Source organism: Channa argus, chromosome 4 (assembly GCF_033026475.1).
Source record: "Channa argus isolate prfri chromosome 4, Channa argus male v1.0, whole genome shotgun sequence".
NCBI lineage: Eukaryota > Metazoa > Chordata > Actinopteri > Anabantiformes > Channidae > Channa > Channa argus.
In genome coordinates, this window is record NC_090200.1 from 24,406,764 (window position 1) to 24,468,241 (window position 61,478).

A 61,478-nucleotide genomic window follows, 5' to 3' on the forward strand; every position below is an offset into this window, starting at 1 on the left:
GTCGCAACACAGCCAGCCAAACCTTGCAAGATGGCCTGATCATGGGAGGAGATTCTGACGGTTGTGTGAAGTTATTGTTTCTTGTTCTGAATGTTGTTTTTCTGTTTATTCTTGCACTAAAACTGAAAATAAAACCGAACATCCTCTGAAAGACAGGTTTACCTACACCAGAATACCCCTGTGTTTTCACACACAGCAGTGTCTGCTTCTCATGTCTCCCACCCATAACAGCCTGCTCTCTATTAGCCGGCTCAGGTGACTGACTGACCATTGGAAACACCTGTGGCTCTGATGTTTTCACCTGTCCAACCCCTGAAAACATCCACAGGTATGAACAGTCTGAGATGTTTATCGAATCTGATGTTACCAACGGACAAAATACTTTTCTCACGAATTCAATCTTTTCACCCAGGGAATTTTATTATTTTAATGTTGTGATCTTAACTAAACCACTCATTACCCAATAGAGACTATGTCTGTTCCACTACCACCTAAACTTTTTAAACCAAAAATGAACACAAGGGGAGTTAATCATAAAAACCTAATAAAAGTTAAGACTACTGCTCATACAGAACCAAAACCCAAAACACTCAAATGTGGATTATTAAATATCAGATCTCTCTCTTCTAAATCCCTGTTAGTAAATGACTTGATAAATGATCATCAAATTGATTTATTCTTTCTTACTGAAACCTGGTTAAAGCAGGAAGAATATGTCAGTTTAAATAAGTCAACCCCTCCAAGTCATATTAATCATCATGTTCCCAGAAGCACAGGCCGAGGTAGAGGAGTAGCAGCAATCTTCCATTCTAGCTTACTAATAAACCCTAGACCTAAACATAGTTATAAATCATTTGAGATTCCTATTCTTAGCCTTTCACACCCAAACTGGAAAACTCAAAAACCACTTCTATTTGTTATCGTGTACCGTCCTCCAGTCCCTTATTCAGAGTTTTTGATAGAATTTTCTGATTTTCTATCTGATTTAGTGCTTAGTACAGATAAAGTCATTATAGTGGGTGACTTTAACATTCATGTAGATGCTGACAGTAACTGCCTCAACACTGCGTTTAATTTATTATTAGATTTCATTTGTTTTTCCCAAAATGTAAATAAACCCTCTCACTGTTTTAGTCACATTCTAGACCTTGTTCTTACTTATGGAATTTAAGCGGATAAATTAACAATATTTCCTCTCAATTCTCTTCTGTCTGACCATTTTCTAGTAACATTTGAATTTACAATAATGGACTATACAGCATTTAGTAAAAAATTCCACTACAGCAGCTGTTTATCTGAAAATGCTGTGAACAAATTTAGAGAAATTATTTCTTCATCATTTTCACCATCATGGCTACTCACCATACAATGGTGAGTAGCCATCTTACTCCTGTAGAAGTTGATTATCTAGTTGATGATTCTGCAGCCTCACTGCTATGATACTAGATAATGTTGCCCCTCTAAAAAAGAAAGCAGTGAATCAGAGGAGCCGACCTCCATGGTACAATTCACAAATGCGCAACTTAAAACAGACTTCACGAAAGTTAGAAAGGAAGTGGCGTTCCAGAAATTTAGAAGAATCTCATTTAGCCTAGAAAAACAGTTTAATAATGTATAAAAAAGCTCTCTGTGATGCCAGAACAGCATATTATTCATCATTAACAGAAGAAAACAAGAACAACCCCCAGTTTCTCTTCAGCACTGTAGCCAGGCTGACTAAGAGCCCTAGTTCTGTTGAGCGTAGTATTCCCTTTACTCTAAGAAGCAATGACTTCATGACTTTCTTTATGAATAAAATTGTAGCCATTAGGGAAAAAAATTCACCAGATCCTCCCCTCAAATATTACAGATGGATCTTCATGTACAACAGCTCTAGAATCATCAATAAGTCCCCAGTCCCTCTTAGACTTCTTTTTACCCATAGATCTCACCGAGATAAGTTTTACTATTGCTTCCTCAAAACTAACGACATGTCTTTTAGACCCTGCTCCAACCAACTTGCTTAAAGATGTTCTACCGTTAATAGACAATTCATATTAGATTTAATTAATCTATCTTTAAAAACAGGCTATTTACCAAAGGCCTATAAAGTTGCTGTAATCAAACCGCTACTTAAAAAACCTTGTCTTGATCTAGGTGATTTAGCAAATTATAGACCAATATCCAATCTCCTGTTTATCTCTAAAATCCTTGAAAAAGTAGTTGCAAAGCAATTGTGTGACCACCTGTACAGGAATAATTTGTATGAAAACCTTGGAATTATTTTTGACTGGGATTTGTCGTTTACCTCACATATAAAAAGAATCTCTACAACAGCCTTCTTCCAACTACGGAACATTGCTAAAATTAGGAGCATCCTGTATCAAAGTGATGCCGAAAAACTAGTCCATGCATTTTTTACTTCTAAGTTGAACTACTGTAATTCCCTAGTTTTGGGGTGTCCTAATAAGATTAATCCCAAATTTATCCAGAAGTCAACTTAGCTTGGTTAGCAAGCTGCAAATAATAAACTTGGACAATACTTTTTTGTTGTAAACCGATGAAAGCTATGTCCTACTATACTAACTGTCAAGCTATGAATGGAAAAATGGAAAAATGAAATTTATATGCATAGAATTTTGTACAAGTGTATTATAAGTCACTATGCCTTTAACGTTACTACAGGTCCGTCTGATGTTTCAGCAGTAGATTTCTGTGGACATCCAGTGATGTGTAATATTTAAACAGTTGCACATTGAAAGTTACTGTGTACATCGAGATCAAACAGCAGGTAACACTGACACAGGTAACCAGGTGAATCAGGAGCGCTGAGCTAGCCGACAAGAAGTCTCCTCAGTCCGTCTGAAGATTCGTGTCAATAGTACCGAGAATTAATGCTTCAGTTAAATATATCTCGCTCATATTTATTAAAGTTATCATTTGGTATCAGCCAGTATCGGTCAGAGCGCATTATCAGAACTCAGGAGACACCGAGCTTATCCGTCCTTCAAACGACGGTGTTTTGACAAAAGTCCGGTAACTGGTCGGAGCCCCCACTTTCATTTTTTCTTATTTTATTGCTGAGTAAAGAGATTCAAAATTCAAAATTCAAACAACTTAATTGATCCTATAGGGAAATTGTGTCACCTTGTTACAACAGAGATGGAGATAGAAGAAAGCGTCAGGTCACATGAGTGTTGAATCGACTTGGTGCAAATAAACACAGCTTGAAAATACGTTCCACAGTATCTATGTTACATATGAATAATGAATTGCACTTCATGCACGGAGCCAATACGCTGTTTTTCTAAACATCTACTCTCATGTGTACAGTCTCCAACACTTGCAAACTGTGTAGTACATTTAGTTAGTGTACAAGTTAAATATATCCTGCTCTCTGCTCCACTTTGTTAGCAACTCGCTTTCCTCTTTCCTGGAGTGTCCATTTAGAGTAAAGAAAATAAGAAAGAGTTCAGAAGAGCGTGTCGGAACCAAATCACATGTCGAAAAACCGTGACGAGCTAGTTTGACGGTGACACAAAACGTCACTGATTTGGAGCACCAATATATCGCCTAGCCGAGCTCAGGTAATTTTAAGAGACAGAAATTATTCAGCATGATGTGAAACGGACCTAAATTACAACGCAAACCTACATCGCTGTTCGTGTCTAAGCGTTGATTTCCCAACGTGACACTATGTTGCGTATCCCGCAGCGTCAACAGCAGCTTGTTTTAATGCTAATGAGGCTAATGCTAGCCGGGGGTTGCAGCACACAAGCCATCTGCGTGTCTACAGCTTTGCCCCTGCCCGAGTATGAAGTATGAAAAGCAAATTTATGTTATTGCTCTACTACAGATAGATGGGGACATGATGTGATTGTAGTGTCGTTCATCGAACGCGTCCTATGGGATAAAAAACACGGACGTTTTAGCTGCTATGTTGGTATCGGCACAAGGTGCCGGTGAGGGAATCAACAGGGACCAAAGCAGAACGGAAGCTTTGATCATTAAACAAATATCCTGTTTAAATTAGTAGTTAGATCACTGCAAATCGATTGTGTTACCTATATGGTTTTGCTGAAATGTCTTTGGTGGAGACAAGTTTGTTTAATTGCTTTCGCTCCTGTTGCTTGTACTGATTGAAGAAGACCACAAGGGAGAGCAACAACCCTACAGACGGAGTCCAGCTTTGTCGTTCCCCTAATGTGAAATAACAATTCTGTCATTAAAAAAAAATCTTACATGTTGTTTTTTTATTTATTTATTTATTTTTATGGTCACAACAGCAAAGTGTTACACGATAAAACAGAAAACCGGCTGTAATGTCAGAATAAACTTTTTTTTTTTAACGCAGACAAATCTTTATGTTTGGCCATGTGTCACCTCTGGTTTTCTATATCAAGATAATGTCTGGCATATCATTTAGTCTACATTCAAAAATTGTGTCACATTGGTTTATCTTTTGTAATTTATAGGATTTTTAATATCAGTTTACTTGACAGAAATACAGCGTGAAACATTTAGGAACATAAAGGAAATCCATTTTTATGGATTTTAATTTCTACACTATAATGTTATTGATTTTGAAATGTTTTTATCCCTTTAACTGGGGCTCAGATTGCTCATAGTGGAATTATTGTTGAACCACTGAATACAGCAGTTGCATCGTATTGCCGCATGCATAGAGCACTGGCACATTCGTGTTGAATTTTTGTTGCCTGCTTTTATTCAGCAGATGCATCAACAAGCTGTGGTGTCAGGTTGATGAGTTAATGCTCAAAGTAAAACATGGCTGTGTGCAGTAGTAGTTTTAAAGGGTTTTGCTCCGAGAACAAAGGTTTAATAACTTAAATGGATTTATCTTACGTTCAACAACAAAGAAAAATAATAAATCAGTCCATGAGTTGTCGGGGTTTGGCCCCAGAGGAAAACCATCGAAAGCCAATACTCTGGACTTTTTCTCGTAGTAGTCTGTAAGCCTAAGGGTTTTGCAGAAATAAACTGTTTGATGTGTTGAGTCAAAAAACAAAAGATTCTGAGAAGCAAAGTGTTTGTGTTTAGGTCAGTTGCAATGGCAGGGGGTGAGGCAACCAGCGTCGACCTCAGCAGGAAGTTCGTGTCGGAGACAGAACTTGATGAAAGGAGGAAGAAGAGACAGGAGGAATGGGAGAAGGTCAGAAAACCCGAGGACCCAGAAGGTAAATGCAGGTGCACTTTAAAACAACAAACCACAACAATGCATTTATCTGTGTATACATCCTCATACTATATTTGTTTGTGTTTTCCTCAGAGGTCCCAGAGGAGGAGTATGACCCACGTTCCCTGTTTGAGCGGTTACAGGAGCAGAAAGAGAAGAAGCAGGAAGAGTATGAGGAACAGTTCAAATTCAGTGGGTCTTTGTTTTCTCTTTGTAATAACTGGTTTTAACAGTGGTTTAAAAAAAGGTGGTTTACATATTCTTCAGAATATCCTTCAATTAACCGATTAATAATTAAAGGGGAACTCCACTCTAGGCAAAAAAAGTTATCAGTAAGGGGGGTCTAATGAAATGGGCCTAGCTGTGAACTATACGATTTCTTAAGTACAGTATATTATTAAAGTCTTGAGGTTTGTGAATATTTCCAGTTATTAGCTATTTTATACTTCTTTATGTCTTGTTGTTAAGTCAAAGTGTCCTGGGGCAAAACACAAACCCATATTGCCCCACTGTCTGAAAAATGGATTGCAAGTATTTGTTCATCTTCTTACTTATTGATAGTGTTCCTTTATTTTTTGTTATGAAATAGAAATAAATCATAAATACTAATGATATTATTAGTTTTCTGCTCCATTTTATTATAATTTTAAATTAGATAAATATTTTGCTGCACTTTTATCCACACTGATTCTGCAAATATTGTACTTATTACTCTGCTGCTGTAGGGTCAATGTTTTTTTTTTTGTAAAATAAACTAGTTAAGCTTTATTGTTTTAATGCTTTTGCCACAGCATAGTCAAAAAAAATCCTCTTTGCCAACAGGATTTTAAAGTTTTAAAGTTATTCTTTGTAAAATTACTTGTTTATTCTATTTCCCGAACATGTCCTGTCTTTCTTTTATTTTAGGTAATTTATCAATTTCATTAAAAAGATTAATTTGGAAATAACACTTCATCATTCATGTTAAAATAAACAATTAAATAAATAAAACCAGGAGCACCCTGATACCTGCATGCCCCGTTCTTGAGTCCAGCTGGGAACCCTCGCTCTATGTCCTAGACTGTCTCTCCTCCATGTGTCCTGTCTCCCCTACATTTACAGTTTTTTAATAAAGGCAAAAAAAAAATTCTAAAAATATCTTGAAAATAAAAGCTGTAGACAAGTCTTCAACCATGAAGTAACACTTGACTTTCTTGAAATGTTTTGTGGATTTAAAACACACTGCTATAGTTTGTTTTCTGAAAACTATTGAACATGTTTGTTTCCATGGTGACAGGGAACATGGTGAGGGGATTGGATGAAGATGAGACCAGCTTCCTGGACGAGGTCTCCCGGCAACAGAGCCTGGTAGAGAAGCAGCGCAGGGATGAGGAGAAGCAAGAACTGTTGGAATATAGAATATCCTTTATGATGTGTGCGTATAAACCATTTTAATTAGCCAGCCAATATGTTAATGTGTTATGCTCAGTAAGCTGATTTAAAAGACTGAGATGGAGTTAGAGGCACAGGAGTTGCACCTCATTACACTTGTCTATTTTGTGGGTTGGGAAATAGAAATTGGTGGAAGCCATTCATGGAATTTAGCACAGAAAGCTTATGCAATTTTGACATTGAATAGGTGGCCTTATTGCTCTAATAGTATGAATTTGTTTTTAATTTCCACGATAGTCCTTACGTCTTAACACATTTCAAATCTGAATGAAGATAAAATTTCAGTTCACAGTACTGCAAATATCAATACTCTGCTCTGGTTCTCAGTGTGATAACTGTGGACGTACTTTACTGCCTCCACTGCATTTCTCCCCATATGTCCCTTAAAAATCACATGCAGCCCTTTTGATAACCATAATACACCTATGCATAATGTTAAAATCGGATAAGTCTAGTCAGTGGTACTTCCCAATGCATACAGATGACATTTTAGTACCAGTAGCAGGTCAGTGTCAGAAATTGGATTGTAATGACCTAGTAAAGCGACAGTTTTTTGTTTTTTTTTACTGAAACTGTAGCTCTGTATATTTCACTTTGTCCATAAATGTTGGCCTTACTCTCACCAGTGAAGCAGTTTCCAGGTCATTCTGTGCACTTCATGCTGTTTTTAGCACTTGAAGGACATGCATGCTACTAATATAGGAGTCTCTTGGTTCATGGACGATAAGCAGCTTTATGTGTGTTGGCGGTGGCAGGCACATCACCATCATAGTCGAGCTCCTGCTGGGACTGTATTACGCATAAATTACACACCCAACTTCTGTAAGAATCCATTCCCATGATAGAAACTCTAACTCTGCTGCACATAATTTGATCTGTCTGTAAAGATTATGTTTGTCACAGAATTAGAGAAAATGTTTTTGTGATTTACTCTGGGTTTTTGTCTTGTCGTCACTTAATAGTCAGATAGAAATTCCATTTTGTTTTACTTTGTTCATTTAACCCAACATTGTGTTTCTTTTGAGTTTTTTTATATTTCAGTTTGCAGCTGTAAGCTGTCTTTAGTGATTATTTCAATGTCCTCTAATGAAAATATAAATACTACAATGTTAAAGATGAAAGTGTAAATACTTCACCGTATGAATGTGCTGCCTGTCCACAGTTACCATTTGACTGCGTTCAGCATCAGCCAGTTTTGCTTGTTGCTCCTTGTGCCTGGCATCTATTCCTCTCTGCTACTGTTTTTATCTTTGCAGACAGACAGGTTTGTCTGCAGATGAACAAGAAAATGGGTTGTCGTGGAAACTATCATAGGCTGGTAACTACGGTGACGATTCAAAGTCGTCATTTGCTGCTGTTAATACAAGTACACGTTTGCACACAGGTGCATTCCTAGGTTAATGCAGTGAAACCTCCGTGTTTATACCTAAAGCCTTACTCTCTGTGTGTCTTTGTCTGTGTGTCTTCCTGTCCATGCCCCTATGTCTTTGCAGCTCAACCCTAATTCATGTCTCCTGGGCTCTATCCATCTTCTGTCCTTGTTTTTGGGCTCTTTATCTGTGTCACCTCTCTGCCTGGTTGCTTTTCTTAGCCTCCTAGAACTGTGTCACTTTTCCAGCTCACTGATGGGGAGATGTAATGGCTCCTTCTTAAAAGAGGACAGCGTCTAACTTGCTGAATGAAGTGCTGCTGAATGGGTCATGTATTTTGGCCTCCAAGCCCCACTCTTTGTTCTTTCCTCAGGACCCCATTAGGGTTTATTCACCTTAACTCTTTACTGTAACAGCGCCCTAGTGAAAAAAGCATCCCACGAAAGCCGCCAAGAGCCGGAAAAGAAGGTGCCACCTAAACATTCAGGTTCAGAGCAAAAGACCAGCCACCTGTCTCAGGCCCATTTATTGGCTGGAGCAGTTAAGAGACGTAGGTATGTACAAAAATACAGATCCTTTAAACCTGCATTTTTTTCCCAGCTGTGGCAGCCACTGCCTGTGGACACAGCAGCAGATGCAGAGCAACATTAGCATTTATTTAGAAATTTTTTTGTGGCACCTAATCAGTGTAAGTCCAATTTCATTGTAAGCAAAACACTGTTTTCTGCAGCATACGTTTTCCTGCCATGTTGTGACTTCTCAATCAAGCTGAAATCAAGCTTGAGTTTCTGCCATTGAGACACTTCTGATTCAGACTAACTTGTGCTGTGTTTCACACATGTAAAACACAACTCCATGTAATGTCCGGAGTTAACCTTCCGGACATTGTCAAGAGTTCATATGTGAAAGTGGCTCAAAACACTGTAGACCACAGAAGAAGTCTAAAGTCTGGTGATAATTCTCGATTGACTTTGGTCAATTTCAACAACCCCAGTGTCTTCAAACCTAATGTTAGTATGAATTCAGAACAGCTTTGAAACCTTTGTTCTTTCACCCAGTTCTTCCCAGTCTTCAGAGGGCAGCAAGAAGCAGAAGGTGGATATAACGACAACCGCAAGAGCCACAAAAGGAAATGGAGACAAAAGCACAGGTGGGCTGCAACTTGAGCATGGAGAAATGTGTTTCAGAAGTGGACAGAAATTGAGTTGTAAACCTTTTTGACATATTCTGTCATTTCTAAATAATAGACTGAAAAAAACAAACTCATGTTCAGCTCAATGCTCAAGTGAATGATGCCCAGATTGTGTTTACTTTTTATAATATAAGAGCTTGGGAGTGAAAGGTTGCAATAATAATGAAGCTGAAAACAAAAACAACAAGCTGAAAGACTCCAAAATGCTCTAAAGAACTGAGAGGGACAGGCAGAGTCAGGTTTCTAACTGTGTGTTAGGTTTGTTTCCCTGGCGAATGTTTTAAAATTCAGACAGTTCCTATTGTGGATCAGCTGTACATGACCCCCTTTTTTTTCTTTGTTTTTCCCTAAGTCACTTTGCTGCAGGAACACACACAAAAAGTCATTCAGACAAGTCAGAAAGCAGCGTTTTCTGTAACTATACAGTTCACAAGAAATTTGTTAAAACAAATTGCCAAATGTCTCACTCCCATTTATACTCAGCATGTATTACATGTTTTTTTTCCAGCCACAGTAACAATAATGCAGTAAAATATACAGGCATGTGTGCATGTCCAAGCTCTGAAGGTGACAGTGCATTGTGCTGTTCAGAACAGGAGGAAAGAGCAGGAGGAGGAGCAGGGGGAGCTGAAGGCCAACAGACAGTCCCCAGCCTGACGGCGAAGACCTCCTCGGCTCCCCTTAGCTCTGGTCAAAGTGTGTTACAACTGCCATCAGCGGCTGTGTGCGTTGGCGTTTTACCAGGACTCTGGGCGTATTCCGGCAGCAGCGACTCTGACAGCAGCTCAGACAGCGAAGGTAGCGTGGACGCAATTATGTTGCCATACCCTCGGCACAACAGGACCTACAGATAGACGTACAACAGCACACACACACTCATTCACACAGGCAACCCTGAAATTAGCTTGCAGAAAAGGTAACCTCACACATCCACTCTTAAAAATTCATATCAAGTAATCATGCACTGACAACACACATACACCTTTAGTGTTCCTGTTGTTTTCACAGCTGTGAATTGAACTGTTGCTCTTTGTCATTAGACAAAGTTCAGCCCAGTAATTTAATCCTTCCAGTAACCTTTAATTTAAATTTAAATTTAAATTAAACACTACTCTGAACTAAATCTGTGTATCTATTTGTATTTTTTTTTCGATTGTGGCACTCAAACATGACGCCTCCACCCTTCCTTCCCTCAATCACGTCTCACACAGTTTAAGCCGAGCAACCAATCCTGCACTGCCTATCCCGATGACATCCTGCCCCCCCCACATCCCCCTCCCAACCCAAGCCACAGCGACTGCAAGCTGTGTTATTGGCTGAGGAAACAGTGATTGACAGCTGTGGAGCAAGGAAGAGACTGCTTCAGACTGTGTCACATGACTCACACCTTTTTTAGCTATCAGCAGCAGAGATGAGAGAGAGAGAGAGACATGGGCAGGACACAAGCTCTTTCTCTCTTTTTGTTTAATGTAAAGTTTGATTGGTTTGATTATTGTATTGGGATAATATGATGTGTTTTCTCATGTGTAGTTTGTTCCAAAGTCACATCATGCTGGAAAAGATGTTGAACTGTTTGCTGCTGTCTCAGATGACAGATCTTTGATTTGTTGGTCAAAGTCTGAGAAATAAAGTTTTCCCTTGTACTGTGTGTTTAAATTATTTTTTAAATATCAAGGATCCATTAAAGCACTACTTAATATCATTTATATACCATTCATGTATTTCTCATAAAAAACTCTCATTTTCAGAGGTATTTGTACTGTCTTCATACAGATGCTAAATATATCATCAAATCTTCTTTACTCAGGCTTTGTTGCTTGTCAGCCTGCAGGCTGCATTGCATGCATTGAAAGAAAGGCTGTAACCCTCTGACACACTGATGCAAACACAAAATTATATAAAACCTTATGTTAAATATTCAATTTAACATTATAAGTGTCTGTAACTAATAAAGCTTGAGTAGTTTTTAATCACAGCCATTACTAAGGACAGAGATTCCACTGGTTGTTGGAAGATTTTGTTTGCAGTTGGTTTAAAAAAAAGGAAAGCAGGGTTTAATTTTTTTACACTTCTGAATGTTAAATCATGACAAGTGATCATTTATAAATGTCAAATTTAAGAATTAGACATTTTATACGCAATATTATTTCTTTTTCTAGCCATCAGCAATTAATATTTCCTTAAGCTAGAGGTTCTCAACCATGGTAATGTCTACATCAACAATGACTCGTGAAAGGTATGGCCTGTGGTCATGAATTACAAAGAGTGGCACCAAAGAGTGATTTGTTCTTTTCAGGTTGTTGAAGGATCAGAGGAAATAATGAATGTAGGGAAAGAGACTCAGACATGTCTCTATCTAAGTCATGATCCCTGAGCAGTTTATATTTTTAAAAAAGGTTGTAGCCTAGTTTTAGTAAAACAGATTTTGTATCCTGTGGATTTTTCCTTTTCCTGTCTAAACTTAGGTCCTACATTACCCACAATGCAACTTTACAGCTCACATTTGGTTGAAACATTGTTAGTGTTATACAAGTAACGATTGCAGACTTGGGCTGCTAGCATCTAGCAGAGATGAAGTGTGGGCTACAGAAGTCTGGTGTCTTGTTAAACTTGGTATCTTCAGATGCAAGTGACAGTTTATCAGATTTTGTGTGGTTCCCTCTGAAGTTCCAAAAGGCTTTATACAATGTTTTTTTCACAAATGCAGATGTACTCTCCAAGATCTCTGAACAGACCATGTGTAAAATTGGTGGCTTTCCCCTTCAAGCTAAGAAGCATAATAGCACTGTGAAGGGAGTATAACTGCTACTGAAGTAAGCCTTATTCTGACCTCTGAGGACACATTGTTCTCAGTGCCTGTCCTATTTTATAAGTACAGCCTACTCATATAATGTAGCCTTAGGTTGGCATGTCGATTCTATGCAACCTGTACTGCTGTGCAAGTTAGTCAATGGTTGAAAGATCTGAGATGTAGCTCAGAGCCAGACCTACATGGGCCAAAAAAATCTATGTATGAAATTTGACTAGATCAAAACTAATTTGGGTAATTGGATTCTGGGATGAGCATTCAGTCGTCATTAAGACCTTGGCAGAAAATTTGCATCTGGAGCTGAGCTCAGTTTGGTGACTGATAGAAAAACAGTGGAAGCTGAGGTGAAAAGATACCATTATGCTGAATCTCTCAGTCTCATTAAACAACCCAAACAGTCCAGAGTATGTAATTTTATTGCACATTTCTAGCGTATCTGTAAGTGTTTCACTGCAGGCATGAGAGTGACTCAAAGCTTCTGTAAACAGTGTGATGATGGGACTGGAAAATCATTTTTATCTTGGTCAGTAACAAACATTTTAGTTTGTCTGAGGCCAGTTCACTGACGCTGTTAAAGCAGCAATGGGTTTGTTGGTTTAACTAACAGATGAAGCTCGCTGTCACTGGTGTAGTTGAGAGGAGTTGCTATGACGACCCATATTAACATAAACAAATAAAATATCCCTAAAGCACACCAAGCACAAATGTTTTAGATGTGAATGATCCCCCAGGAGCCACATTTCTTTATATCCTACACTGTACGTTAAAATGTTCAGGCAGCAGCTGTAAGAAGCTGCATGTCAAAAATACTGTTCTGTCACCTTTACAAGTTTCTCCAATGCCACATTTTCTGTGAGTTGAGTTTACCTCGTACTGTTTGCACCAGACAGCAGGTCATTATCTCTTCAATGACGAGATGAGCGAGACCAACAGCAAACAATCAGCTGAGCTGTGTGAAGTTACACCCAGAACTGGTGAGAGTGTTTGTCACGCTCCCCAATGTTTCAAGTACAGGCCCTCCACATGGGGGCAAAGATCCACACTGGTTGTGGTTATTTTTGTATTTCTTTTGTGTTTCTTTTGTGTCTCTGTGTAGTCACTTTGTTGCCATTTTGTCTCTCTTTGCAGTTGTCTCTTTTTGGTCAGTCATCCTTGTTGTCATTTCATGTTACTTTGGGGCCAGTTCGTGTCTCTGAGGTCACTTTGCTCTTTGAATTCCCTTTGCTTCTCTTTTTAATTGTTTTGTGCCTCTTTTTTGTCATTTTTGTGGCAAAAATTGTGACATTTCCTTTAGTTTATTAACCTGAGAGTGGACATAGACACAACTTTAGAAAAGTAATGGGAACACATTTAGTACAAAGATGCACAGCAACTCACACACAGTAGTTTTAGTTCACAATTCAGCACTGCATAAAAAGTACATTAAAAACATCAGAAACATTGGCTTATCGGCATCATATAAATATACATTCAATATGTATATATATGCATATCAGAGACTCCTCTTTTACTTCCACTCAATATAATCTGGATAGTAATAACCTCTTCTTTAACCGGATCTCTTAAAATATATACAAAGTATGATAAACACATCATTTCTAAAAAATCATGCGCTTGTGATCACTGGCATCAGTTTGTAAACAAATAGTAGATTTTGGCAACATGCAGGATGAACCAAAGTCATAATAAATACAGGAATGTAGCAAAAGCTGGCCCCATATTTAACAGCCTAATTATTTCACACACTGTCCCACATGTGTTAGTGCTACAGCTGACACTAAGGCCTCATCCTTCTCTGAGTCTGACACTTTGAATCAGCTAAACATAGTGGAGCATTAAAAATCCACCACACCCAGACGACCGGTGATTAACACCTCAAAATTAAGACCCCCTGGCAAGATGGGCAAGGGGGCAGAAGAAACAGTGCTCTGTTCAGGCACTGTCTGCCACACCTGAGCAAAAAAGCAAACATCTGATCTGCCTCTGTACCTGAAACAGATCCATAGGACAAAGTGAGGGGATTCAAACACTGATATATTTCAGCTTTTAGAGGGGACTTTACATCAAGGGGTTGTAGGTATCACACGGCATAAATCACAAGACACACACATGCAAAAAGCAACTTGAAACATTTCTCTACAAACGGCATGTTTTACCTGCATATTCGTATAATCATTTCTAGACACCTGCCTGTAAACATGCAAGGTCCTTTACACATGATCATGGCGGATCTGTGTGCTGGGACTCTTTAAGAAACAGAGAAAATCATTGCGGATGGATTCACGCTGTATACTGACAAGCAATGTTTAACCAATAAAACTTTGCAATACGGGGACAGAGACATCTTCAATGTTTGAATTTTTTTCTTATTTTTGTTTACAGCTGATTTACACACTTTCATTCTGCTTCGTTTGCCATTACCAAGAACAGAGGTTTTGTTAAATTATTGTACAACGTGTGGGCTCTCAGGATTGGGGGCGTTTCACTCTGGTGCCGGGTTGATGGGTGGTAGATTCCGCTGTTTAAAGTACTGTGTGACCTGCTGAGGCAGCTCAGCCAGGACGGACTTGGCGAGAGTCTCCTTGGGTGCCTGAGAGACAAAGTGAGACAAATAAAGCAAAACACAAATTGAGCAAAATGACAGTTTAAAAACATAAAAGCTGATTATGATGCCCTTTTTATGTGTTAGCGTGTACAGTGCACCAACAAGGAACTAGCTGACGGTTGTTTTACACCTATATACCTATTGCAACGTTAGGACAGTAATTTGTAGTAAAAGCTTTTCTGCCAACCCAGCTCATCATCTCAGGTCACTCTCATTAATACGTTTCTCTCTCTCTCAGCTTCATTTCTCCCTCTTCTTCTTTATTTTGTCTGTTGCTGTCTCTCGCCCTCCCACCAACAAACTGGCGTGAAGCCAACAAACACTGTCTGTTCCTCCCACTACAGAGGAAGTCAGCTCACCCACCACCAGCCCACACACATACATACACAATGTACAAAAAAATGCACGACATGACTCCCCCTGTGTAACTGCCTGAAAATGTGTACAAACTAATTAGTATTTATGAACACTCACAGTGACACGTTCTGCTTGCGAGTTATGTATGCTCATCAACACAGCACACACAAACACACCCACACACAGTACTTCTGTTGAGTCTGAGATAACCAGGCAACTACCCTCATCCAGCCAAATCTGTCTGTGTGTGCATGTGAGCAGCTACGACCTAAACCAGGCTTCCATGCGGTGACACATTCGCACTCAGGTGACAAAATGACACTGCAAATCACATCAGAGAGGTGAAACATTAGCTCAACTGACATCTCTGCAATTGGTGACCGAAAGACGACAGCTCACCAGAAGCTCTCTTCTTAACCACAAACTGGGCAAATTAATAATTGAATTGTTTTCATGCAGTCTCAGCATATGCAGTACATATCTGTAGAATAATACACTGTACACACACTGATTTTCATACAAGTAATATATTTACATAAATAGAGCTCTATTAAATAAGAAAAAATTGCAATTGTTCATTTATTTATAGAATATTATCTAATCTTTAATATGTGTCGCCCCTCAGTAACTTATGAACCTTTTTTGCAGCTAGAGTTTCCTCTTCCTCACATTTCCTGTTTTCATTCCTTTTCAGTCTTCTGTCTCTACACTTCTTCTCTCAGCCCAACCAGTCAAGGCACATGGCCACACACCCCGTTCTGTTCAAGGTTTTCTCTTGGTCAAGGGAGTTTTTCCTCTCCACACTCACCTTCTGCTTGCTCAAAGGAATTTGTTGGGCTTATAACTTTCTGTGTAAAGTGCCTTAAGATGACTTCTGATGTGAATTGGTGCTATACAAGTAAAATAAAACAGAACTGGTGGAGTCCAAACTGTTTGATAGTGAAGACCCTGACTTCATTTAGGAAAGGGCCTCCCCCTGATTGTTGCTACACAGATTAAGACACCTGAACCTAATTTCCCCTTCAAATTAACTGATGATCACATACTTTTGTCAAACAAAAAGATGTAAGATTGTAAGGATCAATATTCAGAATAAATAAATGAATGTACATTATGTGTCTCACTTGTTTAACCGGGTTCCTTTTGTGTAGTTTTAGGACTTGCATGTACATTATACTGAAGGTCAACTTTATGCAGACGTTCAGGGAACTGTGAAAGTTTTACAAACTTTCAAACACCTTAATACACTTAAAAAAAAATCAGATTAAAATGTCTAAAACTGACCAAAAGCAAATTACTTCACTTTGACTGAAACTCATATATAATTTGGTAACTATTCAAAATGAGGGTCCGACATTGGTACTGCAAATGAGAGAACTTGATAATTGGACTGAACTTATTCCCCTACTATTTAGTTCTTCAAGCATGACTGACACTCACATTACGGAAATCCCTGAAAGGGACAAACTGCACGATGTCCCTAACAGCTTCCTCTCCTGTGTTGGACCTCAAGACACTGGCATCTCCATCTAGAAACTCCATGGCAGCAAAGTCAGCGTTGCCCACTCCAATGATGATTATGGACATAGGGAGTTTAGACGCCTGTACGATGGCGTGACGCGTCTCATCCATATCGCTGATGACACCGTCTGTTATAATGAGGAGAGTAAAGTACTGCTGCAGAGGGAAGAAGCATGGTGGGATGGTCGGGGTGAGAAATGTGGAAAAGGAAAAGAGGAGAAGAGGAAAGAGAAAGGAAATGAGAAAAAGTGACTTTCAAATAGATCAAAGAGTAACACAAAGAGGAATCTGTACTGTGAAAAAAGACTGGAAAATCAGCTACAATTATGATGATTACACAGTCAATAATTGTGAGCAGAGTGACATAGTGTTGAGGAGGTGTGTGTAAAAAGTAGGACTGGACAAAGAACAAGACAAAAGAGGCAACAGAGGGAATTTCACAAAGCTGTTAGCAGAGACAGTGAAGAGGAGACAGGACATGACGCAAGATGGACAACACAGCACAAGAAAGAAAAAAGTCAAGAACTAGTACGAAAGCTTTTCTGCAAGTTGAGCTTAATTCATATGACAGAGTGCACCATCTGTTCCTGGAAAAAATACAGAGGACAAAAATGCATCCACAGACGAGTGAAATAAATGACAAATGACTAAATGAGAGATAAACATGGAAAAAAGAATGCCCCCATTCTTATTTCCATATAGTTTGCTTCCAATAATGAGCAAACTATTTGCTGTAACTCAGGAGGGAAAGGAATAAGACTGAAATACAATGTGACATGTTAACATTGACAAGTTTTGACATTTTTACTAGTTCTATTTTGTTTCCCTGCACATTTACCAACAATTTATATTTTTTGGTGGGTATGGAAGTCCTGTGCTGTCTATACAACTACAATATGTCTTCTCTGCTCATTTTCATTCAATGGCCACTCAGGACAGTGCAACATGCTGTGGTTGACTTGTTAGGAAACTTCTTAGTGACTGGAGACAGTCAACAGGAATCATTAGACTTTATTTCAAGTTGTGCTGCAAGCCAGCAGAGGAACATAATTCCAATAGTTAGTTCCCTTTTTTGGTTCTGTTTGGGTTGGGTTTTCACCAACACATCAGAAGATGATCTGGCTATTTAGCTGTCAAATGTTCCACAAGCTTTACAATCATTTATTGGATGGATTATTGGATTATTTCTTTTGACATAAAACATTTTTTTGTTTGGTAAATATTTGTCATGATAAGTGAATTGAATGAACTATGATTCAGTGTCATAAAAACACAAGGCGTGAATGTCCAGAGGGCTGAATACTTTTTCTAGCCACAAAGCCCGTGCTGAAATGCTGTAGTAACAAAGCATGTAAAGTAACAATATAAACACTATTTAAGACATAAGTAGAGACAATGTGCACCCAGTATGGATCACTCTGAAGAGTCTTATTTAACAATTTGTCACACTGGAAACACAAACATACACTTTAAAAAGGAGATGACTTGTGGCTGATGTTGAGTTTGCAGATACTAGAGAGCCTGTTGGAGACATTACATATTTACACTTTTTATCACGCATGAGTTACACACAATGAATCATGAGACATGTAACTGAGCTTTAGCCCAATGAAGACACAAACCAGGTTCTACTCAATGCCAGAGCAGTGGAAACAGAGACAACAAACAGAAAACCAAATCTAATAGATAAATAGTCTGCCCAATCGTCACAAAAAAAGGTCCTTACTTAGTATAAAATTAAAAGAATAAGAAAGCAGCATTACTATATTATTATTATTACACTATTACTAATACTGTATATAGTGAGAGTAAAATTACTTTTCAAATAATTGCCAGGACAGTTCAGGACATTTTTACAGGCAAGTGTCCTGTGTTTTTTAATAAGGTTTCTAATATACTACTTTTAAGAAATGCTATTGAATGCATGTTTACATCTACTGCTTTATTCAAATCACAAATATATTATACAGGAAAAAGAAGATAAACAGTTGATGAAAATTATTCGGCAGTCATTATTACAAAAAAAAAAAAAAAAATCAAACAAGACAGCTACATCAAGACAGCTACATAGCCTAATAAATTATACATGAATCACGGGCTGCACTTTACCAGAATTCTTAATATGCTGCTTTTAAAGTCACTATCACACAGACTTTAAGTGTAGTGAAAACGTAATCTTTCTTTTTCATTTAAATTTAAGAAGTGTGCTAAACAGCGGTGATTAGAACCACAGGTGCTTTGCCACAAGGATGCAGTGGCATGTAGAGAAAAAGTATCTTAAAAGTCTTGCGGAATAACTCTAAACATATTGTTATGCCTTTTCACATTTGCATATTATCTCATCTAGTATTATTATTTAAATGTCCCCGTGTGTATGTCCATTTAATTTCAAAGGTTATGAAATAAGTCACTCACAGTTTGCATCTTGAACTCTTTCATATGAACATGCTCAGAGCTGGTTTAACCAAAGCCAAACTTGACTTAACTATGTGAGAACTTTGTGATAATTGTTATGCAGGAAACCAGACACTGTTTTGTTCTGAGATGGACGATACATGGCCACACAAAAACCATACATCAGTTCAGTTTAATGGAATGTGACTGGTTATTCTATAATAAGAACAGACAAGGTGAAGACACACACTGACTTAACTCAAAGAAAATCACACTTCGACATTACGTACACACACACACAGGGAGGGCTCTGAAGTCTGACTCTTTAATGTGGTAACAGCAGCGCTCATTAGAGAATCATTATTACATTGACAGACAGGGTCACTCACACACTGGGACATGCACAGACTGCACTGGCCCGAAGCCTGTGTGTGTATACACGTCAGTACCGGCAGTGTGTGTTTGTACACAGTCACACCGTCTGCAGACACAGGTTCTCTCATTATCTGAGGAACAGTAACACTGAGACAAAGCAGCAGCCTACACCCTAACCACCCATGCAGTATTCTAACACACAAACACACACACACACACACACACACACTCCCACACCAGTCTAACCCCTAACCCAGCATGTGGTCCACACACATTTCTATTGTGCCTGTCAAATCTCATTATCTGTTACTCCTTCCCATGTTCCACCCGTGTTTGAACTCATTGTAATATAAAATAAGAAAAGACTCTGCAATCATTTCCTTACACAAACAAAAGGATTTTGGCACACAATTCACAGACGAGTACAATCCTTTTGTGAATTCTGCTCATGTATTTGTTCTCCACAAGGTGACAGGGTACAATTAGGGACAAAAAGCACAGTGGGAGAATAATGATACCCAGCTACTGTAGTCTCTTCAGATTTAGGCATAAGATGTGCCATTGGATACATACAAAGACATGTACCATTTTTTATCGTGTTTGTATGAGTGACACATCTGTATATTTCATTGTATGAGTTTGCTGTGTAATTGACTCCTTGTTCTTTGATATTAGCAACTTGTGCAGATGTTGGTGTGGTCCCACACCAGTTTTGGTTTGAGCGGGAAAAAAAAACTTAAGGGCAAAACATCACAATCATAAACTGTAACAGTGTCCACTTGCTGCAAAACCTGATTTTTATTGTTTGATCCTTTCTGCTCTTGCCATAATCCTGCTAACGCACCAGTGGGACTTTCAGAGGTTTGAACCCTGGACGTTTGACAATGCTAAACACGGCTGCCTGACAGTAAACAAGACTGTGGCTCAAAGGCACATGCTTCTCCTATTTGGTTCCACGAGGTGACAGATTTAGATGCAAAAGCAGCAGCAGCAGTGATTACACATTTAGTTGTGATTTTAATGGTTTCTAAGCAGCAAAGAAAAACCTGCTCATGTGAAATGTCTGCATAGCTAAAGTATAAAAAATAAAAATCCATATTCTTGAAAGTAGCAAAAAGAAATGTTTGGAAAAAGTGTGACAGACAGGTGCAGTGAAAGCAGACACTGTGTGTATCTTACAGCAGGCTGATAATAGGATGTGTGTGCTGCAGGAGGTGCCAAAATGAAGCTACGATTAGACACTCAAAGAGAGTATTAAAAGAATTTGTCAGTATCAAAGCCTGTCTGAGAAATTGGAACATTGAGGGGATTATCTTTCAACATCAGCCAAAGGAAGGAACCTTGAAGCTGCACTCAGACCATCAGTAGTGTTGCATCCAAACACAGTATCCTCCATTCATTCCAGTGAGACCAGAGTAGAAAAAGAACCCCCCTCTGTTCTCAGTTTTTGATTTTTGTTTTGTCTTTGTCTTAGCCTAATAAGATGTTCCTACCTGAGTGACACCGTCTCACTGCACTAACATAGAAAGCCTTCTTGTGTGGGAGACAGATCATTAGGCCTGTTTCTAATGTGGGTTTACGTGTTTCTGCCTCTGATATGAAATACAGGTATATATGATGGACATGACAGACATCCTGCTAATTTATTATTGATTTATAAATATATGTCTTGGATATTACTTCCAAAATCTCACCAGTGGGACACCAAGACTGAACTGTAATATGACTACAAGAGTGAAAGTATTCACAGTCTCCTCCAAAAGTATTCGAATAGCCAGGTCAGTTAATTAGTTTTTGCTGTACACTGAAGACATTCTATCTGACAAATTGAAGCTGGAATTCTGCTTCAATTGTGTATGTAAAGTGACAAATAAATCCTAATGTTGGAATAATTTACAGATCTGGTGACCCTTATTTAGTTGCAAAATTTTTTACCATCTTCCAACAAGACTAACAGCAGCTCTGTGAGTTTAGTGACTGTGGTGCTAAAAGGGTCAAACAATAAGAATGATGGCGTTAACATGTTGATGTGTAGCAGTTATATACAGGGATGTGAATGTCATTACTTTTGCAAGCATTTGGTCTAAAACTAGAGAGTCAGGGGATTACCAACATCACTACAATTCCAATCATTTAGTAGTTGATGAGATATGGGAGCATTGACACTGGCATACGTAAAGCTACAGTGCATGCATTACTAAAAAAGTCAATGGTGGAGAAAATGGTGGAAAAAAGAGGGGAAACTTCAGATGAAATGGAACAGAACAGGAGTTGAAGAAGGCCTCCCTATCATGCTGTTAAACCCACAAATGTGTGCAATGCCTGGTCAGAGTCTCAGCTGCAAGGAGGTGTAAGATGGAAGAAGAGAGGAGAGAAGTTGTCACTCCAGTCTGTCACCCTCCTCCCTGCCACTCTGGTCAGCATGCCAAGAGTCCAAGGCAACAAATGTGCACACTTCACACACCATCAAGCTGCTAAACAAAGTAGATGAATTATAATAACTAGCTGCCTTGACAGGAAATCACGTCTGGCTGTTGCTTGACTACAGATGAGTAATCTGTATTATTTACTGGTATGTTTCTTTTTACTTCTTGTGCTTTGGTCTCCCGGATGACAAGAAAGACCACTACTCTCACACCTCCTCCGCAGTTGGAATGGAAAGGTAAGGATTTATCAAAATATTTGTACATGTACAACACAGGGGTTTGTAAGTAAAAATAAAGACAGAGCACTGTCTCAGAGGTCCTTGTATAGTTTAAAAGAGCAGACAGCTTAGGAAGGCAGAAACGTATTAGAAGATAAAGGAAAGGACATCAATCCGTTTCATAGCACTGGGAAGGAGAATCATGTGAAGTGATTAAATAACAGAGAATCGCAGGGCGTTATACAGTCTGTGAGCTGTCAGATCATCAAATAATTTTTTCTCTAAACAGAAGGGCAATGGTCTTTGGGCAATAACAAGATAAAGAAAATTATTTTGAAAACAAACAGAAGCCAAGATTTAAGTTATTGCAATGTGAAACAGATGTGCAGCAATACATAACTACCTGGCAACAGATGACAACCCTGAGTGTCATCTTTCTGCATTATACAGGTTCAAGAGAGAAAAGTTCAAACTTGCAAAGGCAGGTAAAAGTGTTGTCACATACCGCTGCTTTCTCTTGCTGAAGGGCCTGGGCAGCAAAACGTGCAACATGGTTGATAATTGGAGCAAAGTTTGTTGGGCCGTAGAAACGAATGTGAGGGAGACAGGCAGAGTAAGCCTGGGCAATACCCTCCACACCTAAGGAGAAAACAGAAAGAATGTAGGATCCCAACCATGGAGAAGAATAGAGAGCAGAGGAGGAAGTTTGTGGGAAAGGAAAGAAGATAAGCCAAATAAATAATGAATGTAAAAATATATATATATAAATATATATATAAATATGTATAAACTCAAATGAAACATTCTAAGCCAAGGGCTACAAGCCTGTGAAAACACATTATTCTCATTAGCATTGCTATTTTAGACTCCAGTCTGTGGACGTAACCACAATGCTGAATATGTGCCCAGACAGGTTGCAACACTGCAACTTAAACTCTGTTAACGCTGTAAATTGTTTCTTGTTTGTAATATTGCTAGAAAAGTTGTGTTCTTTTCAATTACATCTCAATTTTGATTAAAACATACACCTTATGTCCCTTTTATGAAATGTTTTTTATATTGCAGCACTTTGTAACTACAGTCCTCCAAATCAGGTTTTATTGTTTGGCCTGGAACATTTCAGTGTAGAGAGCACTCAAGACTGTTTTGGTTTGAAAAAAAATTAACTCTAATGGTCTCTAACAACGTTTGTAGAGAAGCAATTCATCTGCCAACCTATGGAGAAAGTGTTTGTGAGATCGTATGTTTCACTAATGATAAGCTTTATTATGTTCAGCAAAGGACTGAGAACAGCTAAGTGAAATCATTTGCAACCCCTTATGTTAAAATGGCAAATAGATGAAAAAAAAAGAATTACAGAAAGATTTTTTTCATCAAGATAATATTTACACATTCAGTTAGTACAAATGTTCCCTCATCATCATAAGTAACAAAAATTGTCATGGAGTTTATGAAAAGAAAAAGATGCCATTGTCTGAGAGCTACGTAAGAATCCAGAATATCCACATTTCCACATTCAAGCATAGTCTGCAAAAGTCTGGATTGTTTAGAAGAGAAGCAGACAAGAAGCCACTGGTTACTCCTTGTCTAGAAGTAAGGCAGCATGCTGGAGTGCATGAGAACAAGCCAATGTTTTGGATCAAGATCAAGGAACTGGAGCTCTGCCTTAAGTGGAAGGAAGAACGAATGTAGCCCAATATCAGAAGATTTTAAAGCAAAGCCTCCTACCATCAGTCAAAGAGCTAAACATGAAGAGGCAGTGGATCCTTCAACAATACAATGATCCAAAGCACAATGCAAAGTAAACTCAGGAATAGATGAACAGTCTGGTAGACCTGGAACAAATATACAATTTTTTAAAAATTATTTTATCAGTTTATTTAACAGGGACATTGTACATTAATTCACATATCTGTAAATGCACCAGAATTAGCCAAATGGCTATTTTTCATCTGCAGTCCCTAGACAGATGTTAAAATTTCACCCCAAAAAGAAAAGAACAGTAACACCACATTATAAATAACAAATACCATGAAGAATACGCTGAGGTTGGACGTGGTTATAAAGGCAAAGGGAGGACATACAATGTATTAGAGAAAATTTCAGAGCGATGCAAACTTATAATAATATAACATATTATTTTACTATACCTTCCTTTATATACACAATTGTGGACTTTTGTTCCAGTTGCATCTAAGGGCAACTGTTTTTGGATTTGTAGACTTTTTATAGAATTATGTAGCTCTCAGCTCTAGCTAATTGTGTGTTTAAATTATGTTGATGGAGAAAAATCTTGGTGTTCTTCTTTTTGCCATTTCAAAGTAAGGGAATGCAAAGTATTGCACTTAACTGTAAATGAGCATAACCTGCCTCTATCAGGGTAAAAATATGCATTAGACAATTTCATTTTGGGTCTCACAATTGTGCCATCAGCAGCTGGTGCTCAATCATTTGCATGTGTTAATAAACACATTCGCATCCAACACATTTTAAATGCTAGTGCTGCAATAACAGGTCTAAATGAACTACATTTAAAAGACGTGTTATTTTTTGTGGTCAGTAAAATCAGGTGCAAGATAATGACAATTACAAATATGTTTAAAGGTAACTAGACATGTTAAAAGTGAGGATATGTCACAGTTTCTTTATTAGGAATCTTTTCACAAAGAACCTACAGCCATCTTACTAACATCTTATTGTGAGGCTGTACTGATGATTGTGGTGCTTTGCAGTACAGAAAACGCTGATGTCAGCATAATAACATTCTCACAATATCAGCCACCACATTAATATTATTGATTTTGTTAATGGTTTCTATTATTTGAATGTATGAGCCAACTTTCATTGCGTTTTGTTTGATAGTTGTTACTTTATTTTGCTGAAAGTAGACAATGTCATGGCCAGCCATCCAGTTTGTCCTCTGCATATCATACAATATCTAAAAATGTTTTATTTGCTGTAGATTCTTGAAGATATTTCTCCTCCTATAATAAAAAGCTTGTCAAATTGTTACTGACTGGTTGCAGGTCCCACACGTGTAACCTCTTAAGAGTTATATGCTGTGAATGCATACAAGTGAATGGACTTATGCTGGTCTGAATTGTCAAGAGCAAGAGTTTGGTGTCATAGTGTGCACCAGTATTCATACTGCCAATTTAAACTAAGCAGAAAGTGTAGGTGACGTGTGAAAGTGTTATTTACTCATACTCAGCAAGTGCAGCACCTGCTGCTGTCATATGATTTGAAGATGTCTTTTTTACTGTGTATATATCAATGTTATCAGTTTTTTACAGTCCTAATTATAAACACTGGTCTATGTAGGACTCAGTGAGGAGAGTCAGTGAAAATAAGTACAGAGCTGAACCATGTGAAAGTATTTTTAGTATTTCAGGTATTGTGGGAGGGTCATTATGAGTAATTACTGTACTTACCTGAACAGAAAGGGTTGGTGGGGTTAAAGTTGATGGCAAATTCATGTGAGACCTAAATAGACAAACAACACAGACAACAAACTTGTCATATTTCTCTAGCTACTCTGTAAAATATTGTTGAGAAATACTGGCCATTTCTCCCACACTTTCACCCTCCCACCCTCTCTCTATCTCTCTGTGTACTGCTCTCTCTCCTTTGTCCTTTTCATCAGCTCAGCGCCATGGCAACACAGATGGGTTGACAGTTGCGTAATCATGTGAATATGCATGTATAATGCTTACAGTTTTATCTGTGTCTGTGTATGTGTGAATGGTTGTGTGTTTGTAATGCATGTATAATGGAGGCTCAGTCTAAAATTGCATATGAAAACCTCACTCTTATGACAGAGAGATGGGTGGGCCTCTCTCTCACTCTCTCATCACATACATACATGTACTGTACATATCACACACACACACACACAGACACACCGACACACACACACACACACACACACACACATACCTTCCAGTCTGGTGGGAGCTGGGCTCCAAATCCCAGAGCAGGAAACATTTTGTCGCTGAGGAGGAAACCATGACAACAGATTGGAGCGTTAGTTAAGCCTTTTATTATTTTCATCCAAATTCAACAAGCTGGATTTAGACAGCAGAAGAAATCCTTTTACCTTTTTCACAAAGGCACTCATTCAGAGACATTTACAGAAAAAAAAAGAGCAGCACTGGTGGAAAAATGAAGACATATTGTAAAATGACTTGTCACTAAGAGAAGACACTTTTTGGGCAGGATATGCAGAAATGCGGTGAATTGTTTGTGCATACCAATGTTTGTGAAACTAATTATTTCCTGTATGTTACTGGTAGTCTCAGTATGTTCTTAGCATCACAGAAGCCAAATTTGTAACATACAGCAAACATCAAATGTATATGGATTTGTGTCTTATTTGCCCATGTGATGCCCATGCTAAAGCTCTGTACAGTGGTTCTGGGGTAGCTATATGTCATAATGGGGCCACTCTCACTGTTATCAGTCTTTGGGTAGTCAAATATTAAATGTAATCTAACCCAAAAGATTATATAATCGGCATCTGAGCAAATGACAATTTAAGAGCGATACAATTACAAAAACCGTAGTCATAACCGATGAAGAACAAGGCAACAACCAAAAGGGTTGCATTAGATACTTACGTATCATAGTCCTGTATTATTTGTCCGACTGCTAAAATAGCAGCGAGATACTCGTTGCTGCCCAGTGGGTTGATGTAATGGAGGGAGGACGGCTCTCGAGGGTTCCCATTAGATGCTGTGAAGTCTATACCAACCTATAGAAGTCCAGAGAAGAGACAAAATAGGTCAATTTACAGTGGAAACCACCAATGTGTTTCTAAGATGTGCTTCCTTCAACATTTAAAAAAAAAGTTTAATATCTTCTATCATGAAATCAAAATAAGACATTAGGAGCCCAGTGTTGTTTCCCCCTTTACTCTGATAGGAGTCTAGAAAACAGAAGGGATAATTGAAGACTCCATTCACTTTCTTTGTTAAAGAGCCAGTTAATGTAATTTAGTTGATGACATTCTGACCTTGTGACATTAACAATTTTTTTCAAAATGCTGCTCTTTTCTACTGAGCAACTTTCTTGAATCATCAATCAAACAATCAAAATCTTGAATCATATCAAACATATTAATACCATCAGCCTTGAAGGTTATTATGCCATTCAATGGCTTTTATCTGTGGGCCTGTTGGTACCTGTTCCACACACTAGAAGGCTCCTTACATCATTATCATGCAGCAGTATGCACAGCAAGGATTGGTTTGACCACAAGAACAAAAAGGTTAGGTGACTGGAGACTCTTAATACAATAGCATTATAATGTGCAAATCAGCTGTTAAAACATGGTGATTTTAAAACTTCCAGGGTCACCTAACAATCCATCTATATTTCTTAATCTATATTTCTTAATTCTTGGACACAGAAAAATGTAATCTAAGAACACATAAAAAATATTACAGAACAGTGTGAAAAAAAGAAAAGTGCTGAAACCACACAGAAGCCTATTTTTAACACACATGACCACAGGGTGACACTATGCAGCCTAAGTACAAAGACACAACCTTCTAAGGCACACAAACACAGAAACTCACACAGACATGCAGCCTAGCACAATATGAGATTAAGAGTGACAATCTCTCCCTTAGGCTTCAAATAGAGGTTTGCGTGCTGACAAGAGCCCGACCCAGAAACTCCACCTCTCTCCTATCAGCTTAAAGACCGTCTAAACGTCATTCTTCTTTCTCTTTGTGTTTGGAAAGCTACAAGACATCAATGTTCTGGTTCAACAGAGACAATGACGACTTTAGGAAAGGAAAATTTAGAAGTGGGAAGAGAGGGCAAAGAAAAAAATTGGGCAAACGAGGTAAACAATGTGAAAAGAGAGAGAACAGAGGATAAAGAGCAGCAGGTCAATGGACAAAGAGATGCAGGTTGACACAATTAGGATGCTGCTGTGTGTTTTGTGTATGTGTGTGAATGTGTGATAGAGATAAAACTGGAATGATATGCGGCATGTGTGAAAGAAGACCCAAGGTGCCAAGGGGACAAATCCTTTTTCTTGTTATCACAGCTAATAGCTGAAAAATAAACAGCATGGTAGCTATAAGGCATGCTAATAATTCTGGGACTTTGATTAATTTCTGGTAGGGAGCTAGAGATACCGTAACCTGCGGGAGGTCAAAACCATATATAACTTTAAACCTTAGCGTGGTTAACTTCAGTTGTCTGTGTACAATCCATACCTTCCAGATCTGCCTCCTTTGAGCTCAGAGACAGAGATGCTTTTTGACATGCAGCCTAAAATAATTTTCCTTTCATAGTCAGAGCATTGGTAACTAATGGTAACTGTCCATGCATTCTAGTCAACATTGTCAAGAAATGTTTGTCTTGTTAGGACAAACTTTATTGGAACTATAGTGGATACCCACATTGTGGAGATCAACTGATCCTTACGGCGCAAGATTAAAATGGCAGGTTCAGATGGCACAGCACAGTAGATTCCAATGTGTGAGTTAATGTGCAAGATTAATAAAAACATGACCGCACAGAATAGCTTTGTCAATGCTCATGTCTGGGAGAGTCCAAAGAATACCAAGGGTTTAAAGTAGCTGTGTTGTAGTGTCCAATATTATAGAAACCTGCATGAGAAGCAGCACTCATTGAGCTTTATTTTATTTACATTTTGCCCACAGGAAAACTAGCTATGAAAAACGGTGTTCACTGCACAACATTCAAGTAGTACTATTACACAAAAGGTGAGCAACCTTTTGGACTCTATGATGCAAGCAGAACTCCACCCACCTCTTCCTGTATTAAGTGTACTCCAAATTAAATTCCCTCAATTTCCATTCCTTCCCAGATGTTTTGTATGTTTACTATGCTCCCTCACCAGCTGAGCAGGGTTTCCTTTACTCAGAGACAGGTTCTGTTAAATGAGACCCAGGATGCATTTTCAGCTTTAGCACGGCTGAGTTACTTTATTCACCAAGCCAACAGGCTCTTGGCTCTTTCTGGGCCTGGTTTCAGAAAGCAGAATCTGCCATGCCTGTTTCAGCTAAGGGTTTTATAAGTCTTCTTGAACCAGTCAGTCTCCTGTGTAGGGATATTGTAAATGTCACTGTAATAAAAACAGCTGAAATCCAATTTCTGTTTACAATTCTGTCTTTACTATAGGGTCGGCTACAGATGACAGTGAAGTTTCTAAATCTTTAATTACAATTTAAAGTGTTATATACTTGATGTAACTAGTCGATGCAATTGTATGTGATTTTCTCATAAACCTACATTTTGAAAACTACCAGTTATCTATTTAAAATGTAAGTAAACTGTGGGTCTCTTTATTTATAAATATAAAACTTCTACCCATGTGAAATACTCTTGACTATAAGATTATATTTAGAGAAAATTTAGTTGACACAAATGCATCCCTGCATTTATGCTGGGGGGATGGATTTCTTTTTACTTTTTCCTATGTATCAGTGCTGGTCATTTCTCCCCTTTGCAATCATTTTGGCTTAATATGAAGCTAAAAATATGTATGCCCAAACTGACAATCTTTTGTACAAGACCATGTTCAAACTATTAGGCCATTTCTCCTCCGGTGCCCTCCACGGTGACAGACGTTATTATTTTGATGGCTGCAAATTTGATGACAGCGACACAAGACATTATTCTGTTTCCAACATATTCCTCCACCCGAGCTATTAGCAATTACTAACACACAAGTAGGCAAAACACAACAAGACACACACACAAACAGCTTCAACAAGCAAGTGCACAGAATTAATACAAACAGGGGTGACTGAAATAAATTTGAGGGATTCCACTGCTTGCAAAGCACTGACATTGTGTCACTCACATTGGAGTTTTTTCAGCTGCACATTGTCGAGAGTCAGCCAATTCCCCTGCCAGGACCTCAGACTCATTTGAATAACCAGAGAGAGGAATGGAGTGGAGGTTGGATGGACAACTGTGTTAGAGTTTGTGTGAACATCTGGAATTCTGCCTCACTCTGAGGTGTTCACAGTGAAAACCAAAAGTCCACTGCCTGGGTTTTTATATATGATAGTCTGTTTTTTGCTTGTGTTTTTTTGCGTTTCATGACACATTTTTTTCTGCATGTGACTGCCACTGTATGTTTTTAGACACAAAATCCCAGAAGATCCAAACATGGCTCAAAGTAGCTGTAGGGACACTGTATATCATATAGAGATCTGAGATCTGGGCTTTAAACTGTCTTCATTACAGCTGCACATAATACATTCACAAAAGTGGCCTTTACTTACTGTAGACTGATCCCTGAATTTTTTAAAAATGTGGTTTTTCTGGAGACAGACCTTTACTTCTAATTAAACTTTATTCGATTTTTTTAGTTTAATTATTTTAGGCAAATTATCATATTTTATGATTTAGTACCGTTCCCTTGTTTGCTTTTTGGAAAACCCTATTTACAAAAAAGCTGGGACGTTGTATCAAATGTAAATAAAATTTGTTGGAAACCATTTGAATGGGCATGGTTCATCCCTCTGTCAAATACCTAATGAATATAATTTCTTGACATAACGTTTTCTTCATTATTTATAATACCATTAAAGCATTCTGAGAATCCTGAACAATCTTTTTATGCAAGGGACAAGGCAAAAAAACAATATTAAATGGCTCTAATCTTTTGGCCCCCAGGCAGCACGGTAGTAAAAACATGAGTCTGTATTGGAAATGACTGCATGGACCCAGGAACATGTCTGATAACCACGGTCAATAAACACACTTTGCATTCACAAATGCAAGTTAAAACTCAAGCATGCAAAGAAACAACCATATACAAACAAGAATCCTAAAAAGTGAAGTGGAAAACTGTCCTGTGGTCTGATGGGTCAAAAATTTTAATTAATTTTTTTAATGGATCATGGATGCTGCCTCCACCACATTAAAGAGGAAAATAACAGTGTGCAATTTAGAACGCAGCATCTGTGGTGGCATGATGATGCATTAATGCACACTGGCAACTGACACATCTTTCTCAGAGAAGGTCTTGCACATTTCAGCAATACAATATCAAACCACATTTGGCAGATGAGGCAGCAACAGGGCTCCACTGTAGGGACAAAAATGCTTTTACTAATATTTTACAAACTTTTATAGTCACCTAAAGTACAGGGTGGGTTTAGGCACTTCATACCTACAGTACTGTAATTCAAGGTGTTATTGTTTTCTTTGCTTTGGCACTGACGGATCTGACAGTTTATTCAGTGTCTCTTATTTCTGTTGAGCTCACATCTCAGGAAAAGGTCTCTTTCACTGTGGTGTCATTTAATAGCTTCAGCATGCTATCTATATCCGTGCTCTGCTCGGCAAAATCCCTTATAACCAATTTTACTCTACATAGCTCTGAATGATATCAAACACAATATTTGAATAATGAAGTAAATCAGTTGAAATGAATCTTTCACAAACAGCACTTCAGCAGTAGCAGTCTGTCTCTTTGTGCTGGAGTGTGTAACAGAGGAACGTTGCTCTCTCCTCCAACTCCCACAGCCCCAAGGAGAGACTTTCCCTTCCTGGAGATTAGGATTAGAGCCATACTAAGTCTGATTGAACACTGCAGAACAGCTCTTTCTGTGTGTGTGTCTGTGGGGGTGTGTTTTGTACATGACTGCTTCTCTCTGTATGTGTGTAAATTGTGCTTGTAAGTGGTAGTGTGTGTGAGAATAAGATGTCATTGGTGATGGAGCATCTGTGTGAAATTACGTGAGCTTGAGCACGTGTGTGCTTTTGCATGTCTAAATCAGTCAATGTGCGTATGCAGCAAAGGAGAAGATATTATGTGTGGATATCTACAGCGTGGCTCTAGTTTAGAGTACAGGAGAATGTGTGATAAAGTGTCTGCATGAAGGTGAGTGTGTGTGTGTGTGTGTGTGTGTGTGTGTGTGTGTGTGTGTGTGTGTGAGACAACGCCATGATTGACTTAGAATGTAAGAGTAAAAGCAGAAAACTAGGAGAGAGTGTGATGAGGATATAACATGTTCATGCTCACGTGTGTATGTAAATGAGTAAAAGAGAGGAAGCATCTGTGTTAAGACAGTATTAGGTGTCTGTGTCTGCAACAGTGGAAGAGCTGCAGGTCTGTGACAAAAGGCAAAAGATTAGGAGGCAGTAGCGAGGATTTAAGAGTTCCCATTCCGCCTTAAAATTACTCATCTCTCTAGACTCATCTAGAACATGCAAACGCGTTGGCCTCTAACTTCCAGCAGCCATTTGCAAATACAGATATTTCTATTTTAACACTTTCTGTTGAGTGGTTTTCTTTTTTAACAACTAAAATCCAAACAACCTTACTCACATTAAGTAAGCTGTTCAGCACTGCTCAACATTTTACCCAGGCACTCGCCTGGTGGCTGATGACAGAGGAGAATGTTTCTTATTGACCTCAGAAGAGATCAAACTGGATGGAGAGGGTCCTAATCGCTGCAAACTTCAAAGCTCATCACCGGTGGACAAGTCAGAACTTATCATTGTGACTTTGATTTTTGGTCATTGACCAGAACATAGACAAGAGTAATTGCATGCGACTAAAACAGTTAGCTAGTTAATTATAATTCTATAACCATTAGAATATTCAACAACTACCCTGTGTAGACTTACCAGTTCAAATCTGTCCTCACATATTCCATCGTTGTAGTTGAAAATGGTAACAACAAATTTTGCATAATTCTTAGTCTTTTTTCAGACAACAGTTCAGACAAAAAAAATCCGATAACAGTTTTCTGATTTTAGAAGCAGCTTCTCATTTATCACTGTCAGATTTTTATTTTATTTATTTATTTATTATTAATTTTTAATTCATGGAGACTTTATATCTCTACAAGAAACTTATATTTGTGTGATGTCATCACAAAGTAAATTCTATGGATTGAGTGGGAATGAGCAGACAGGGACGGCTAAAAAACACAAGCACAGATGTGCAGTGGGCCGCACAATGAGGAAGCAAGCACGGAATTCAAAAAATGGGCATTTTCAGTCCAGTGATCCATGTTTAAGTTCAGTGCCCAGCTCTCATGTTACAGTTACACACTGTTTAATAGTTTATTTAGACTTTTGCTTTTGTATTGTTGGCTATTTGAAATGCTATCAAGCTGGAATGCAGAAGTCTGCTGAATCAAATCCCAGCCTACCCACCAGGTGTGTCCTTCAGTGAGACAGTCAGCATTAGCTCTTCTGCTCCCCCAGGAGGATGGGTTAAATGTAATATTTGAATTTCCTCGCAAAGTAAAATGGTAAACGGTCTGCACTTATATAACACTTTTCTACCTATTGGCACTCAAAGTGCTTTACACTGCTTCTTATTCACCAATTTACAGTTACAATCACAACTAAGTTGGGGTTCAGTGTCTTGCTAAAGGACACTGACATGTGATCAGATGAGTCAGGGCTCAAAACAACAATTGCAGCATTGGGGAATGACCGCTCTACCTTCCTGTGCCAGAGTCACCCCAAAGTATATATGAAAATGTGGATGTGCTCAACGATGACCAATAAAGATTTTAATTTTAAAAAAGATCAATCAACTGAAATTAATAAATAGAATTTGAAAATAGTAAATAAAATAATTCACATAATATTCAGTTCATTAGATGTAAATGTTTTTGAGTCGAACAGTAAGTTAATTCTTACTTTGGACTGAGAAACTATTATAAGGTCCATCTATTATTAAAATAAACTATAGTGCAGTTTGTTTACAAACAAAGAGAAAGCATGTTTCCACAATGTCATTAGTGTATAGATATAGATTTTCATTTTTGGTAAGTAAACCACAAATGCTGGGAACCCATAAAACTGCTATTTAAAAGTAATTTTTGCAGCAAACAATATAGCCAACATTTCTTAACCCCATGTCATGTTATATTTAATAGACATTTCTCGTAGCTAATCACATTGAGACAGTAGTGATGTAGTAGTAATGTTAATTATAAATGAGCTTATACACAATGCAAGCATCAGAGGCCTCAGTCTCATTTTCATTTTGGTAACATCAGCATAAATGAAGCTCCTCTTTCCACATATACCAGACTGACTTGGGACATTTTCAGCTCATTTCTGGTCATCTGGTGCTGTGATTCATGCAGTTTTACCCTTAGAAACCAAATTTCAAGTTGCTTTTCTCATCTTCTCAGTTTCTCTACTCATTTTAAGACACCTTCTACCACTGACATACATGCACAGGTCACATGGCATCACTCAGAAACCCGTCTATGTACAGTTACATTTTTCCCACACTCATGTTCAAAATTTTCTCCGTCTCTTATTCAATTCGGTGAAAACATTAACACGAAGGATCACTATGGCAACAACAACTATGTCCTTTGCTTTAAAGAGTTATTTCCAACAATAAAATAAGGTGAAAATAACAGGCTGACAGTGAAGCCTGTCATTGTTTGTGTGTGTGTGCATGTGTGTGTGTGTGTGCGCGTGTGTGTTCCTAAACAGTATCTGAATTTAACATAGGATCTAGTAGCTATCTGCCCTTAGGAGAAGAACACATCCTCTGACACCGACAGCATGTCTCCACAACAACACAAGTCACCTTTATACAACTCACACAACACCTCAAACCAGAGAAATTCAAGGAAACTGCATCCAGCTATTTAAGGTCATGCAAACTGTAAATGCACATCCCTTTGAACAATTGTTGGACCATCAGATACGAGTAAGATCCCCTCTACATGAGTAAGAAACATACAGTATATGTGAACACATCTATGCTTTCTACTTACCCACATCATTAATCACTCTGTGGTGTATTTTACAATCCTGTACACAAGGACTTTTTTAAAGAAAATGAATCAATAGCGTGACAGGAGTTGCTTCACTAAACCAATCAGCAGTGTTAGACGCTTCTTCCACAGCTTTTTTAAAAGTCTCATTTGAAATTTTAGAATAGGGTAAATAGCAGAGCGTTTAGAGTTGTCTATAAAAAGCATATTTGGCCATCCATAGTTGACAACTCCAGTTTCACTTCAGCTAATGCCATGTTCTTCTCCACAGGTTCTGCAGTCTGCTCTGTGTGGTGTAGCTGTGTGAGCTCCGCCCTCTGCCAGATGCATAGCAGGGCAGAGAAAGAGAGGAGAGAAGCTGCATCATAAACATCAGATCCATATTTTCCAAACTACTAATCTCACTCTAAGGTCTGATAAAATGCTCCCAGTTAAAAACCGTCCTCTCCATTAGCGATGCACCCTAAAAATATTTCATATGGACAGGCTCTAATCTTTACTTGCAAATGCAAGTAAAATGCTGGCACAGTGAAGGCCTAACTGTAGTGAAGTTCTGTCAAAAACAAAATATTAGTAGATTTACTGTGTACTGTAACTGTGTGTTTAATGGCACTTTTTTTGGCCAGAATGTTCTGTTCTCTGCCAGCTAAAGTATAATGTTTTGATGAAAATTTCTTTTTTACAATTTAATAAAAAGATGATAATAATATAGTGTTTGGGTTAAGAGTAAGATAAAAAAAAATCCAACTTACAAAATACACAAAGTCTAAAGGATACCATGTTGTATTGTATAAAAATGTAGGGAACACAATAATGCGGTATTTGATCCTAACAATATATGATTTTAGTAGAATGATTTTTATTATTATATTCGACAATTTATTATTTATAAAAAAATGTATTATTTACAAAGAATTTTAAACAGCAAAATGATTTACAACAAATATACAAAAGTAATTTGACTTTGAACTTTTTACTTGATTAAATGTCAGCATGGTACTTATAATTTTCCTAGAGTTTTATTTTTTTTTTTTAAGTAACGTTGTTTAGTACTTGATTCAACACTGATAACTTTTTTCAACTCACACAACATACTTTACTGTACATAATATTGCATGTTGTGTAAACTCATCTTAATTTGGTTAATTAATTGAACTGCTTAAGTAGTTGTTTGAACTTCCAAATTTAAGTCAGCTTCATTATAGTGCTCCTTTGTGTGGTTGGAGTCAGTACAAAATCATCATATCAAACCAGTAATTGTGATTTACATGGGTAAGAACTCAATTTAAAACTAAACTCCATCATCACACTGATGTAGTTATTCTAAAAAGAAACAACTGAGACTTCATTTGACATGTTCTGACACACAAGTTTCCAGCATAATTTTTTTAACAACAATAAAAAAATTCCGTAACAAGCTTTACAGTTTTTCTCAATTGCTAAGATTTATTTAATGAAACTCAGATCCACTTGATATTCATCGTCAACTTCTTAGCATAGCAGAAATCTTCTCATTAATGTGTTAACACTTGGTAATTGGTTTCACTCAGCTTTTTTACATATTATTTCAAAACAGTTACCAAACAATTCATTCAGTGATTAAAAACTTTGTTGTAGTACTGGATTGATTGTATTAAAAGAAAACACCAGTTGTTAATTGAATTTCAAGTATTTGAAAGTACTTGCAAAGTTTTTTTTTGTCCTTTCGGCTTATCCTGTGAGTTCAGGGTTGCCACAGCGGATCATTGTCTGCATTTTGATTTGGCACAGTTTTTACACCAAACGCCCTTCCTGATAATTTCGCCAATTTCTACTGGGCTTGGACCATTGTATGTGTGCAACCTCCCATTCAAAATTCATTAATCAGTGTTTAGTGCTGATCCATGTATTAAAGATGTAACGTCCATTAGTAGGTTTCATTTGGTTTCTTTTTCATTTTCTTTATATTCACTTTAGTATTTAGAGTGATCAACATTTCTATGTTTGATGAATTTGGAAAAAGAAGGAAATCTGATGCCGTATGGTTAAAAAAAAGTTCAGATTTTAGGTAAAATGTGAAATTTTTTAACTGAAGAAGGAATACAGTACAAGAACTGTGTCTGAATTGGTTCATCCTAGATGCTCACTGTAGGTCCTGCATGTCAAAGGCAACTGGATGCAGAAAGGCCTGAAATTAGGAATAAATCAAAACTTTCTTAGAAAACCTTTTTTTTTTTTTTTTTTTTTTTTTTTTTTTTTACAGTATATATCTACAGGGTATCTCAAAAAGTGCAGTTGCAGAGTGCAGCTGGGTTTATTATCTCTAGGAAAACCATTAAGGGTTATTGTGATATTGATAACTCTATTTAATATTTTGTTAAGGGAAAAAGTTTTACTACAAGTTGTGATGTTTCAGGGAAAATTGGCTTTTGTTGCATGTTTTTAATATTTTGTTAGTGTAAGAGCATTTTACAAACAAAATGTGTATTTTGGACAGTGAGCTTCTGTTTCCGCCTGTGTGTTCCCTGTTTCAAAATGTGACTTTAGATTGGACACAAGTGTCTAAGCAAATGAGAAAAACTGTAACTCTCAAACAATATGTTCTGTTCTTTAACTAAATAAGTATTAAATTATTATTACTTCTTAGGTAATAAATTCATTGTTGCTGTAGTTTAATAACTGTAGCTCGATAAAATTTAGATATTTATGTTAGAGTAAATTGAAATATTTTACACAGTTTCTGAATGATGATTTATAATAATGGAAATTAGTTTGTGTCATAAACATGCAAACAATGTTGATGGCTCTTTTAATATAATGAAATTCTCGTATACATGTTTAATTAAATGGACAAGAATGCTTCATTTTGGAAAGTCTTGGAGAACAGCTTGTATTTATAATCTCCTCATTTCCTCAGTTAATGCAAACTTAAAGCTTTTTCTATGTTTACCAGAAGTGGTAATACAAACCAATTAGCCACAGCATTGGCCACTGTCCACCACGACATTTAAATAACCGGCTGATTTTAGTGTTGTGGTGTCCCCTTTACAGCTTTGCTCTCATAGAAAGCTTTTAAGATCACGTAGTGATGGGTTTTGTTAACAGTAGTTAACAATGAAGAAATATCTGAAATAAATTAAACAGGTTTCTGCTAAAAGAGGAACTGAGAGCAGTAGAATAGATAACATGACTGACACTGCCCTAAATTTTCAAAGTGACAGCTTGTGGCGATAAGTATTTTCAGGCACTCTGATATTCTCTTACCTTACCCTTATTTATATACTGTTATATGATTAATAAATTATTACTCTATCAAAAAAACGTTTAATTTTTACTGTCATATTACTATACACACACACTCAAAGTACCTACATAAGACTGAGAAGGGTACAGTACAGGGTACAGGACTACATCTAAACTACTGTACTAATACTGATGTTTGATTTCCTAAGAATTTAATTAACATTGCTGTTAAAAAGTGCTAATCAGAAAAAAAACACACTGTGAATGTGCTAATGTTTTGTATGCTCAGAGTGTGTATGTGTGTGTATTGTATATTCTTCAAAGTGTGCCATTAGTGTGTATGTCAGTTCATAATTTGTACACATTTTGTGTGTTACAGTAGTGAGGCCGCGTGAAAAGTCCTGAAATGTATCATCGGGGGAGTTTCATTTGTTGGACAAAACACCCCAGATAATAATAAAACAGCTCAATGTGCGTGTTGTGCTATTATAAAAGAGGACACTCTCTCATTCACTCAGTTACACACAAAGGTGTGACATCAACAGGGACACACAAGAATTTCGCCTAACAAGAGACTGAAATAGACTATGATGATCCTGTCTGTTTTCCTCCCTCAGTAAAATACCCATGTCTATCTCTGTCCATACAGTATGTCTTCCTAAATTTCATTGTAATAGTTTCTCTTTTTTCTTGTATTCCCAGTTTTCTCAGCTCTGTTTTCACAATTTAAGAAAAATGCCCATATTTTGTCAAATTACTCTTATTTATTTCATATTTTATTGTTCTCTGTCTATCAGTCTCTCTCCTTGTTTCTTGGTCTTTTCCTTTACTGTATGTATGTATGTATGTATGTATGTGTATATATATATATAAACACATGTTATCTAACTGTAGCCACAGTCGATAATTTCATTTTGAAAGTTTTTTATCCATTTTGAGAGGAAAGCATGCAGAAACATGTATCTCATTATCCCATGATTGTGGGGGCATGCAATTATCATACTCACTGTGAACATGAGCTGGCATCCTCCCAGTATGTAATCCAAAAAAGTGTAGTCCCTTGTTATCTAGAGGCACAAGAGTCATAAGACAACGGGAGATTACAGTAACTAGTCAGCCGAAGAAGAGCACTGTATTGATCAACTGAGAAAATGAGAGATGGGTTGTTAACTCTTCTAAAAGTAAAAACACAGACTGTTGTGATGATCCATTTTGTTCTTTGATTGGAAGAGTTCCTGACTAATTAGATTTCTACCACAGATGATGTGGTAAACAATCGTTTAATAAACACAGCACATTGTACAAATAAATGTTAACTTTTTATAAGTAAAACCTTCAAGTTGTTTTAAAATGACAAAACACAGCATGTTTTATTCAGATATAAGGTACCACAACTAGAGGACAAATTATCATCTTGTTTGAAGACAATTTCCACTCCAATTACAATGAATATTTAGCATGGGTTTTACTGTCATTAGTCTAATCCCTGCCAGCAGCCAACAAATATAATTACTGTATTAGCAGTTTTGTGCATGTGCTAGATGTGTTTGTGTGCCTGTACAATATGCGTCTGTGTACATTTGCACAAAGGATTGTTTATGACTGTGCGTCATAAAAAGGGAGAAGGAAAAGAATCAATTATGAAGGCCTGTCATCATGCGCACATGGCTTTAATGTCATTCCAATAGGCATCTAAAGACTCAGTGTTCCAGCTTAATGTGTCCTCTGTGGGACTCAAAGCTTCCGCACTAATTAGTCATTCAGACAGATTTATGAACGCTCAGTTAGAAGTGTGTCAGCTGATCAAGACCACAATGGTTTAATCAAATGTTTCATTTAGTGGGGATGGGTCATTATGAGGTGACAAAGTGAGAGGGAAAAACGACTGATTTGTTTGATAGTTAGGTGTGTTTTTGTCCTATTAGCACAGAATTTTAAAACCTGTAACTTACTGTATAGAAATTTACATGGGAAATTACTTGAAAGAGGTAACAACACTTCTTATAGTAGCTTAGCCTGGCATTAAGTTTATTTATTTTAACAATGGATCTACAGCTGAACGACAAACTAATAAAAACTATTCCAATAACCAAATAATAATTTCAAGAGCTCTTTATCGCAATTTGTAAAGCATTTAAATTCAAAACAAATAAACAATGAATCCAGACACAAATAAATGTTATCATTTTAGCATTGCATTTACAAACATGGATGCGCTGCATCCAAGAACAAAACTCAATCATCCATCTATCCTTCCATTCTCACCTTACATGACTTTACAATAATGACTCCAGAGTTTTTATAATTCTTCTTCTTCTTCTGTTTCTTGGGGTTGATGCATTCAAACTCAACCTAAAGAGACAGAAAGGCAGTTGGAGTGAAAAGAATGGTAAGAGGTATCTGTATCAGAAATGCATAAATAGAGAAAAACATTGAAGAAATGGAAAAAAAGGTGAGAGTACAAGGGGGTGGCAGAGTTGGAGAGATTGTAAGAAATAAACAGAAACTGTGAGTTGGATCTCCATGTATTCCACAGCTGCCTACAGAAATGTTAACTTGACAGTCAGACTTGGAGATGTGGGCCATTATAAGGTGCCTATACGATTGTCGTATACAGTTCATAAGGGATCCTAGATGTTTTTAATACAAAAAAAGGAAGAATGTTTAGCTTTATGTCACAACCATAATAATTAAAGAAAGCACAAACATTTTCAGGTAATGTGTTTGAACTAAACACACATTCATTTGGACACACATTCAGAACCCAAACACACGTTAAACCAATCAGCCATAACATTAATACCATCTACTGGTTTAAATGTTGTGGTGGCTGTGGGTCAGTAAGGGGAGTCAGGCCAATGTGCATCTATGCAGCCCCATGCACCGCAAGCTGTTGATTATGACCAGCATTACATTTTTCCCGTGATGACCTCTGTCCACTGCATGTTAATAGTATTAATGTTGTGGCTGATCAGTGTAAATCAGTTAGTGATTCATATGACAGGTAGCTCTTAGTGCCTTGTCATGTTACTAGGGCTCAGCTAACGGCTGTTTTACATCTCAAAAGCACTAATTTCTTCTTCAACCATCTCTCTCTGTTTCTCCACCCCCATCTCCCCATCCTGCCTTGACTTGTTGTTTTGTGCACCCCCCCTCCACCTCATCGTTGCCACACATGAAGAGACTCAGTGGGAGAAGAATACTTGAGGCTGTGATGGCACAATCAGTTTCACAAATGAACTCAGAGATATACACGCAAACACACACACAAACACATACACACACATACAGGACTACAAATGAATGAACAATGCGAGAATTCCTGCATTTTAACCAAACAGAAAAGCAAGAGTCAAAGACTAAAATCAAATGCTTAAACCATACTGAATGGAAAATGCAGCAGTTATGTTTTTCAAGCTTCATTGTTAATAGACATGACTAAATGCATTTAAACTGCAAATTAGCCAGTATGGGGCAAAGTTGTGGCCTATTTGGTTTTGCTAAAAAATAAAATAACACTGCTACTGACTAATGACAAAGTTTGATTCCAATCCACAGTTACATACTGTTTAGATTGTAGAAATTGTTAGTTAAATAAATTGTTAAGTGGTTCAAAATACATTAACCCCTGTTATAGCATCTATAGGGTCTATTGTAAAAATTACAATTCATTTAGAAAATGACTGAGATTATCCCAGGTTAACAAATCAAACAACGCTTTTGAACATGCTGATGTTAAGGATATTAACCTAACTCACTAACCTTTTAGAGAACTGAGGTTATAATCAAAAGCTTTAGGTATCAAGTTATAATAGAATAAGATCTCTGACACTTACTGGGTGAAATAAGAGAGAAAGGTCAACACATTACATACATGTTACATTAAACTGAACTGACAAACACACACTGATTTGTACAATAAAATTAAGATAATCTTTTACCTCCACTGAGTTCTGGGCTTCGCTCATCTTAGCAACAGTGGTTTGAAACTCTCCTATGAAGTCATGGCCTCCGTCATTATCATAGTCATAACACAGGACCTGTAATTGCGTACAACATAACACATCATGCCATAAAATGGCTGGGTTGTATAGGCTCCTGAAGTGTTTATCGTTTTGGCATTTTTGCCCTCATAACTTTTCTCCACACCAGTCACACAAATATGGAGGCATTTCACTTGCACAGCAATTTATTCATAACGTATTCTCAGTTGCTTTATAATTTTAAGGATTTATTCACACACTTTTCTTCAAACTACATTTCTGTGAGGTAAATAAGTAAGTAAGCTAAGCCAGTAAGGTAAAGTTGTGTCTTTAACAGTTGTGGTCATAACACAAAGCCTGTATAGAAAAGCTTCTACGGTCGATATATAACAACTAAGAGAGACAAAGCTCAAGCTAACCACTCACCTTGATGTTTCTGTCCACATCGCCATTGCAGAGAGAAATAAGAGGCACAGTAAAAGGTTTCCATGATGGATCTAAAGTGTTCTTTATGACCTATAGCCAGAAACACAGAAATAGGCCTGTGATTATTAAATACAGCAACAGATGCAGTATAAAATTGGGTTGTAGGCACAGCAGAAATACCAAACTAGTTGGCAATCTACACTTCAACATGTATGTTAAAGTTAGTGTTAGAGTTACTAAATGGCTATGAAGCTAACAATGACAATTCCTGTGTGACAATAATCAAAATTTGAAGAAAAAGAATTAGAAGAAGTGCTTTTAATTCCCACAGATGGTTCACCTCTGTTCTGTGCACCAGCATCCATTTGCCATCTTCTCCTTGTTTGTGAAATTCTAGGTAGGGGTCTGACTTCCCAAAGAAGTCCTGCACAGAACAGAGACAGATGTCACAATTTGATCACAGCTGAATGAGCACTATACTGTACTGAGAAGTCTGTTTTGGTTTATGTCCTGCTTTAACCAGAGGGTGCACAGCAGGGACACATCAACATTAGTTCAAGCTGTGCTATTTCTGAGCCACTGTCATTCTTACCTTCACTACACCAGCAGCTGCTCCATAGCACTTACATTTAAAACAAGCTGATAAAAACAAATATACATCCCAATATGGTTTTCGTTTCCTGCTATCAGTGCTCCTGATAGTCCATCAGTTGCTTGACAAAGGTGAACAGTGTAAAAACACTTACTGTAAATGATGTTTGTGTAGGTTTTGCTTTTGTGTCTTTTGTGTGTTTCTAAAGCTTCCATGTTTGTATTTGCATCCAGAGTGTGTGTGTGGGTCTAACTGCCTACCTTCTTATCCAGTTTACGCCCACTCAGGGTCAAAGTGATGATTCTGTTGTCTGACAGCTCCTGAGCTGTTATCTAAAATAAGATTACAGCACAACATTAGCTGCAACATAAATACTGGCAACTATTAGCACAACATCAACAGTAACACAAGTTATGGCAGCAACCCGAAAAAACATCATCATCATCACCAACAGTAACATGTTCACTATTAACAACTGCAACGTGTATGTCAGTATGGTAAACAACAGCCTCTAGGGATATGGCACGTGGTGTATGTGTGTCCAAAAGAGAAGGAGAAAAAAAAGGAGTTCAGACAACAAAGAGAGAAAGAACACCATTAAAATACTGATTCTTACCGTAATGGATCCTTTTCCTGCTGGCTTCCCATTGGCTAAGATCAGTGGTCTGTGAAGCTTTTTATTGGACACAATCTAGTGGGTAATTAACACACATACAGGACAAGAGCAATATAGGAACAGATGAGATAAAACACAAAACTAAGGAAATATAGATTTCAACTAATAAATATGTTTATGCTAGCCCATTTTACTCTAATATTTAGTTTGAACTTCATTTGCAGAAAAAGTTCCAAGTAATGTGATTTACATGTTGACCAGTTCACACTACCAATTCTTATGACAACTTCTCCAGTATCCAAATACAAAACCAACCATGTGTAGAACAGGTAAAATTGAAATCATTCCTTACCACTCCCAGTGTACAAATGAATTCTCCCAGAAAATCATGTTCATAAAGCTGTGTGGCGCACTTGTCCTCATCAAACATAGCAAAACGAAGCTTCTGAATCTCCTCAAAGTGGTAGTCCACCTGAAACTTCGCTCCAAAGACCGGGTTCAAGTTATTCACAGCAGTTTCAGTGCGGCCAAGCTGAAAGACAAGAGACAAAACAAATCAAATAATATTTTAGTTGTGTACTGTGGCTTTGCTAATACATCATGTGTAACAAGGAGGCTTTTCTAAAAGGTAAAGCAGTCAACTTTAAGAGACTGTGAAAGGGAATTAGCCCTTTAACTACTGTAAATTAGTTGAAAAACGAGTCTTAAGGGGTTTGCAGACACAACGCGATTTGTGGCTATTAAACTAGGCTCAGTGCAAAGCCTTCCAACACACACCATTTGTGCTGCACTGTCTGCAGGTTTGAGACCTAAATTTCTAGCACGGTTAGTCAATATGTTGTGATATGTCTTCTATAATTATCAAATATTGTATATGAAAACTATACCTCCTTATATCATTATTTCAGTTAATAGCTAGTTGTATAGCTATACACTTATGTGTAAACTATCCTTTTCACACATATTGCCAACCTATTAAAGCATTATTTGTCAAAACAAACCTGACATGTGTTAAATCTGTCTACCACAATACATTGTTCCTGCAAAAGGTCTCTTAAGTTGTGCATATAGCTCATAAAATTCAGACATAGCTGTTCCTCAGTGTTGACTTCTGTGCCTGGCTGAATGGTTTGTGTCAACTGGCCCTGCAGCTATTTATCACAGCATTCAGCAGTCAAAGTTAAAATAAATTAGGTTTCAACTTTCACCTTAGTGGCATACGAGGTTGCTAAATGATGCAGTTTGTGATTGGATGTTATTGCAGTCTGACAGCAGTTGGGGTTGTACCAGAGGTTCTTTGTTTGCTTTGATATTAATATAAAGAATAGTTCAGTTCTGTTTAAAATAAGCTAGTGGGTTTGTTTTCTTTCATCATAAAATCCGATGAGCCTGAACTTTCTTAATAGGTCCATGACAGGTGCTATCACTAGTGCGCTAACATGGTAATTCTAGGTATGGCCCCGCCCATTCATCAAGGGTGCCAGTCCCAAGCCCGGATTAAAATGGGAAGGTTGCAGCAGGAAGGGCATCCAACATAAAAACCTCATGAAATATCAATGTGCGAAACATGTTCTGCTGTGGTGACCTCTGAAGGGAATGAAAAAAATATTCATTTTCAAAAGGTCTGCTGCCTCAATTCTTATGACGGACATTTATATATGCTCCAGAATGTTATGAAGAGTGATCAGATGAATTGCAATTAATTGCAAAGTCTTGCTTTGCCATGAAAATGAACTTCCCAAAAAACATTTCCACTGCATTTCAGCCCTGCCACAAAAGAACTAGCTGACATCATGTCAGTGATTCTCTCATTAACAAAGGTGTGAGTGTTGACGAGGACAAGGCTGGACAAGGCTCATTCTGTCATGCTGATTGAATTAGAGACTGGAAAATTTAAAAGGAAGGTGGGGCTTGAAGTCATTGTTCTCCCTCCGTTAATCGTGGTCACCTGCAAGGAAACGTCATCATTGCTTAGCAAAAAAAAGAGAATCCTGGGAATTGCCTTGGATAATCAGGAACTTCAAGGAGAGATGTTCAATTGTTGTGAAGAAGGCTTCAGGGCACCCAAGAAAGTCCAACAAGTGCCAGGACCATCTCCTAAAGTTAACTCAGCTGCAGGATTGAGGACCAGTGCAGAGCTTGCTAAGGAATGGCAGCAGGCAGGTATGCTTGAACAGTGAAGCAAAGACTTTTGGAGGATGGTCAAGAAGGGCAGCAAAAAGAAACTTCTCTCTAGGAAAATGCTCAGGACTAGGGTAAAGTAATTTTCTCTGATGAGAAAAATTGTTTTGAATCGTTTGAACCATCTGGAAAAGAGCTTCTTCCCGGGAAGAAAAGGTGAGGGCTACAATCAGTCCTGTGTCATGCCAACAGTAAAGTAGCCTGAGATCATTCATGTGAAGTCAGAGGGAGGTTTTAAAGTATTAATGTACACTCTAAACTAAAGCCATAGAAAGTAAGTTGGAAATTGCTGAAGTCGTCCTTTAATCCCATTGAGAACTTGTGGTCAATCTTCAAAATGTGGGTGGACAAACAGAAACCCACAAATTCTGACAAACTCCAAAAAATGATTATTCAACAATGTAATGTAATGTACACCTGCCTACCTAGTTGTTAAGACTTTTTTTTCAAGGGATTATATTATTGCCATTTAAGACTCATTTTAATATACGTAAATATACGTAGATCCACAAATGCGTAAATCAATATTTATGCATTTGTGGATCTACGTATATTTACGTATATTAAAATGAACTTTTGATCTGTGGATCAAAAGCTGCACGCAGTGGCAACACTGTTGGCCAGGGTCAAAAGATATTTTAAGGGGAACAAGAAAAACTATTCCCTCTGTTAATTGCGTACTGAAATTGCTGCAAGGCAGAAAAGAGAAAAACGTCAGAGTCTGAACAGATTAAGAATTGGAACTCCAAGCAGTTACAGTACAGGAGTAATCAAGTTGAATATCAATGTGGAGTTGACATAAGTGGACCTTTAACAAGTCTGAATTAAGTAATTTTGGAGCGCATAAGGGCTACTGACACCACTCTATGCCTCTGGAACTGTGGTTCTTTTGCTTATTTTGTTTTTCAAACTAATACCAAACTTTTCAATGTATCTGCAATGGACGGAGGCTCATCACAGAGTTTTAGCTAAAAATCATGGTTCACTGCTACTAGACCCAAGAGTTTGGGGAAATAATAATAATAATGTACCAAAAACAAAACAATTACCTAAAATTGGGAGTTGTTGGCTATTTTTTGGATTTCAACACTGCCACAGATCTGCCACAGATAGCCCAGTAATTAGATTGATTAGATCCTATTAGATTAAAAAGAATGATATATTTGAGGTAATGGGCTCTAATAGCCTCAAAAAATAGCCACACAGACAGATCAGAGTGTGTGGGTGTTTCTAAGAGCACTGTGAGAGTTATGTTATTTGCTCTGGACTTTAAACCAGGTGGTTTGATGACTAATACTCACTGGCCATGCTACTCTCCAATGTGACTAAACCTTAACACATAGTGTGCATAGTGTGTTTATCCACCATTAGACCAGGTCAGTGTATGTATATCCTGTCACCAGTTCATACAAAAGGCTTTTTTTCTTTCAGTTTTTAGCTGTTTTAGTTTTTAGCTGATGGCATTAGATCTTTCGTTACTTCTTTGCATTGTTTTTGTCATATTACATTACGGTATGTGATGTAATGTCCTACTGTTGTGGCGAGGACTTTTCCTTTACCAAAACAATGAAGTTTAGATTTGTGTTTTATAGTAAAAAATTTTAAAACCAGAAATTCCAGGTTGTGGTCCTGAAAACCATATTCAAAATCCCATTGAGATTTACCACAACATTAGGCACACTTCTACAATGTAATGCAATCCATTACAGCAGCTCTGTCATAAATAGGGCTGAGTATTGTTAAAAATGTAGATTATTGATAGTTGTACCGATACCGATATCTTGACCTTAAAACACGTTCTTGAACTATCCTTTTTTATTATACCAATTTTCTGAAATCTATTTTCACAGAAAGAAAATTACTTTATGCTATTTAATTTTATTATTCAGCTTCTTGCTATTTTACCACTGAAAGCAGGGCTGTTGGATTAGACTGCTTCAGTTTGGGCTTGGTAAACCTAATAAATGAACAACTATGGCCGAATATTGTTAAAAGATTTAGAAATGCTGGTATTGATACTAACAGTTTTATTTTCATACTAGTACCCAAACAATACTAATAAATCCTTGTTAATACTATAAAAAAATGCCAATTTTAAAAACAAAATTAAATACATTTTTACAAATTATTAATACTACTAGGGGCTGAAATTTGGTATTAAATGACAAGGCATTTTTTGATTGAAGCTATTCAGTCGGTGACATAAAAGTACTGAAGTTTTGTACCCAGGCCTAGCTATTAACTCTAGTTTTACAAGGTTATAATTTTTCTGTTTTTAATTTGAAATTGTGAGAAAGGTGATAATTCTACTATATGTTTATTACTGAGGTAAAGTATGGTGAAGTGGCACTGGCATACATTATATTAAGAGGCGGTTTTAATGTTTTGCCCTACTCATTTATTTTAAAAAGGGTGCACGAAAATGGCAGAAGGCTTCCGATGTCCAGACCAACCTGCCTTTGATGGCAATGTGGCAGATAACTGGTGACATATTCTGCTAAAGCACACAGAAACATACCTGCCAAAACCACATCCTTTATACTCCTCAGTCTTGAACCAAAGCAATAGAGAGAAAGTGGTCATTCTACCTGTGACCTACTACTACTATGAAAATGGATCAATTGTCAACCCCCACAGTGCAAACGAATACATAAAAAAGACAGAAGATGCAAGATCTAAAAGTTAGATTTAGAACCCATAACTGAGTGCACAAAATGGGTCTCCAATATGGTTGCCACATATACAAAAAGAGGATAATGTTTGAATATGTATAGACCCATAGGACTTGCACACAGTAAAAGAGGTAGCAGAATAAATGGCATACGCTACTGTTCTTCCTGTTCTCGATTCCAGCAAGTCAAACTATCTGATGCCTTATCTCTCCGCACGACAGCAGATTTAAGTTCTTGATAATGCCTTTTGGCATTAACACTGTTTCTGTAGTTTAGAGCTGTATTAAGAGCCATAGAACAAATATTTGCTGGATATCCATGTGCCATAATTGCGGACAACATCATTGTGGAGGGTAAAGAAATAGGAGCATGACAAAAACATTAAAATGGCACTCGATCAAGAAAGGCAAGTAAATCAAGCTGAACAAGGTGAGTTACTGTATGTTGTACACGTTCTCAGATGAGGAACCTATAGCAGATCCAGCTCAGATTGAAGGAATTAGTGAAATCCCAGCTTCAAAAGGACAGCCTTCATCCAAATCTCATTCATCCCAAATCTCAGTAAGCTGTCAACACCTCTACGCCAGCTGTTGCAAAAAGATGTGGCTTGGTGCAGGACGCTACTACTGCAAGATGCTTTTAAAATATTGCATGATGCTAAGACTGCGAAAACAGAATCTTATTTCTGACCTCAACCAAGCTGCCACACTATCCCTCACACCAAAGCAAAATGTTCCTTCCCAAAAGGAGGAACAACATGAGTGGAGGGAAGATTGTGAGCACACAGCTGTGGACACCACCTCCTAAACACAGATTTCTCTTTTGAGAAAGATGGCCAAGACACTTATGCAATGTGCTTGCTGAAATTAGACCATTTTTGGTTTCTGAAATGAACATCATTTTAAGAGGGTGCAGAGCAGCGATTACAAAAATCTGTGCCACTCTAATTATTTACTGTTCTTAACTTGTCTTGGAGACACAGCTACTTTATAACAAAACCAGCAAACCCCTGAAGACATACCAAATTGTCAACCTCAAGAGACAGAAAGGACATAATAAGATGGAAGTTTTAATAAAGAGCTGTAGTGAGCCATGCTCATATGTAGTAGAGATATGTGGTTTCACCTGTATTCCCTGTCACAATGTCGCCAGTAATGGAACCACAGCAACACCATTGCATCACACACCAAATCACATATCAACCTAATTCACCATCACTCCAAGAAGAACTAGTGATGAACAAAACACAAGTGACAGAACAAAGTGATAACACTAAAACTAACTCACCAACACCAGTGTTTCCTAGAACATTTTTCGAGTACGGTGGCAAGAGGACAATAGATGCTTTCCCTTCAATATTATATATTTATAGGGGGATAAGACCAGTTGCTGGAGTTTAGGAGAGGAATGTTGTCCCATTCTCGTCTGAAGCAGCATTCTAGCTGCTCAACAGTCCTGAGCTTTGTTGCTGGATTTTTTGTTTTATGATACACTAAATGTTTTCTATTGGTGAAATGTCTGGACTGCATGTGGGCCAGTTCAGCACTCTTCTCCTCTGAAGCCATGCTGTTGTGATGGATGCAGTATGTGGTTTAGCATTGTCTTGCTGAAATATGCAGGGCCGTCCATGAAAGAGACATTGTCTGGATGGAACCATATGTTGGTCTAAAACATCTATATATATTTCAGCATTGATTGTGTCTTTCCAGATGTGTAAGCTCCTCATGTCAAAGGCTCTAATTCACCCCCATACCATCAGAGATGTAGGCTTTTGAACTGTCTGCGGATAACAAGCCCTCTTCTCTTTAGTCCACAGAACACATTGTCCATGGTTTCGAAAAGCAATTAAAAATTTTGAATTATCTGACCACAGAACAGTTTTCCATTTTGTTTTAGACTATTTTAAATGAACTTTGGCCCAGAGAACACAACGGCATTTCTGGATTGTGTCCACATATGGCTTCTTCTTTGCATGATACAGCTTTCACTCACATTTGTGGATTACACAGGGAACTGTGTTCTCTGAATCTTTTGATGACTATATACTGGCTATAAACTGTAGATGGGCTCTTCAAAGTCTTCACAATTTTATGTTGAGGAACCTTTTTCTGAAATTGTTCCATAATGTTTAGACTCAGTTTTTTACAGATTGGTGAATCTCTGCCCATATTTACACTCCAGAGGCTCTGGCTCATGTTACTGACCTATTGCCAATTAACCTAAGTAGTTGTCAAATGCTTCTGATTTGATTTGCAGCAATTACTTTTCCAGTTTCTTGTTGCCCCTGTTCCAACTTTTTTGAGATGTGTTACTGCCATCAAATTCAAAATGAGCTAATATTTTCCACGACATGGTAAAATGTCTCAGTTTCAACATCTAATATGTTGTTTATGTTCTCTTGTGGGTAAAATATGGTTTGAAGACATTTGCAAATCATTGCATTAAGTTTTTATGTTTTGAAGTGTACTTAGTGGAGTGTTTTTAGGCCAATATTTGCACTTTTACTTGAGTAAAAGTGGGTTTGTGTGGGTAGCATGGTGGTGGAGTGGTGGAGTGTTAGTAGCATGGTGGTGGAGTGTTAGTTTCACTAATGAAAAACAAACACCTTATAGTAGTTCGAATAAAAATAAATTCAAACTGTTCACAATGTATGTATTTATGTATGTATTATATAATCAAATGAACCAAGTTAAATGATCAGTAAAATGTGAGCTTTAGTTTGTTTTTTAGAAGTTTTTTAGCATTATGATTAAAAGAAAGCCATTTTTGATTTTGTCTGAGGGCATCAAAAGGTATAAATGATGCAGGTCCTGGAGGAGGGCCCATGCACAGGTTGACGATTCTAAAATGGGATCAAGTAAGACCATGTACTTACTGAATTATATCAGACAATAAAATCAAGATGCAACACAATTCAAGTTGTCCTCTGATACATCACCCTCTGTTAGTGTGAAAATCGTACACCCTGGTGTTTTTTTTACTGAATGTCATTCAGAAGTTAATAGGTCTGACCTAGTAAGATTGCAATCACAACTTTAATAGAAAAGTGAAAATGAAAAGGTTTTAAAAGGAGGGAGGATCATAGTAGAGCAATAGTTTACATGGCCTAAGGGTCAGGTAGGAAAGCCTCTTCACAGAAAACTGCTTAGGGCCTAAGCCAGGTGACGTCCAACTCTGCCAAAAAAACGGAGCTATAGACACTAGTCTCAAAGCATTTCCAGCAGTATATTGTCAATTAGGCATCTACAGTACACATACATCTATTATATATAATTTACTTTGTATAGGCCCTATTACCAATCCTTATTTTTTCTGAATCTGTCTAGGTATTGTTTTTATCACAAAGCTGAAAAGACAGCTTGTACATTGTTAACGAATGCAGGGGAAACACTGCTATAACTAACACTACTAGGAGAGCAGCAAGGCCAAGTGGACTTATCTATCACGCTGCTAAAATGAAACCACTTGGACAAACTGGCATCAGCAGAACAACAGCTTCAAACAACAGGAAGTATAAAGGTTACACTATGCAAGTTTTAAACAGCAATCTGAACTGAAATGGAAACACTATTGCAAACCTACTTAGAGGATTTTGCATCATGTTTCACAGTAGGATTGCAATATGATTCATTGTTAATGTGAAAATATTCAATAGCCCAGCTTTAATGACCCAGGGTTCATACTTGATATTGGTATTTGAATGATATTGTTTTTTTTAGGCCAACAGTGATATATTATTATATATTATATATAATTTTTTGTAGTTTAAAAATCCAGCGCCCTTTAATCAAATGCAATCGATATACCGTCCAATCTTTAACAATCATAAAATATTGCCCTGGCTTATTTATCTGTGTGGATTTAATTTAAATGTATTTGTTAAATCACAAAATCAAAAAGAAATCTAACAAGGACATAACCATTCTGCTCTGCTGATGACCTTGTCATTCAGCTAACCTTCATTAGATGTTCCACTGAAATGTGTTTAATAAGTTTAAATATTGCTGCAAACATTCAGTATTGTATTAGCTTCTTTTACAAGGCTCCACTAAAACACTGATAAGGATGTATTTTGAAGCCTGACTGAATTTAGCTGTATGTGGGAAAACATCACACTGCATGTAAGTTTTGACTTGCTGTGTTACAGGCAAATATCTGTGTCCATAACACGTGTTGAGATTGAGCATGAGGATTTGGAGTTTAAGGAAAGAAAAATTCGAATGATTTAGAAAATAACCAAAGAAGTCTGTTAACTGGGTACCATGTCATTTACATAGCTGAGATTCATAATTCTGTGGACCTACATCATCATGTTTATTCTGCCTGTCTAAAACTACTTTTAGCTAAATTTTTCCATGGTCTCTTGGAATCATCAGTTTCATTTATCCTCCTCTTGCTCACTCTGACTTCATCTGTTGCTCATTCTTTCTTTTCTCATTCTCCATCCTCTCACCTTGTATTTCTCTCCACACTGTTCTCATCTCTCTCTTCTCTCTCTCACACCTTCTCGCTCACACTCCTTACCCTCACACTCACTCTCCCTTTCCCCCAATGGACCCAGCTGCTTCTCACACCTCCAGCTCACAAGACAGATGAAGACAGACAGAAAGTCAGACAGAAAAAGACACAGAGGGGAAGACTAGTGACAGAAATGAGACATTCAGACAAAGGAGGAGAGAAAACAGGAGGGGATCAGAGAAAGTGAGAAAGCTGCGATTGTGAGAGAAATGAGCGAGCTGTTCAAAATATCCAAGAAAAGGCTTGGGTCTAATTTTCCCTCCTCCATCATTCCCTCACTCGAGGAGTACTAAGCTTTTGTTTCCCTTACCGTTGTCATAGTAACCGTTGGCAATTTCACATCAGAGGCACATGCCCTGCTGACCAAAAGCTAGCTACAACCTAAGGCACCCGCCTACACACAAACAGGCACACACACACACACACACACACACACACACACACACAAAAGCCAGCTTGCCCTGTTTACCAGCTGTTCACTACAGAAAAGCCTTGAGGCAGCAGCCTACACACACTAAAACTTCATCAACATGTTCCTCCTAAGCATCATCAACTTACTGTAGTGCTCATGTTTTTCTTTTACGACACCATGAAAAAACATTCTACTTGCAGAGCCACTCCCTCATCAACACCACTGTGGTGGTGGGTCAGACTTTGTGTGATAGTTCAGTAAGGGTGTCTGTGCAACAAAGTAGCCTCTCCGTGCCGTGTAACCACCCTTAGAACATTAAAGCTGAAAACATATTGAACATTATATTCATAGAATCAGAGTAAAGTGAAGGATATCTTAAACAAGAAAAAAGTTTCTGCCGAGTGATGCAGGGCCAGTGAAAGGCTCCATACATAAAATCTATGCTCAGGTATTGTTTAAATAATCTGTAATATTCACGCTCATCCTATCTAGCATTGTCTGTAAAGCACAAAAAAGACAAAAGCTGGTTTAAACCCAAGGAAGGCTATCATAAAACTTTCATATTGACTGACAACAACACTAGTTTGTTCAATATAACATTTTAAGGAGGAAAATCTCCTTAAAGTAACAAGCTTGTTAATGCTCCATTAGCTGATCTTGACCTCATTAATAAGGCTCTAACAAGATAATACATTACAAGATGTATTTGTACTCCACTTCCAGTGAAATTAATAGATTTTGTGACCTGTCCAGGGCGTAACCTGCCTTTTGCCCAGAGACAGCTAGAATCAGCTCCAGCACCCATGTGACCCCTAACTTGGATAAGCAGGTCAGAAGATGGATGGGTGGATGATTTGATTTTGCTGCAAAAGGTTAGAATCCTGGTGTCGTCAGTCCTTAAAATAGCATGACTTTGGACTGAGTGAGGAAACACCAGCAGCCATGGAAAGCACATGTTTAGTGGTTCATTTTGTGAAAAATCGTTCTCCCATATTCAGATCCATAAAAATGAGATGTTCTACACATATCCACATTTCTGGGGCCATAGATTTTGTACACTTGCACTGAGTCAGCCTCTTGTTGGCACCACACACAACTTATTCTAAACTTAAAATTCTTATAGTAAACAGTTTCATTTTTCAGAGTTTGTTATGCTCTAAAGCACAATGCCCATTTTGGGGCCCTTTATCTTGGCTGTGCCATTTCACAAGCTTAGGCTTACTCTCCTCTTATTGTAAAGAAGCTGCAAAATCCTTATACTAATGACTAGAAAACATACATTTTTCAGTAGCATACTAGTATTGGTATGCAAATGTATATTCATGCATTAGAACGTATGGTACATATGAAGCTCATGAAAGGAGAGGCAGGCTGATCTCTGTTCACTGAAAAACTAATTATCAGCAGCGTGGGATTAGGAATGATTCATTTGTGGGAAAGAGATTATCATTGTGTAGTGTATTGTGTATTCTACTGTGTACAGTATATGTAAAAGCTGCTGTTTTGCAGTGTGCTATGTCACTGTGCTTCCCAGTTTGTCCCAGAAACTAGGAAATTCTCTATTCTCAGGAACTCTTTCAGGGTTTTCCACCATTCCTACTTTTCCAAACATAGTCCATAGTAAATCAATGTATAGTTCTCACTTTGCAATAGAGCCTCTTAGCATGTCTACAGACTCAGACTAGCAACAACGTTCATAAATCTTGCAGCATCTGACGGAGCTCAGCATGTCGGAGCTCATGCCAGATGGTCAAGATAGCATGACTGTGGATGTGGCTCTGCTCGATTTGCTCACTGCAAATAAACACAGACAACAAACAATCGTTTGTTAGTTCCTTTGTTGGAAGAGCTAGCACAGTGACCTTGAAAGTATTTCTAACACTTATTTAAATCTTATCCCCTCCCCTCAATGTTCTTTTTATTTCTGCCTCCCTTTTATCCTCTTCTCTCCACCTCTCTGGAGTCAAAATACTTTTTTATCCACAATCTGTCATTTTCATCCTTCACAGATTGTTGTTTTTGAAGACATTCTGTCCCTTTCTCTCTTCAATTATTAGTCTTTCTCTTGTCCTATTGTCCCAACAACCTTACCTCCACCCAGTTTCCATCCACTTCATGGAAGAGAACACAGAATGGGTCTGACTTGGAGGCTACATCTCGGTCCAGCAGGTTGGCTGCAGTGACGGACAGCTCCACCCGAGTCACGCAGTGCTTAGGTCCAACACTGCGTTTCTGGCTGTCAGTGGCCGAACCCAGAGTGTAGGCCATGGTATGAGATCACAGCCGATCAGCCTGGAGGAAAAATAGTTTTGTTTAATTTATTAACGCGCCTACCCACACACATACACAAAAGCATGGAACACTAAACTCAGAGGCTGGCCTAAGGCTGCATTTAACAAGTATTTTTAAAGTTTTAACAACTTTCCTATAACTTATGAACATATTATTTTAGGACATATCATTTTGAAACCAGTGAAGACATATCCATCGCAAAATCCTAGGAATAACCTAATGTCTTATTTTTTGGGACTGCAGTCCAACACCCCAAAATACAGTACCTCCTGTATTATTACATTAGACTAAAAAATGCAGAAAAAAACACATTTGACAACCTGGAATCATTAAAAACCCTTTTGTTTGTTTTTTTTATTAATAGTTATTTTTTTGTCTTTTGATCAACTAACCTGCTATTTATTTCCCTAAATGTCATTATTGGACTTTAACCTAATGGTTAAAGGTGATGGTGATGGTGCTTCATTAAAAATTAAAGGATAAAAAAGTTATTTATTTTGAGGAGAGTAAAAGTGAGAGTCAGGGGAAAACGTTCTATATACATGCATATTATATTGCATATTAAAACATAATTTAAAGATGAATGGTTCACTTATTGTGATTAAACTTTACTGAAAGTTTTTACTTACACAGTGATGGCTGGTGTCCAGGATAACATGCAGTTTCTCATTGGGGTCTTACATAACTTTAAAGAAGCCAGTGTGTGTTATGTGTGTCTTACACTACCAAGCAAGAAAATTATAAATTGCTAGGAGAAAACAAGATACTAGCATCACATGGGGTGTGCAGTTCTGTTGCTGGGCAGATGGTGTGCTTCGCTACAGTAATTAGTGGTTTACAGGTTGATTTTTACAAAACAATATTCAGAGAGTTTTGAATGTATTGACATTATGTAACACTGAATTCCTGAATTATAGTGGATATAAAAATGTATATACCCTTGGTAAATGTCATGTTTTGAGATGTAGAAAAATCTGAATCAAATATTTGTTTTCTATCTTTGATGTAGCCTATAATCTGTGCAGTTCAATTAAACTGAAGTCTCTTAGGGGGTGCCCAAAACAACACCCATAAACTAATACCCGTAAACCTTGGGAATCTTTTGCAAAAGCCTTCCAAATGTGTCAGACTGCGAGGACATCTCCTGGGCACCGCCCTCTTCAGGTCACCCCACTGATTTTCAATTGGATTCCAAAACTTTGATGCTCTTCTGGTGAAGCCATTCTTCTGTCGATTTGAAAGTATGTTTTGAGTTGTGGCTAAAACGTGAAATTCTTCTTCATTTCCAGCTTTTTAGCAGAGAGGATATTTAGAATTGGTCACAATTCCATCCACCTAACTAAAGCCCCAGTTCCAGTTGAGAAAAACAGCCCCAAAGCATAATGCTACCAACAACAAGCTTCACTATGGTGATGCTCTTCTTCTGGTGATCTTGTTTTTGCATCAAACATACTTTCTGGAATTTGGCCTAAAATTTCAATCTTGGTCTCATCAGACCATAGCACATTTGACCACTTTTCACCACATTTCTGTCACACGTGATGTAGGTTTTTGCAAATTGTAGCTGGGCTTGGATGTTTTCCTTTGTAAGAAAATGGTTCTGTCATGCCACCTTCCCCAAAGCCCAGACAAACTGTATGAAGAACATAGGATACTATTGCCACATGTAGCACACAACTAGTCCTGCAGCTCCTTTAATGGTGCTGTAGGCCTTCTGGACCAGTTTTCTTCTAGTTTTTCATCTATTTTGGAGGGATGTCCAGTTCTCAATAAAGTTACGTTGATGACTGTATTCACTGTATATATAATGCCTAGGATTGTTTTTGGGTACAATTCTCTTGAGTGATACCTTCCATTAATGACGTCCCTTTGAAGTTTTGTAAACTCTTTGCTGACCATAATGTTTGCTGTAAGAGGCAACCGAGCAAATTTAAGAAAAATCCTACTAGAACAGCTAAACTTTATATGGGCGCAGTCAGAGTTACTTACATTAACAGTAGGTGTGTACTCACTAGTGTTTAACATTTGTTTAAATGTGATTGGTTAATTCTAAGCACAGCCGCATTCATGATTACTAAAGGGTGTGTACACTTATGTAGCTACATTATTTTATTTTTATTTGTTCCCCCAACCAAACAATTTGTTTTTTTTGTTTATTTTTCAATTAATTCCAAAAGATTATAGGCTGCATAAGAAGTGAAATATTATTGGAGGTGTGTTTTTTTGTATTTTTTTATATCTCAAAATCAACTGAGGAAGAATCCCCCCCAAACCCACACACACACACACGCACACAAACAAACATACCACCACAAGCCCACATTAAAACCATCACAAAACCTCGAAAATGGTGCAACCTCCGGCAAGGAGCAGAAAAGACATACAGACAAAACAAACACACATACTGTATCCTGGGGAACTTTATGGGTGTATTAAAAAACAGTTTGTCTGATTATGTCGTAATCGACAATAACGTGTCATATTTATAATTATTTACAGCTAGGCCTAAAAAGAAACAGCACCAGCACTTTGTGTCCATAAAATAGGGGTTTGTCCTCAGATCGAAATGTTTAAAGGATGCTGGCTGTTGCTAAGATACTAATGTGTCATAACCAGCGTGCTCCTCCCGCTCTGCTCCTGCGATGTCACACTAGTAGTGGTGATGTACTGCAAATATCAGTGCAATTTCCAGTCATTCATTCATTTCCATTCATTTACTCAGTCATTCATAGGGGAGGGGGGTTATTTTGACTAGCTAAAATAGCTTTATTCATTTATTGTCATTTGCAATTAGTATTTACTGATTGTGTTAACAATGCCAGCACATCCCATCCAGGACTAGTTTCAGTGGAGACCTGAGCAAACAGTGAGATAAACCAAGATTTCAGCAGAAGTCTGCTGCACTCACCAGCATCCCAGTGCCTTGAATGATGATTTTGCTGTTTAAAACATGATCATGGATCATAAAATTAAAACAGTAATGTCAAATTAATGAATAATTTAAAAAGCTTAAACCTCTATTTTCCAATATGGCATTAGTCAAACAGACTTGACTGATTATCAGTTTTGTGCTGTTTTAAGTTTTTTTTTGTGTGTGTGTGTGGGGGGGGGGGGTAATCTGATCAATCAGAAAAAAACACAGACAGAGAATCCAAATCCAAGCCATGACCGGCCGTGTCATCTCCAGTGGAAATCATGTCCAGCCACTAAAAACAACTTGGACCTTTAATTAAATCAGTAAAGGGCCATAAGAGAGTGGAGCAGCATTGTAAGATGAAGGTGTATTTACAGGTAAGCTCACAGGGGAGCAGGGTGCACTGACCTAACTGAAGAAACTGACAACCCAGTCCCACAGCGGATCACCTCTCCGCTGAGGGGCAGCAGGAGCAGGTGACCCGCAGGACTGTTCGTACTGACTGGACGTGTTATGGCAGAGTGTCATTAAGTCTGATTAACGTCCTTTCTACCCCACTCGTCACAAAGTGGCCAGCAGAAAATAAGGCAGACTGAGACTCCAAACAGTAATCGTTTAGAGATTTGTCAAGTGGAGACACGAACTAGAACAACTTGGTTTTTTTTTTTTAGGGGGGGGGGGGACACAGACACACATATTTTACTGACCTCGGTGGTCGGTAAAATAACACATCTTTCGTCTTTCCGTGTTTCACCTCTCCAACCAGCAGCCTCACACATTTAGGGCTCTGGTGACATTTTGACAAGTGAGCGCGTCTTCGCAGTCTCTCGGCAAAGCCCACGCAGCAGGTGACTGTCGCACGTCTAACAAATGATCACTAAAGACGGAAAAAAGGTGAGATCTGCTGCCACACTCACCTCACTTCTCTTCAACGACGTCCAACTTCTTTCGCCGCTCCTCAGTTGAGTTGACTATTTCTTGAATTACTGCGCACAGCGAGGAGTGAAAGGAGATATAAAAACCGCGAAGCCAATTTTTTTTCCCTACAAAAGAGTGAAAACTGGACTTAGTGGTCCCATTTTTGTCTCGAGTATCCTGGAAGGCGCAACAGTGTGTGAAGATAAACCATCCTGGTCGCAAGGACTACGCTGCGCCTGGCGCCACTGATGGACAGAGATGATACAAGCCGCGCTCACACCGGAAAGACGACAAGGTCCTTTACAAAATAAAAGTGCCACTGACACCGCGAGAGCATAGCACTTCCGTTTGATGGATGACTTCATTACACTGGGAGAGTAGTTTCTTACAACTATGAGGGACGCTTCTTTGTATTAGTCTATTCAAATTAACCATCACATTCTTTGTCTGTAATAAAAATATTCATTAATTTACATATGGAAAACGTGTTGTTCCAGTGGCACCCTCTTGTGGTTCCTACAGGTATCACAAGCCACGTTCATCACTTGAACCTGCAGCTACAAATGCTGAAAAGTAATTAAGTACTTTAACACATGAGCTTAGCCACAATTCTGACATACTAAATAATTATTTTTCATATTTTACTTTTACTCAGTTTCAGATTGCATTTTGTACCTTCACTCTGTTACAAATGTTATTTTTATACTGTAAATAGCTGTGGATAAAAGTATAAGATTTGACCACCTTTATTTCCAATACTACTTGCATGTGAATGCATCAGTAATAGATACCATTTGGCTACATGGAAGCTGCTTTATACATTTACATTCCACATTTTGACGATAAAAGATGTCTTTACAGACATCTTCAACATCTCCCTGAGCAGCAACGTTGTTCCTACGTGCCTCAAGACAACGACCATTGTTCCCATGCCAAAGAAGTCCACTGTCTCCTGCTTAAATGACGATCGTCACACCCATCGTGATGAAGTGCTTCGAGAGGCTCGTCATGAGGCACATTAAGACCCAACTCCCACCCTCCCTGGAACCCATGCAGTTAGCATATCGTCCAAACCGTTCAACGGATGATGCCATCTCCACGACCCTCCATTTTGCCCTCACCCACCTGTACGAATGCTGTTCATTAACTTTAGCTCAGCATTCAACACAATCATCCCTCAGCACCTGATTGAGAAGTTGAGCATACTGGGCCTGAACACCTCCCTCTGCAACTGGATTCTGGACTTCCTGACTGGGAGACCTCAGTCAGTCCGGATTGGGAACAGCATCTCCAGCACCACCACACTGAGCACTGGGGCACCTCAGGGCTGAGTGCTCAGCCCTCTACTGTTCATTCTGCTGACTCACAACTGTGTAGCACAGCTCGAACTACATAGTCAAGTTTGCTGATGACAGGACCGTGGTGGGTCTAATCAGCAAGAAGGACGAGTCAGCTTACAGAGAGGAGTTGCAACGGTTAACAGCCTGGTGTGGAGCAAACAACCTGTCTCTAAACGTTGACAAAATCAAAGAGATTGTTGTGGATTTCAGGAGAGCACAGAGTGACCATTGTCCACTGATTTTCGATGGATCCTCAGTGAAGATCGTCAAGAGCACCAAATTCCTCGGTGCTCATCTGGCGGACAACGTCACCTGGTCAGTCAACAACAGCTCCATCACCAAGAAAGCCCGGCAGCGTCTCTACTTCCTGAGAAGGCTGAGAAAAGCCCATCTCCCTCCCCCCATAATTACCATGTTCTACAGAGGGACCATTGAGAGCATCCTGAGAAGCTGCATCAATGCCTGGCTTGGGAACTGCACTGTCTCGGATCACAAGACCCTACAGAGGATAGTGAGGACAGCTGAGAAGATCATTGTAGTCTCTCTCCCTTCTATTATGCACATTTACACCACACGCTGCATCCGCTAAGCCAACAGCATTGTGGACGACCCCACACACCCGTCACACACACTTGTCCCACTCCTGCCATCAGGAAAGAGGTTCCGAAGCATTCAGGCCGCAACATCCAGACTGTGCAACAGTTTTTTCCCGCAAGCCATCAGGCTCCTCAATACACAGAACTAGATGGAAGTCACACACACA

The 61,478-nt window shown here is 38.1% G+C and overlaps 2 protein-coding genes across 3 annotated transcripts; one reads left to right on the plus strand and one right to left on the minus strand.

Moving 5' to 3' along the window:
* The first annotated feature begins 3,469 nt into the window (after positions 1–3,469).
* psme3ip1 (proteasome activator subunit 3 interacting protein 1) lies at positions 3,470–10,812 on the plus strand. Its single transcript, XM_067502585.1, has 7 exons — positions 3,470–3,566; positions 5,041–5,177; positions 5,270–5,368; positions 6,453–6,574; positions 8,392–8,531; positions 9,036–9,127; positions 9,761–10,812. The coding sequence occupies exons 2-7, from the start codon at positions 5,051–5,053 to the stop codon at positions 10,021–10,023; spliced, it is 843 nt and encodes a 280-aa protein (XP_067358686.1). The 5' UTR covers positions 3,470–3,566; positions 5,041–5,050; the 3' UTR covers positions 10,024–10,812.
* Positions 10,813–13,351: 2,539 nt separating this feature from the next.
* On the minus strand, positions 13,352–59,646 carry cpne2 (copine II). 2 transcript variants are annotated; one of them, XM_067502911.1, is made up of 16 exons: positions 59,375–59,645; positions 55,343–55,543; positions 43,821–44,000; positions 43,469–43,543; positions 43,113–43,184; positions 42,601–42,684; positions 42,261–42,350; positions 41,793–41,891; positions 40,117–40,203; positions 38,859–38,918; positions 26,491–26,624; positions 25,811–25,865; positions 25,306–25,357; positions 22,380–22,513; positions 16,381–16,617; positions 13,352–14,568 (listed from the first exon to the last, which is right to left on the minus strand). In XM_067502911.1, exons 2-16 carry the CDS (start codon positions 55,517–55,519, stop codon positions 14,461–14,463), a joined length of 1,644 nt encoding a protein of 547 aa, XP_067359012.1. In that variant the 5' UTR covers positions 55,520–55,543; positions 59,375–59,645; the 3' UTR covers positions 13,352–14,460. The 2 variants fall into 2 exon arrangements, with proteins under 2 accessions (XP_067359012.1, XP_067359013.1); XM_067502912.1 differs by lacking the exon at positions 16,381–16,617 and having other exon boundaries at positions 59,375–59,646.
* Positions 59,647–61,478: the final 1,832 nt, after the last annotated feature.

Excerpts from the sequence above, each read along its gene's own strand:
- psme3ip1 (XM_067502585.1), top strand. The coding sequence starts at position 5,051 with ATGGCAGGGGGTGAGGCAACCAGCGTCGACCTCAGCAGGAAGTTCGTG. Across the intron at positions 5,369-6,452 it reads TGAGGAACAGTTCAAATTCA|GGAACATGGTGAGGGGATTG; the intron begins GTGGGTCTTTGT and ends CCATGGTGACAG. Across the intron at positions 8,532-9,035 it reads GGAGCAGTTAAGAGACGTAG|TTCTTCCCAGTCTTCAGAGG; the intron begins GTATGTACAAAA and ends TCTTTCACCCAG.
- cpne2 (XM_067502911.1), bottom strand. The coding sequence starts at position 55,519 with ATGGCCTACACTCTGGGTTCGGCCACTGACAGCCAGAAACGCAGTGTT. Across the intron at positions 38,919-40,116 it reads TTATTGTAAAGTCATGTAAG|ATAACAAGGGACTACACTTT; the intron begins GTGAGAATGGAA and ends TTGTGCCTCTAG. Across the intron at positions 25,358-25,810 it reads AGCTCCCACCAGACTGGAAG|GTCTCACATGAATTTGCCAT; the intron begins GTATGTGTGTGT and ends TTGTCTATTTAG.